Source organism: Episyrphus balteatus, chromosome 1 (assembly GCF_945859705.1).
Source record: "Episyrphus balteatus chromosome 1, idEpiBalt1.1, whole genome shotgun sequence".
Taxonomy (NCBI): domain Eukaryota; kingdom Metazoa; phylum Arthropoda; class Insecta; order Diptera; family Syrphidae; genus Episyrphus; species Episyrphus balteatus.
Window position 1 is genome coordinate 134,792,000 of NC_079134.1, and position 59,691 is coordinate 134,851,690.

The 59,691-nt window shown below is 32.3% G+C and overlaps 2 protein-coding genes and 1 long non-coding RNA gene across 4 annotated transcripts; 1 reads left to right on the forward strand and 2 right to left on the reverse strand.

Moving 5' to 3' along the window:
* Positions 1 to 637: 637 nt before the first annotated feature.
* On the reverse strand, positions 638 to 11,044 carry LOC129921455 (GPI ethanolamine phosphate transferase 1). Its single transcript, XM_056003287.1, has 2 exons — positions 10,108 to 11,044; positions 638 to 3,097 (listed from the first exon to the last, which is right to left on the reverse strand). The coding sequence occupies exons 1-2, from the start codon at positions 10,874 to 10,876 to the stop codon at positions 1,266 to 1,268; spliced, it is 2,601 nt and encodes an 866-aa protein (XP_055859262.1). The 5' UTR covers positions 10,877 to 11,044; the 3' UTR covers positions 638 to 1,265.
* A 1,355-nt stretch (positions 11,045 to 12,399) lies between these two features.
* LOC129921457 (uncharacterized) lies at positions 12,400 to 53,216 on the reverse strand. 2 transcript variants are annotated; one of them, XM_056003292.1, is made up of 6 exons: positions 52,774 to 53,216; positions 17,239 to 17,416; positions 13,377 to 13,725; positions 13,113 to 13,319; positions 12,893 to 13,055; positions 12,400 to 12,837 (listed from the first exon to the last, which is right to left on the reverse strand). In XM_056003292.1, the coding sequence occupies exons 1-6, from the start codon at positions 53,214 to 53,216 to the stop codon at positions 12,450 to 12,452; spliced, it is 1,728 nt and encodes a 575-aa protein (XP_055859267.1). In that variant the 3' UTR covers positions 12,400 to 12,449. The 2 variants fall into 2 exon arrangements, with proteins under 2 accessions (XP_055859267.1, XP_055859266.1); XM_056003291.1 differs by having other exon boundaries at positions 13,113 to 13,322.
* LOC129921464 (uncharacterized) lies at positions 52,550 to 54,250 on the forward strand. The gene is made up of 3 exons (XR_008773528.1): positions 52,550 to 52,650; positions 52,753 to 53,482; positions 53,563 to 54,250. It is a non-coding gene; the product is annotated as an uncharacterized LOC129921464 (long non-coding RNA).
* The last annotated feature ends 5,441 nt before the right edge of the window (positions 54,251 to 59,691 follow it).

Below are 59,691 nucleotides of genomic sequence, written 5' to 3' on the forward strand. Positions count from 1 at the left end.
AGACAAGTACATAATTTTTTTTTAATGTAATGAATGGTATGTTTATCTTAATATTGTAGAGTTGCCGTACTGTACAAATATGTATTTTTTTTTTATGTTTGACTTCAATGTTTGAGAAAATTCGTTTCTACCTCTCAAACAATGGAAAACTCTAACTAACTTCAAATTTTCTTCCTTAAGTAACCTAGGCAAACTTAATATAATTTATGTTGAAAAACAAAAGATAATTTAATTTACAAATATCTTAATTAAAAAAAAACAATATGGCAAAGCAGCAATTTAAAAAAAAAAAAATTTCAAAACCAGCTGTTTTCGCCCGGTTTTTACCATATTTTTAGCTTTAGTTACTCTACTTAGTCATATTAAATTAAAATTAATATGCTATAGTTTTTTGCATGAAAAGCATTCTTAGCATGTTTTACCATAAGAACTAGTAATGCAAGAATAAAACTGATTGAATTTTTTGTGGAAAATGTATAAAGACTTTAATTTCGTGGAACATGACTTTCCCGTAACTGATTTAGTTTTTAAAATATTGCATTCGTATCGCAAATTTGCTACGAACAATAACAGAATCCGTTCGTAATGGAAAGTTTCATACAAATGGTCATTACGAACGGAACGTATTGTGATAGAGGTCTTTGGGGGTTCATACGTATGAAATTCGTAATAAAATTTAACAAGAGCTAAACTTGAATATTTTTTTTAAGTTTTTCCATTGGCAGAACTGAATATACAATTTTAAAGGTTACACAAATCGAACAACTCACGCAGCCAGATCTATAAGTTTTCAATTTTCTGTTGAATTTTTGTAGGTTTTGGAGTTGGAAAATAATTGCAGCGTTTATACTTATTCGACCAAATTATTTTATGCTTAAAGAAAAATCTAGAATCAATAGATAAAAAAAGTAATAATTCAAAAAATGTCACATAGGAAATTCATCCCCTTAGCGCTTTAATTGTGGTAATTTATTTTTGTAGTATGTATTTGAATAAATTGATTCAAGCGCCTGTTTTCCTTTAAAATGCATTTATTGAACTGAATAAGATTTCACAAATACTCGATTCTATTTAAATACCTAACAATACAATATGCAACTTCTGAAACAAATTTCAGATTTTTAATACAAGATTTTAAATATTTATTTATTAAAAATTTAATAATACTTTTAACAATATAATAAATGCTTTCTAGAAAAAATCAACAAAATAACTTATCTAAAGTCCAAAGATTTACATATTTTTCTTTTTTTTTTAATTTTAATTTATTTGATCTTTGCAAATGGTTTTCTTGTCAATGGCATTTTCAAATACATCTTTACAATATAAGTTGTCGCCACAAGAACCAATGTGGTAGCTTCCATTATAACAAAATGTGATATCGATGAACCAATTTCCAACCATGATCCTTTATTTCGAACCAAAAATAGAAAATTCAATCCCATAACATCGCATATGAATAACATAGCAATAAATACTTTCTCTTCATTCAACATTGGACCAATTGTTCCATAAATAATGACCACACTTAACAACATCGGCAAGAATAATTTCAATATTACCAAACCCATAATAATGAATGGTGAGAATGTTGTTATAAAACAACGCATTACATTTGGATCGAATGAACTCACCGAAGCAGTATTCCCAGTACCAAAGAATGTGAACAAAGTGTACAAAAGAATGGCCAAAGCATACTCAAATGATTCTGCCAAATCATCATCATTTCGTATAGAGTCTAGTTGGGTTTGTCTTTCTATTTTGTGTGAGAAGCTAAGCATAAGCTGAGAACCTAGAAGAACAACAAATATGACTTCAAAACTTGTACACAGCAGGACATAGCCTGTGGACAGACTGAAAAAAACTATTTCTACTTGAGATTTGAGAGAGTTACTCGGTACATAGAATGGCGCTGCCAGAGAATGAATAAGGAAAAACCATGAAACTATTCGGCAAATTAATGGCACTGGTTCGAGATTGTTATGTTTAAATACACAAAAAGCTGCATTAAGCAATCCAACAATTGCAATTCCATACATCCATTTAGGAAGATTCGATTTGACTAAGAAACCCCGAGTAAGGGTAAGTACAGCTCCAATCAGGAGAAGAATATCGTTTTTCTGTCCCATAACATCAGAAAGAAGAGGGAATGTACAAAGTATAAGACTCATCCCAGACCACAGGGCAAACTTGATATTCTTTCCTGCAATTGACTTCAATTTGAGCGAAGCAAACATAAGAAACACAAGAGTAATGAACTCTCGCTTGAAGAATGATGTAACCATCAAAATAGCTCCAAGAATTACAACCAAGATTATTGTCAAATTCCTCCTGGTTATCAAGGATTTCAACCATCGCTGTTTACCTTGGGAACTCTGTAATGCAAGAGCCCATATAAGGACTGGAAGAATTATGTAGAAGCCAACTTCTATGGGAATTTTCTGTAGAAAGATATAAATTAACAAAACCAGGCCCAAAATCATTGGTTTAGTGAAAATTTTCACCGATGTCATGGGTCTTCCTCTGACAAAGAATGTTATCAAACAAAACATCCAAATAAAAAGCGACAAGCTTGTGCAAAAAAGCAAAACATTCTGATAATAGGTGTGATAGTAATCAATCCCATCCAGAGCCTTCTGCATCAGGATAAACGAATCGTCAATTATTTGGTCGAAATTGCTAGACTTCATGATTTTTTCTATTTTTGATCTGAACTGACTAATTGAGTATTCATTGAGGGCTTTGAACGATGGTAGATAGTTAGAAAAGGCTCCTTGATTGAATGCTTTAAACAATGCCTCAAATTGAGCTATCAATTGGAGGGCATTGGTATAGGAAGCCGTTGCCATGTATTCCGATGATACATTGAGTACTTCCTTGGGAAGCTTTCCGAAGCTATTCATCGGCGGTGGAAGGCCAATGAGCGAGGACATCAAAGGTGCAGCTTGCCCTTGTTCGATGTTGATTAGAGGAATAGTAATGCCATCAATTTCAATTGTCTTCTGAGATTTGGAGGCTTCTTTCCAGTTGTTCACACCAGCTCCCCAGACTAGGAATGGAGTTTCAGTTTCTAGAGGATCTCCAGCACCATGAGAACCTGAGAAATAAATTTATTTATTTATTTAATTCGATAAATCTTTGCCGCCGGGTACAAAGGGGTTAAGTCATGATAGTAAATTTATGTTTTTGATACCAAATAAAAGAGAATAAATTGCACGACTGGGGTCGCACGTACTTGCTCTTATGCTTAAAGTAACTATAATGTTAAAGCTTTTTATTCAAGAAATTTAAAATTCGATATTTTGAAGAAATTTCATAAGTAGTATAAAAAAATTAAATCTGTTTTTATAATTAATAAAAGTCCGTTTTAAAATATCTTTAAAAAAAAAAACAAATATGCCATTTTATTTCTCGTATAAAAAGGTATTTTTAGAAAAAAAATTTTGAAAATTGTAGGAGCCGTTTTTTAAAAAAATAATTTTTTATATATAAAATTTTTTTAACATTTTTCAAAAAAAAAGTTGGTATGCCATTTTGAAGAAATAATTAATTTACACATAAAAACTAAATTTGAAAATTTTTCATTGATCCGTTTTCAAAAAATTGATTTTTCAAAAAAAAATTTTGAAATATTTTTTAAAAATCCAAAAATGCGTTTTTTGAAAATTTTCTAAAATTTTAATATTATCTTTACTTACACACTTTTGTATAAAAATTTTCATTTAAATCGGGTTAATTTTGTACGAGATATTCAGAAACGAAAAAAACCGTTCTATGACAGGTACCGTTAATAACGGTACAAAAAATATTTTTTTTATTTAAAATGTTGGCCCTTATGTGTAGTATTACACACAAAAATTTTAATCAAAATCGTTAGAGCCGTTTTTGAAAAAAATTAACTTTTCTATTTCCGTTATATGGCAGGTACCGTTAGTTTTGGTCATAAAAAAAAAATTTCAATTTCCCCTCTAGGGAATCGCCAAAAACTGCTAACCACCAAGTTTGAAGAAAATCACTTCACTCGTTTAGGCTGCAGCTCCAGATAGAGACAGACACACAGACAGACAGACAGACAGACAGACAGAATTGCCGGACCCACTTTTTTGGCATTCTCCATCATCGTAATGTCATGTAAAATTGTTATCTCGAGTTCGATTTTTTTTACGAATCCTAAACTTGCCCTATAGTACCTATATCGCAAGTAAAAAAGAGGTTATTCTTATTTCATCGAAACCCGAAAAGTGCAATTTTGTGACTTAACCCCTTTGTACCCGACGGCAAAGAAATACTAAAGTTACTCCTTAACATTAAATTTATATACAAAAAAATATTAAATACAATATTACATACATTAAAATTGTGCATAAAAGAAATTGTGTTTGAATTTTTTGATTTTAAAATTAACATTAAATTTAATGAAGAAATTATAAATTATTATCTGTTGAAGACTGAAATCATATGATTTAAAGAACTATTTACACCATAATTTGTTCTGCTAAATATTGGACATAAAATAGTTTGTCTACATAAATTAGCTTGATTGTAGCTGAAATTTAGACGATCCAGAGCTGATGGAGATGTTATTGATTCATTTATGTATAAATACCAATGGACCGAAGTGATTGCCTTGGGGAACACCAGAGTTAATAAAGAATTGATCAGAAAGTTAATTTCTAAAATTTATACTATAACTTTTGTTTCCTAAATAAGATGAAATGCATAATAAAAAATATTCCTTAAAACCCAGAGCCCTTAGTTTAAATATAAGTGTTTCGTAACAAAGCTTATCGAACGCTTTGCTAAAATCGTTTTGGTTTACAGATATGAGATCTCAATGAACAGGCCTATGCATTCAACTAAAAAAATTGCAATTTTATTTTTTTAAGATTTTCGAAAATTTATCGAAGGACTCTAAAAAAAATGAATTTTCAAAAATTTACTCCAAATCCACAGAATGAGGCATCAAAAGAAAGGGCTCTTTAGACTCTATTCATAACTGAAAACCAAAAGTTTTTAGGGGTTCGGGCTGCTGAATTATTTGAAATCGAAATATTTTTTTTTCCTTCATTCGGAAGCAGATATTTTCGAATCAAAGTCCCGAAAAAATTTTTTGTTTACCAATATGAGGCTCAACTTTATTGCCCATCGACAGGATCTTCCTATCTTATGAAGCATTTGTAACCTACAAGAACGAGAAGACACGGTCCATTTCATAGGCAGATGTCCAGTTTTGATGGAGATAAGGAGAAGCATCCTAGGATGTGATTACCTATCAAGGGAACAAGCTATCAAGCTTTTGGATGAAATTGATATCAAAAAAATATTTCAATACTGTAAAATTGCACTTGCATACAGAAACAGCATAATTTCTGAAAATTTTTAATTCGAAATTTATAATTCAATATACCTAATCAAAATAATCATAACTTAAAATTTAAATTCAAAATTAATTATTTTAATGATGTATTAACAAAAAATTATTATTGTAGATCGTTTATATATTTTTTAATAACTATTGTCAATCAGGCAGACGTCACAGCCATGTTCTGTTGATTTTTTGTAAATCTCTAATATATAAAAACTCCTTCGAAACGGCTAGAAATTTTATACACATATCGGGTAGGTCTGAGAATCGGCCAACATCTTTTTTTCATACCTCTAAATTGTTAGGGTGGTCCAGCCAAATTTTTTTTTTATATCTTCTTGGAACGATTTTTTCGAAATTTTTTGTGTGAAATTGAAAATTGAAAGTCTGAGAATCGGCCATTCGACCAACATGAATCTTCATATCATTAAATCGTTAGGGTGGTCCAATCAAAAAAATTTCTATATTTTATTGAAATGATTTTTATGAAATTTTACAGGTATACCGAATAAGTCTAAAATCGGCCAACATCTATTTTTATACCACGAAATATATTAAGGGTGGTCCAACCAAAAATTTTTTTTTTTTTTATATATTTTTGGAACGATTTTTATGAAATTTTGTGGGTACTTTGGGTAAGTCTAAGAATCGATCAAAATCTATTTCCATACCATAAATGGTTAGTGTGGTATACTCCAAATTTTTTTTAACGATTTTTTCAAGTTCTGGCTTTCTGTTGTTTTCAAGGGGTTCAAAAAAGTTAGCTTTCCAAATCATATGAATAGCCTAAATTCGTAATATTTCATATTCTAAATATAGAAACTTTAAGCCTACAAACATCAATCTTGATAATGCGATCAATAGAACTCAAAAAAACACATTCTTTTATTTATAAAGACCTGGGGTCGAACTACAGCAAACGTTCGTTAACGTTTTGACTATTGCTTTAAATCTATTTAATCAGAAGAAAATGTTAGAGACATAAGGCGTCAATACGTTAACGAACGTATGCCGTAGTTCGACCCTTTTATACTATATTTTATGTTGTGACCCGATTTTTTTTTGGAAAAGATTGACACACTCCAAAATTGGAAGTAAATAGCCTAAGAGGCGTAACGAAGTCCGCCGCACAAGTAATATCCATCCTTTAAAAAAATTATTTTAATTTTTTTTTAGTCCTTCCCGTTTTTTCACAACACAGTTTTGTTTAAGCTTAATTAGTAGTCAGCTGAGCTAGAAGTGAAATTGTCGATTTTTTGATCTTTGAGAACAGTTTTTCATTTTTTTTGTTGATTCATTAAAAATTTAAGTATGCAGCCTTCAACTTCGGGTATGTAAGAGTTATTTAAACAATTTTTTTTTTGTTATATGTAAATATATATGTAAAATTTTAGTGAAGTTCCGTGATCAGTTTTTTCAAAGGGTTATTTTAGAGGTTCTGTGAAATCCATTGATTTTTAAATGTGTTCCGAGTGTAATCGAGTTGTGTTTTATGTGATTTTAAAATGTTTGTGATGTTTATTTTGTGATTCCGTCAAAAAAACGTGCTCGTTTTGCACCCTTTTTGTGATATGTGAATTTTCGTAACTTTTGAACCTTAACTTTTTTTTTTTTTATTTTTTTCGTTGCTTTAGGAATCTCTTCAAATTCAATTTTTTTTAACAAGAACGCAACTTGTAGAAATTATGAAAAGATGTGAGAGTGTTATGATTGAGGATCAGATGGATTTAAAAAAAAATATCTTCTAAATATGACAAAAAGTACCGAAATTAGCCAAGTTAATGAATTCAATAGACTTTTCTCGCATTTTAAATCCGAGTTCAAAACGCGGTGGGTCAAAGATTCTAGAATCAAACAAAGATTTAATGCAACAAACGAAAATTGGCTCAATACCTCAATTGTTTTTAAAAAGGCAGAAGAATCTGCAAAGAAACGTGCTCGTCCAAAAAAATTGCAGTCTTATCCCCCAGAAGCACCTGCGCTATTGAAACCCAAGCATTCCCGAAGCAAACATTTTTGTTGAAACTAACGTAAAGTGATGAATAAACTTATTTTATAATTTTTTTTTAGTTTTTTTTAATTAAGCACTGATTTTTCAATCGTCAGTTAGGCTATCAGAAGAATAAATGTCAGTATAAAAAAAACTTTTATTCCTAGGAATAAGCTCTATCTGAGGTTTATCTGAATATTGAAAAATTGGCCCTAAATTTAAAAAAGTCGATGAAAATAAAAACTTTAAATTAAAAAAAAAGATTTTTTTTTAAATCAGATTTTCTCTACAATAAGGGTAAAGTTGGATAAAAGCATGGATAAAAGTTATGTCAGATAAGAAATTAATATATTATTAAGTATCTTGAGCCTTAAAATAACCTTTCAATCTGAAAAATACTAACATTTTTATTATATCCCAAATAAGTGGGCGTTTTAGTGGGCGTGACAATTATAGCATTAGATATGGCCTAGTAAGGGTCTCAGAAGCATATATACAAAATTTCAGGTTCCTAGCGCTTACGGTTGATTTAATACCACATTTTAAGGCATTCTGCCCCACTGTGCGCCGGGTCAACTAGTATAATATATTTATTTGTATACCAATTAATATTAATATTAATAAAAATCAACTTAATCTAATCTAATCTTATAAGACAAGACAAATAATTTATTAGAAAATGTTCGGGATAGCGAAAGTTTTGCAATAGGACGATAATTGGTAATTTCTTTAGAAGAGGTTTGTGTATGGTTTTTCATACTTGCAGGGAAGCTGCCTTTGTAATCAATTTAAACTGAAGGTTTTTAATGAACAACAACAACTGTGTGTAAACACCAAGTTCATAGGCTAGAGTTAAAGCTATTTCACGGTGTCCAACCCGATCATCAGACTCCTTGCAGTGCTGCTAAGTCGCTTATGTTCAATAAAGTTTGAAAATTGCCCGACGCACTGTTGTCCAAAATGACTTATCTCGTTGCAAAAATCATAACTTTTGAACGGATTGAGGTAGCGGTACAGTTTTTTTTTTTTAATTTGAAGGAAATTTCCAGGGCTGTTACACCAATGAATTTCAAGAAAATTGTTTTACAGGGTGTTTAGGAATCATCGGCCGAAAACCGATTTTCTTAAAAAAAAAAATATTTAAATTAAAATTGGTATGCCATTTTGTAGAAATCACTAATTCACATCTAAAAAAAGTTCAGATTACACTTTTCCATGATATTACGATTATAGAGAATGCCAAAAAAGTTGGTCCCGGAAGTCCGTCTGTCTGTCTGTCTGTATAAGGATCTACAGCCTAAACGGATGGACCGATTGACTTCAAATTTGGTATGTAGCATTTTTTGGAGACCCTCCAGAGGGGTTTTTGAAATTAATTTTTTTGGGCCAAAAATAACGGTACTTGTCATACACCAATTTCAGTAAAGCTGTAATTGCTCAAAAACGGCTCCAACGATTTTGTTTAAAAAATTCAAATGTAAGTTTGAAAACAAGGTCTATCTTCAAATGAAAAAAATTTTTTTGGAAAATCATTATTAACGGTACCTGCCATAGAACGGTTTTTTTTAAATCCGATATTCTCCGAAACGGCTTATTCGATTTCAACGAAACTTTTTTTGAAGAAGCACTTATATAACTCAAATATAGGCCAAAAATAAAATTTCAAAAAAAATAATTTTTGGATTTTTAAAAAAAATTTGAAATTTTTTTTTGAAAAATAAAATTTTCGAAAACGCGACATTGTATTTTTTTGAAATTTTGTTTTTAGATGCGGATTAGTGATTTCTACAAAATGGCATACCAATTTTAATTTAAACATTTTTTTTAAAGAAAATCTGTTCCTTCTGCCTTCATTTTTTTTCAAAGTACAAAATCTCGGCAGTGCGCAAGCATGCGCAGCTAAATATTTTTATTTTGGATCAACAATTGATTGGTACACATACCCTATTCGGCTTAATGCATGGAACCGAATGGATTTTTTACGGTACCTGCCATAAAACCGTTTTTTTTCAAATCCGATATTCTCCGAAACGGCTTATTCGATTTCAACGAAACTTTTTGTGAAGAAGCACTTATATAACTCAAATATAAGCCAAAAATAAAATTTAAAAAAAATAAATTTTGGATTTTTAAAAAAATTTTGAAATTTTTTTTTGAATAATAAAATTTTCGAAAACGGGAAATTGTATTTTTTTGAAATTTTGTTTTTAAATGTGGATTAGTGATTTCTACAAAATGGCATACCAATTTTAATTTAAACTTTTTTTTTAAAGAAAATCTGTTTTTGGCCGATGATTCCGAAACACCCTGTGAAATAATTTTATTGAAATTCATTGGTATAACAGCCCTAGAAATGTCCTTCAAATAAAAAAAAAAATTGTACCGCTAACTCAATCCGTTCAAAAGTTATGATTTTTGCAACGAGATAAGTCATTTTGGACAACCGTGCGACGCTTGAACTCACGACCTAATTTCATTTTTAGAACCTATTTTGTAAACTGGTGTTATAAAACGACTTTTCCAAAATAATGGAAATGTTGAAAACTTTATAGAGGCATTGAAAAGAACAAAAAGAGGATAGGATAATTCAGACACAAACTTCTTCAAAACACAAGATGGAACACTATCAGGGACTGAAACAGTTCTCAAAAATCATAAGTTTTTTGAGTCATTGAATTTTTTTAAATGCCAAAATTTATTTAAATTAGAACTAGTTCCAAATCTGTTATCAAAGCAACTTTGTCCGACTTACCATGATTCGTCATTCCATGATCGGATGTTAAAACATAGGCGGTCTTTTGGTCAGGGAATGTTTTCTCAAAGATTTGGTACATTTCGTAAACTCCCTTCTCGGTGCTATGGAGTGTCTCGAGGAACAACTCTGATCCAGGTTTGTGGATATGACCAGCAATATCCAAACCAAGAAGATGCAAAAAGAAGACAACACCTTCTTCCCTTTGCAATGATTCACCTCTTCGGTTTAAGAACAATTTAACTCTTTCAAAAACCCACTGATCAACAGCGGAGGAATTGTCCTTTCCACTAAAATCATACTCATCATATGCATCAATCATAAGAGTATTTTCGGCTGTAATCTTTGAGAAAATATGTAAAACATCCATCGCTCCCCAAGCGTAGGTATGTTCACTGCGATTAAAGACATTATCAAAGTCTATTGGATTTGCTTTCCAGCCACGTAATACAGCGGAAGGATCTTCATACAATCCAGCTATGAGTGCAATGTGTCCGGGACGAGATTCAGTTGGAACTCGAGTTTGTGAAATGCCAACTAATCCTTGAGAACGAATTAGTTGACGAATGTGTGGTATATCGGCGCATTGATTTTTGAAAAATGATTCAGCTCGAAGTCCATCGGTGACAATTAAAACTAATCGTTTGGCTGGAGGATTTGGCAAGTTCTTTTGTGGATGAAGGCCGGTTATTACAGGTGAACGAAAGTAGATAACGAAAATTGAACCGAGTAGGGCGATGTGGACGAGAATGGCATGTGTTATCCACATTTTGGAATGTTGTATTATTTAGATATTAATCATATTAAATGGGAATAGTTACTTTGTAAATAATAATTTGGAATAGTTTTCAAGTTTTATTGAAAATTTCATGGATTTTCTTTGAATTTTGTTTATTTTTGTATCGATTTTTTTACTTTTCATTTGCGGGCTGTCAAAAATGTCAACGTTCAGGTGAGTAGACTAGACATAAACAATGTAGGTAATGTAGTGCGAATAGATTTATGCCACGGACACACTAACCACGTTTTTTTTTTTTAGTTGGAAATTTTATTTGTATACGATCTAGTACAAACTTCAGGTTTTTTTGAAACCGTTCGTTTGGAGGTGTTTGTTTACTCATGACCAGAAGTGCGTTCTTTTATTCGCCGATGATAACCGATGTTATTGCTAATAGCCCAAATGAGATAATTTCTCAAATGAGGTTAGTTCAGATTTCAAATTAAATTTTTTTCTATAGATATGACATTAGAAATGAAAATAATTTGCGTAATCATCTCATTTGGGCTCTAGTGCTCTAGTTAATGAACTTATAGAAGCTTTATAGAAATTACCAAGTTTTGTATCTGCTTTTTGGTTTCGAAATTGAATAATCTAACTCGGACATTTTTTGGTTTTGAATGAATATGCTAGCTCGGACATTTCTGTGACAAAGATTTTGATTTTGTTAATGAATATTCTAAGATGGCCTATTGAGTTTAGTCATGACCAGATAATCTAATATTTACTACTAGAACAACTCATAATCTTGCATTGATTTCGTTGAAAGTTTTTGTTTTTGAGTAGATTGGAATTGCATTGATTCGTTGAAAGTGCGTTCGATTGAAAATCGCTAGTAAACTACTAGTAGTACTTTTTGCCACCTCCCAAAGGAACAGGGCTAATAAGAGACCTACTCTACTCATGCTCTTCTTCCCGAGTAGATACGATTTGTATTAAATTCGTTGAAAGTGCGTTCCATTTAAAATCGCTAGTAAACTACTAGTAGTACTTTGCCACCTCCCAAAGGAGGCGTACGTTCAGCTACTGGGGCCCCGGTGCAAAACTAAACTTGGGGGCCTCTCTGTTCTCTGCAGTACACAAAAAGGCGATTCATATCCTTAAGATAAGTATGTTTGGTAAAAATGATAAATCTGAGTGAACACTAAATCTTTAAGCTTCTTTATTTTGTTAATGCTAAAAAGTTTCTTCCTCACATAACCTCCGGCGGCGGCGGGGTCCTGTTATTCGTCGGGGGCCCCGGGACACTGCCCCGGCTGCCCAAACGGTGTGTAAGCCCCTGGGAACAATACTAGTCCCGTTCCATTGGAGGTAGTGGTAGCCCAACTTACTTTTCAGGTTTGGTAAAGGTATTACATCCTCCATTTGAAGATTCAACGCTGACTAGGTGGCGTGGAAAGCAGCTTAGCTTACATTTTTTTTCAATAACTTTTCAAATCTTTTTTTTTTTGTAACATACGATTATATATTTTTGAAACTTAACAATTGAACAGAATTTGATAGTAATCTTAATGAAGAATAAGCCAATTATTTTTTCAATTTCAAACAGAGATAAGAATAAAATTTAATTTATAATATTTTTGTTCAGAATCTTATTCTCAGCATGAATGGCAGTTGTTGTTGTTGATTCGTTATTCTCTTCAGTTTCTTGATGCTTGGCATTTTCTATATCTCTTTGTTTTTGTAACTGTCGAAATTCAGTTGGAGTCAACATACCACGAAGTATGGTATCATATTTAACACTGACTCCCTTTTTAGACATTTTTTGAAATAACTTCCAACATTCACGTTCTTTGGTTGATCGAACATGATCAGGAAATTCAAAGTCAACAGGGGATTCTGGAGCTGAAGAAGGTCCATTGTTATTGAAAATATTGTTTTCCTTTCTATCCTCTGCGTTTGATAGGTCATCCTTGTTTGTGGCTTTTGTTAGTTGTGACATTTTGATGGTACTATCAAAAATTTAAGGTTAAAAGTATAAATAACATTTCAAAGGCTAATGAATACCAATTTTCGAAATCACTGCGGAATATTGAACCAGGTGGCGCTGTAGGTGGCCGATTTGCTCTAAGTCTTGCGGCTAACGGTGCAATTGATCCTCTTCGTAGCATATGAGGAAATTCTTTAACGGCCATTTGAAAAGTTGGTTGCTCATTTTCTTGAAATGAAACTGTGAAAGAAAAGGTCTTAAGGTCCTTAAATAAATATAAAATTCCAGGCAAATTACCTGACTTTCCAGTTTTTCTCAAAGATGGCGCTCTTGCCGTTTGGCACTCATCCGTTGAACCACTATCTTCTTTCTCTGATTCACTACCTTCAGAACTAGCAAGTGAGACCAAAGTTATAACATCCGATGCTATCGTTGATCTTGAGCGAGAAAAGAGCTTTTTACCAGTTTGTCCAATAGTTGAGACCTCTGCGATTGTTTCTCCTTCTTCTAGTTAAAAAAGAGGTTTATTAAATTGAATCGAATAACATATTTGCATGAAACCTTTATCACAACTTGAATTTCTTGGTAATATCCTTCGGCGACGTGTTTTTCGTTTTGTATTTGCAAGCAAGTTCTTTGTTGAGTCAGCAATTGATCGTACTGGTGCTGACATAGCACGTACTAGTGGTGGTCTTTTTTGAATTGTCAAGGATGGAGATGCACTTAAAGTAACGGTATTTGGAGAAGGAACTGTTTGAATAGAATTAGATGTACAAAATTGATCGCCTTTTGTCGATTGGAACTGAGCTCGACGTTGAGCAGCAGAAGTTATTCGGCATTCAGACTGTACAGTGCTTTTATTGTTATCAACTGAAGGTTTTTTGTTATCAGAATGATGTGGTGTTGTTTTCTTAAATAAAAAAAAGAACATTTGATTGAAAAACATTTTGAATATTTTGTATGAGCTATTTTATCTGAGCAAATCCAAAAAGATATAAAAAAAAGCAATAAGAGTTTAAAAGAAATACATAAACGACTTGTAAAAAAAACCTTGGCAAGGAAAATGTCAAGAAGTCATTTATAGACCGAGAGCCCACAGAAAAATTTTGGGAATGGAGATATAATCAAAATGTAAGAATGCAGTTTTATAGCCTAATGCGTTCTAATAACGAATTCAAAAGTCTGTCAGCTTTAAATCACGGCTATATGTATGGTTTTCAGAGGGTTAAACAACTCATGTTTTCCAAATAATTTGAGTACATTAAACTAACACAAGTTCACATTATGGATGTAAAGACTCATGCTCATTTCCCCTGAACCTGAATTCCTTAATCTCGGCGCAGCGACAAATATAACTCCAGATATAAGTTTTATTTTAACTAACCATATCGGTTAGTTTTCAATTCAGAAAAATTAACAAAGAATTAAAGAGAAAAGTCTCCAAAATAAAGCCGCTTAAAGCCTAGTACCACAAAAATGCTAATGCCGACTTTTCACCAGTTGATTTTTGCCGTGCGGTGAAGCTTTTCGACTCGTGTGAATGTAAGCCGCTGTTGACTAAAGTGACAATCCCCATAGAAAAATCCTAACCGACTTAAGCCGTGCGACATATCGTGCGGCTTAAATCGAATCGTGAAAAGTCGGAAAAATATTGAGTATCCTGTCAAAGTCAAAATAAAAAAAATCAAAATTAATTTAAAATCAAGAAAAACAACAAAAAATAATTTTTAACACAAAAAAAAGTGAAAAAACCGTCAACACTGCAGTTGGAGTCAAGAAAAATGCACAGGACCATAAAAAGTAAGTAACACATGAGTGAAAACTCTCCAATTTTTCGCTAGAGCTGAACAAAACGAAATTTTTCGTACAAGATTTCGCTTCAGCTGCGTACTAGGCTTAAACAGCTTATAGCCTTAGTACGCAGCTGAAGCGAAACGAAAAATTTTCAAGTCTCCAAAGTCGACAACGAAAATGCTAGTGAAATAAGGGCGATTTTGTTCACTATTGCTCAACTTGGAGCAAACTCTCAAGTTGACAAACTTGAGAGTTGACTTTAACTCGAGAGTTAAAACAAAAGTTGAGAATCTATTTTGTTCACTATTTTTTTCTTAACTCTCGAGTTTAAAAAACAAAAGTTGGCCAACTTTCAGTTTTGAAAATATCCCTGGGATATTTGTGACAGCAAAGACAAATAATGTCAGTTTATAATCATCTTTTTATGTTTTTGTCATCAGTTAGAATTTTAATTAAGTTTGTGTTTTATTTTTGGTGTTCAAAATGTCGAAGCTTTTTTATTAGTCCGATTGTACGTGAGCGCCGTTTTTCAAGAATTTCAAATTCAAATCATTTGATTGATTTGATAAAATTATATTATTTGTATGGCTGTCAGTAATATAAAATGCGGAGTAATTGAAATAAATGTAACTGGATAGATGTGAATAGCGTCGGAAATGGTCTTTAGCACAAGAAAAAAATGTTTTTTTCACAAAGAAATGTCTAAATTTGAAGGTTTTAATAAATGTACATTTTAATAATATATAAGAAAATAAATAATGCAATTCTTTCTCTTTTAATTTGTCTTTGTTTTCGTTTTGTTTTTGCATCATATTTTTTTCTATGAATTTGTTCTTTTCCATAAGCAACATTTTTTATCGATACCACTAAAAAGAAAATGTTATTTTTCAATTTTTTCCTTCGGAACATTAATTTTTATCAAGGCTTGACCACACCGGAGGGTATGCGGTAGCGGTACGGGTAGAGGTAACGGTACTTGTATGAAAAAAATTCCAAACTGACATATCAACGTTCAGATGTGGAATTTTGTTCATACAAATATCGTTACCGCTACCCGTACCTCTACCGCATACCCTCCGGTGTGGCCAAGCCTTCATAATAACTGCCAACAAAATTTTGACAGAAAAATAAAAAAATAATAATTTTAAAGCAAACTCTCAAGTTTGGTCGGCAAAACTTCTCCTTTTTCCGGAAGTTGAGAAAACCGAAAGTTTATAAACTCTCGAGTTGAGAATCGAAAGTTAAAAACGTCAACTTTGCGTGAACAAAACAAAATCCAGAAGTTGAAGATAAAAATCCTCAAGTTATGCTCAACTTCTAGTGAACAAAATCACCCTAATATCATCGAGTGTTCTGTCGAAATCAATATTAAAAATATCCAAATTAATTTAAAATCAAGAAAAAACTACAAAAACAATTTTAACACAAGAAATTAATGAATTACAGCCTAGTACACTGCTGAAACGAAGAGAGTAAAAATAATAAAAATACAAATAAGAAAATTCGAGAAAAAACATCAATAAATAAGTTAAAAAAAAAAAACAAAGAAAATTTAATTTCGTACAAAATTTCGTTAACGAAATTCTGAACGGAAAATTTAGTTTTGCTTTTCGTTTTTCAAGCCTAGTAAGCAGCTGAAGCGAAACGAAATTTTCCATACAACGAAATTAAATTTTCTTTGTTTTTTTTTTAACTTATTTATTGATGTTTTTTCTCTAATTTTCTTATTTGTATTTTTATTATTTTTACTTTGCTATAATATCCGATGATATTTTTTCATCAACATGTCCGCTGTTGACTTTGGAGACTTCAAAATTTTCCGTTTTGCTTCAGCTGCGTACTAGGCTTCAGTACGCTCTAGCGAAAAATTGGAGAGTTTTCACTCATTTGTCACTTACTTTTTATTGTCCTGTGCATTTTTCTTGACTCCCACAGCAGTGTTGACGGTTTTTTCACTTTTAATTATTCATTTATTTCTTGCTTTAAAAATATTTTTTTGTTGATTTTTCTTGATTTTAAATTAATTTTTTTTTTTTTTTTTATTTTGACTGAATACTCGATGATATTTTTTCGTTAGCATTTTCGTTGTCGACCTTGGAGACTTGAAAATTTTCGTTTCGCATCAGCAGCGTTCTAGGCTTAAAAGTGAAAAAAACGTGAACGCTTTTGAAGTCAAGAAAACTGCACAAGACAATAAAAAGTAAGTGACAAATGAGTGAAAACACTAAAATTTTTCGCTAGAGCTGCATACTGAAAAACGAAAAGCAAAACGAATTTTTCGTTATGCTATTTTTGTATGGAAAATTTCGTTTTGCTTCAGCTGCATACTAGGCTTAAGGAATATGAAATAGTGTGAATTTAGCCTACTTATAGGAATTGGAAAACTCGCATTTCTATACCCTCTGAAAACAATATAAAGCCGCGATTTAAAGCTGCAAGACTTTTGAATTCATTATAAGAACGCATAAGGCTATAAATTTGCATACTCACACCCAAAATTAGCAGCTCTTCCATTATTATTTTCACGAATATATTGCTAGCAAGTTGGAAGGAACTTGAGGTACTAATTACATAGGGTGACAGCTAAATTAGTTTAAGGAGCTCGAATAAAAAAACATTTAAATCTTACCAAATAATCAGTACACTCGGATGAACTATCAATATCACTGTTAAAAGAGTCATTATCGACTGATTTTATTGTCTGCGTTAGATTAATACTAAGATTGATTTTATTCTCCGATTTTGATAAACCACTTGATGTTGACTTCTTATTTCGGTCGCTTATCAAATGTTGACTAGAAGTAACACTGCAAAAGAAAAAAAAAAAGAAAATCAACTTACATTATTATAGCCTCTACCTTTTGCAACAAGAAAACTTAAAAGCAATAAAATGCAAATCAACTTCCAGGAAATAGAAAAGCATGCAATTAAAACATTATTTGAGAAAATCATTTTTAAGCGCCAACCAACAATGTGAATATGTACAAAAAAAACATATATACCTAGAGTAAGTATTATAATCATCAACATCAATCTTAGTAGAAGAACTTCAAAAAGTTTTACATTCTTGAATGCAAAACTTTGTTTTTTGTTCTTTTTGTGAAAAGTTTACCGGCTTTTCCGGAGTGGTTCATGTGGAGAGTTAGTTCTGTTTTGCGTTGTATACTAGGTACATAGTGTTAAATGGAAAATCCTATGAGGTGTATTTTCTAACGGAATCATCAGTCAACATAGTATATGCAGCATATGTATGGGTTTAAGTCAGATATGATGACATGTCAACTCGATGTTAAATGATACTGTCACTGATAGTGCGAAATTTCGCACGCAACGTAGAATTTATTGATTTGTGCCAATCTTTCTTGAAGAAATTTATTTGTTTTGACTCGCATAGGTTTTGTCTTTGGACGGATTTCTTTTCTTTGGAAATTTTTTTAAAATGCATTTTTTCTGCAAGGGGTTATGATTGAATTTTTTTCGAAAATCCGAAAAAAATATATTTGTAATTTTTGTACATTTACGCACAGCCCAGTTCAGTGTCTGAGTCTTTAGTCTGAAGTTCAGGGCCGTCTTTAACTATCCTGGGGCCCTTGGACACACAAGAATTTGGGGCCCTTTTGGAAAGTAAAATAATAGTTGGCTAAAAGGCAATTGTTGGTTAAAAAGGGGCGCCAATATATCGTTCCATATAAAGTACCAGTGTCTTTATTAATGGGAGGGGGTGCCTAATACGTGAATTGAGTCATCAATCGTTGCCACTGCCAATAATTGAACTTTTTATACTGCCAATAAATTATCCCCTGTATCCGTTATCAGTTTCAGTTTGAAGAATTGGAAAAAAAGAGCTCAAACGGATCTATAGATTTGCTAAAAACTCGGTACAGACAATTTGTACGTGATTTCCAAGAGCCGTTTTTTTGTTTTATTTTAATGTTTCCTTTTTAACGGATATCTCCAATATAAAGTTTTCGAGTTATTGCAATTTTCTCAAAAACGGATAACGATTTTGCTTTGAAAAAAAAAACATTTAATGCTGCAAATTAATAAGGCCGCATTTTTTAAATAAGAATAATATTTTTTTGGACCGTTATTAATGGTACCTACCTACTTGCCATAGAACCGATTACTTAATGTAAACGACACAACCGATTTTAATGAAAATTTTGATATAAAAAGGTTTATACTAATATTAAAATTAAGAAAACTTAAAAAAAAATATTTTTGGATTTTGAAAAAAAAAAAATTTAAGTAATTTAATGAATTTTATTTGTCAATCTTTGAATACGAGAGCAATTCACAATTCAAAGTGAAAAAATGTTTGGAGGTGCCAACCATTGTACCATATGGCGTTTTCCATTGAATCATAAAATTGATGTACCGTCGACGAGTCGGCAATGGTTTTTTCTTAAACGTTTTCCAACGGATAAAGTGTTGGTTTTTTGTTTGCCGACGAATTGATTCTTATAACACATATTTATTACACTGATTTTAACACACTACAAATTTGACAGTATTGCAAACTTCAGACGAAATTATTATTTATGGAAAAAGATAATGGAAGAGAATTCGTTGTTTATATTAATAAATAATAAATAACCTTCTTGTTTTTTGAAAATATTATTGTCATATTTCTTGGAAAATTGTATTTGGGTTTGGATTTAAAATTTTGTCCGCATACAACGACGCCACATAATTTGTTTTCACTTTTCGGATCAAAGAGCCGAAACAAGTTTTGGTTAATAGGTGAGATCACAGTGAACAGGCCTAAGCATTCAGCTTAAAAAAATTACAAATTTATTTTTTTAAGATTTTCGAAAATTATCCAAAGGGTACCCCTCGTCTAAAAATTCGGATTATTCAAAAATTTTCTAAAAACCCATCGAATGAGACGTCAAAAGAAAGGACTCTTTAGATTCATTACTGAAAACCAAGAATTTATTTTTTTAAGATTTTCGAAAATTATCCAAGGGTACCCCTTGTCTAAAAATTCGGAATTTTCAAAAGAAAGGACTCTTTAGACTCTATTCATTACTGAAAACCAAGAGTTTGTAGGAGTTCGGGTTGTTGAAATATTTGCAATCGAAATATTTTTTTTTTTTCATTCGGAAGCAGATATTTTCGGATCAAAGAGCCGGAACAAGTTTTGGTTAACAGATATGAGATCACAGTGAACAGGCCTATGCATTCAGCTAAAAAAATTACAAATTAGTTTTTTTAAGATTTTCGAAAATTATCCAAGGGGTACCCCTTCTCCAAATCCATCGAACGAGACGTCAAAAGAAAGGACTCTTTAGACTCTATTCATTACTGAAAACCAAGAGTTTGTAGGAGTTCGGGTTGTTGAAATATTTGCAATCGAAATATTTTTTTTTTCATTCGGAAGCAGATATTTTCGGATCAAAGAGCCGGAACAAGTTTTGGTTAACAGATATGAGATCACAGTGAACAGGCCTATGCATTCAGCTAAAAAAATTACAAATTAGTTTTTTTAAGATTTTCGAAAATTATCCAAGGGGTACCCCTCGTCTAAAAATTCGGAATTTTCAAAAATTTTCTCCAAATCCATCGAACGAGACGTCAAAAGAAAGGACTCTTTAGACTCTATTCATTACTGAAAACCAAGAGTTTGTAGGAGTTCGGGTTGTTGAAATATTTGCAATCGAAATATTTTTTTTTTTTTTTCATTCGAAAGCAGATATTTTCGGATCAAAGAGCCGGAACAAGTTTTGGTTAACAGATATGAGATCACAGTGAACAGGCCTATGCATTCAGCTAAAAAAATTACAAATTAATTTTTTTAAGATTTTCGAAAATTATCCAAGGGGTACCCCTTGTCTAAAAATTCGGAATTTTCAAAAATTTTCTCCAAATCCATCGAACGAGACGTCAAAAGAAAGGACTCTTTAGACTCTATTCATTACTGAAAACCAAGAGTTTGTAGGAGTTCGGGTTGTTGAAATATTTGCAATCCAAATATTTTTTTTTTTTTTTTTTCATTCGGAAGCAGATATTTTCGCATCAAAGAGCCGGAACAAGTTTTGGTTAACAGATATGAGATCACAGTGAACAGGCCTATGCATTCAGCTAAAAAAATTACAAATTAGTTTTTTTAAGATTTTCGAAAATTATCCAAGGGGTACCCCTTGTCTAAAAATTCGGAATTTTCAAAAATTTTCTCCAAATCCATCGAACGAGACGTCAAAAGAAAGGACTCTTTAGACTCTATTCATTACTGAAAACCAAGAGTTTGTAGGAGTTCGGGTTGTTGAAATATTTGCAATCGAAATATTTTTTTTTTCATTCGAAAGCAGATATTTTCGGATCAAAGAGCCGGAACAAGTTTTGGTTAACAGATATGAGATCACAGTGAACAGGCCTATGCATTCAGCTAAAAAAATTACAAATTAATTTTTTTAAGATTTTCGAAAATTATCCAAGGGGTACCCCTTGTCTAAAAATTCGGAATTTTCAAAAATTTTCTCCAAATCCATCGAACGAGACGTCAAAAGAAAGGACTCTTTAGACTCTATTCATTACTGAAAACCAAGAGTTTGTAGGAGTTCGGGTTGTTGAAATATTTGCAATCGAAATATTTTTTTTTTTTTTTCATTCGAAAGCAGATATTTTCGGATCAAAGAGCCGAAACAAGTTTTGGTTAACAGATATGAGATCACAGTGAACAGGCCTATGCATTCAGCTAAAAAAATTACAAATTTATTTTTTAAGATTTTCGAAAATTATCCAAGTGGTACCCCTTGTCTAAAAATTCGGATTTTTCAAAAATTTTCTAAAAACCCATCGAATGAGACGTCAAAAGAAAGGACTCTTTAGATTCATTACTGAAAACCAAGAATTTATTTTTTTAAGATTTTCGAAAATTATCCAAGGGTACCCCTTGTCTAAAAATTCGGATTTTTCAAAAATTTTCTAAAAACCCATCGAATGAGACGTCAAAAGAAAGGACTCTTTAGACTCTATTCATTACTGAAAACCAAGAGTTTGTAGGAGTTCGGGTTGTTGAAATATTTGCAATCGAATTTTTTTTTTGTTTCATTCGGAAGCAGATATTTTCGGATCAAAGAGCCGGAACAAGTTTTGGTTAACAGATATGAGATCACAGTGAACAGGCCTATGCATTCAGCTAAAAAAATTACAAATTAATTTTTTTAAGATTTTCGAAAATTATCCAAGGGGTACCCCTTCTCCAAATCCATCGAACGAGACGTCAAAAGAAAGGACTCTTTAGACTCTATTCATTACTGAAAACCAAGAGTTTGTAGGAGTTCGGGTTGTTGAAATATTTGCAATCGAATTTTTTTTTTGTTTCATTCGGAAGCAGATATTTTCGGATCAAAGAGCCGGAACAAGTTTTGGTTAACAGATATGAGATCACAGTGAACAGGCCTATGCATTCAGCTAAAAAATTACAAATTATTTTTTTTAAGATTTTCGAAAATTATCCAAGGGGTACCCCTTGTCTAAAAATTCGGAATTTTCAAAAATTTTCTCCAAATCCATCGAACGAGACGTCAAAAGAAAGGACTCTTTAGACTCTATTCATTACTGAAAACCAAGAGTTTGTAGGAGTTCGGGTTGTTGAAATATTTGCAATCGAAATATTTTTTTTTTTTTTTTCATTCGAAAGCAGATATTTTCGGATCAAAGAGCCGGAACAAGTTTTGGTTAACAGATATGAGATCACAGTGAACAGGCCTATGCATTCAGCTAAAAAAATTACAAATTAATTTTTTTAAGATTTTCGAAAATTATCCAAGGGGTACCCCTTGTCTAAAAATTCGGAATTTTCAAAAATTTTCTCCAAATCCATCGAACGAGACGTCAAAAGAAAGAAATCTTTAGACTCTATTCATTACTGAAAACCAAGAGTTTGTAGGAGTTCGGGTTGTTGAAATATTTGCAATCCAAATATTTTTTTTTTTTTTTTTTCATTCGGAAGCAGATATTTTCGGATCAAAGAGCCGGAACAAGTTTTGGTTAACAGATATGAGATCACAGTGAACAGGCCTATGCATTCAGCTAAAAAAATTACAAATTAGTTTTTTTAAGATTTTCGAAAATTATCCAAGGGGTACCCCTTGTCTAAAAATTCGGAATTTTCAAAAATTTTCTCCAAATCCATCGAACGAGACGTCAAAAGAAAGGACTCTTTAGACTCTATTCATTACTGAAAACCAAGAGTTTGTAGGAGTTCGGGTTGTTGAAATATTTGCAATCCAAATATTTTTTTTTTTTCATTCGGAAGCAGATATTTTCGGATCAAAGAGCCGGAACAAGTTTTGGTTAACAGATATGAGATCACAGTGAATAGGCCTATGCATTCAGTTAAAAAAATTACAAATTAATTTTTTTAAGATTTTCGAAAATTATCCAAGGGGTACCCCTTGTCTTAAAATTCGGAATTTTCAAAAATTTTCTCCAAATCCATCGAATGAGACGTCAAAAGAAAGGACTCTTTAGACTCTATTCATTACTGAAAACCAAAAGTTTGTAGGAGTTCGGGTTGTTGAAATATTTGCAATCGAAATATTTTTTTTTTTTTTTCATTCGGAAGCAGATATTTTCGGATCAAAGAGCCGAAACAAGTTTTGGTTAACAGATATGAGATCACAGTGAACAGGCCTATGCATTCAGCTAAAAAAATTACAAATTAGTTTTTTAAGATTTTCGAAAATTATCCAAGGGGTACCCCTTGTCTAAAAATTCGGATTTTTTCAAAAATTTTCTAAAAACCCATCGAATGAGACGTCAAAAGAAAGGACTCTTTAGACTCTATTCAGTACTGAAAACCAAGAGTTTGTAGGAGTTCGGGTTGTTGAAATATTTGCAATCGAAATATTTTTTTTTTTTTTCATTCGGAAGCAGATATTTTCGGATCAAAGAGCCGGAACAAGTTTTGGTTAACAGATATGAGATCACAGTGAACAGGCCTATGCATTCAGCTAAAAAAATTACAAATTAGTTTTTTAAGATTTTCGAAAATTATCCAAGGGGTACCCCTTGTCTAAAAATTCGGAATTTTCAAAAATTTTCTCCAAATCCATCGAACGAGACGTCAAAAGAAAGGACTCTTTAGACTCTATTCATTACTGAAAACCAAGAGTTTGTAGGAGTTCGGGTTGTTGAAATATTTGCAATCGATTTTTTTTTTTTTTTCATTCGGAAGCAGATATTTTCGGATCAAAGAGCCGGAACAAGTTTTGGTTAACAGATATGAGATCACAGTGAACAGGCCTATGCATTCAGCTAAAAAATTACAAATTATTTTTTTTAAGATTTTCGAAAATTATCCAAGGGGTACCCCTTGTCTAAAAATTCGGAATTTTCAAAAATTTTCTCCAAATCCATCGAACGAGACGTCAAAAGAAAGGACTCTTTAGACTCTATTCATTACTGAAAACCAAGAGTTTGTAGGAGTTCGGGTTGTTGAAATATTTGCAATCGAAATATTTTTTTTTTTCATTCGGAAGCAGATATTTTCGGATCAAAGAGCCGAAACAAGTTTTGGTTAACAGATATGAGATCACAGTGAACAGGCCTATGCATTCAGCTAAAAAAATTACAAATTATTTTTTTTAAGATTTTCGAAAATTATCCAAGGGGTACCCCTTGTCTAAAAATTCGGAATTTTCAAAAATTTTCTCCAAATCCATCGAACGAGACGTCAAAAGAAAGGACTCTTTAGACTCTATTCATTACTGAAAACCAAGAGTTTGTAGGAGTTCGGGTTGTTGAAATATTTGCAATCGAAATATTTTTTTTTTTTTCATTCGGAAGCAGATATTTTCGGATCAAAGAGCCGGAACAAGTTTTGGTTAGCAGATATGAGATCACAGTGAATAGGCCTATGCATTCAGTTAAAAAAAATTACAAATTAATTTTTTTAAGATTTTCGAAAATTATCCAAGGGGTACCCCTTGTCTTAAAATTCGGAATTTTCAAAAATTTTCTCCAAATCCATCGAATGAGACGTCAAAAGAAAGGACTCTTTAGACTCTATTCATTACTGAAAACCAAAAGTTTGTAGGAGTTCGGGTTGTTGAAATATTTGCAATCGAAATATTTTTTTTTTTTTTTCATTCGGAAGCAGATATTTTCGGATCAAAGAGCCGAAACAAGTTTTGGTTAACAGATATGAGATCACAGTGAACAGGCCTATGCATTCAGCTAAAAAAATTACAAATTTATTTTTTAAGATTTTCGAATATTATCCAAGTGGTACCCCTTGTCTAAAAATTCGGATTTTTTCAAAAATTTTCTAAAAACCCATCGAATGAGACGTCAAAAGAAAGGACTCTTTAGATTCATTACTGAAAACCAAGAATTTATTTTTTTAAGATTTTCGAAAATTAGCCAAGGGTACCCCTTGTCTAAAAATTCGGATTTTTCAAAAATTTTCTAAAAACCCATCGAATGAGACGTCAAAAGAAAGGACTCTTTAGACTCTATTCAGTACTGAAAACCAAGAGTTTGTAGGAGTTCGGGTTGTTGAAATATTTGCAATCGAAATATTTTTTTTTTTTTCATTCGGAAGCAGATATTTTCGGATCAAAGAGCCGGAACAAGTTTTGGTTAACAGATATGAGATCACAGTGAACAGGCCTATGCATTCAGCTAAAAAAATTACAAATTAGTTTTTTTAAGATTTTCGAAAATTATCCAAGGGGTACCCCTTGTCTAAAAATTCGGAATTTTCAAAAATTTTCTCCAAATCCATCGAATGAGACGTCAAAAGAAAGGACTCTTTAGACTCTATTCATTACTGAAAACCAAGAGTTTGTAGGAGTTCGGGTTGTTGAAATATTTGCAATCGAAATATTTTTTTTTTTTTTCATTCGGAAGCAGATATTTTCGGATCAAAGAGCCGAAACAAGTTTTGGTTAACAGATATGAGATCACAGTGAACAGGCCTATGCTTTCAGCTAAAAAAATTACAAATTAATTTTTTTAAGATTTTCGAAAATTATCCAAGGGGTACCCCTTGTCTAAAAATTCGGAATTTTCAAAAATTTTCTCCAAATCCATCGAACGAGACGTCAAAAGAAAGGACTCTTTAGACTCTATTCATTACTGAAAACCAAGAGTTTGTAGGAGTTCGGGTTGTTGAAATATTTGCAATCGAAATATTTTTTTTTTTTTCATTCGGAAGCAGATATTTTCGGATCAAAGAGCCGAAACAAGTTTTGGTTAACAGATATGAGATCACAGTGAACAGGCCTATGCTTTCAGCTAAAAAAATTACAAATTAATTTTTTTAAGATTTTCGAAAATTATCCAAGGGGTACCCCTTGTCTAAAAATTCGGAATTTTCTCCAAATCCATCGAATGAGACGTCAAAAGAAAGGACTCTTTAGACTCTATTCATTACTGAAAACCAAAAGTTTGTAGGAGTTCGGGTTGTTGAAATATTTGCAATCGAAATATTTTTTTTTTTTTTCATTCGGAAGCAGATATTTTCGGATCAAAGAGCCGAAACAAGTTTTTATTTTATTTTATTTTATTTATTTTATTTATTTCATTTTTCGTGATTGCCTACAATCTGTAAGATATAAAATCTTATAAAATAGAGGTAAGCTAATTTTACAGAATTGAGCCAAAAATGTTACTTTAATTAATAAAATTGAAAACAAATTAATTATATGAGATATCTAAATATATACATAAGTTCAATTAATATCGTATAATAGCAAATTTAAATTCAAATTGAAAAATGAGCTTTTAGAACTTTTTTAATGCTTGTTGCACTTTGGTTTTCTTTTAAGTTACGCGGCAATGAGTTCCAAAGACGGACGGAATTTACAAAAAATTGTCGCTCCGATGTTAGATATGAGAACCGAGGAACGATTAACTGATGAGATCTGTGCGAGGATCCAATTCTAATTTTTTCAAAGCAGTATTGTGGCTGGCGTGTTAAAAGAATATCAGAGAATAAAATTAAACTTCGATAATCGAGATAGTTTTCAAATGGCATATTCAGTAGGCGCGAAGCAAAACCAGATATTCTGTCGTATCTCCGTAGCCCGTATACATAACGTACGATAGAATTAAATGCGACATTTAGTTTACGTTTGCTCACATAATTACAATTACAATAAATTTCGCTACCATATAATAGGATAGGAATAATCAAAGACCTAGCAAGGAGAAAACGCGTTTTTGTTGGAGTAAAAGCTTGTGTAACCCAAAGTGTACGAAGTGCACCATATACTTTGCCAACAATTCCATTAATGTGGTTATCCCAGGTCAGAAAGCGGTTAAAAGTCACACCGAGATTTTTTGCTGTTAAAACGTATTCGATTGGAGCATTGCTCAGAACAATCGGTGGAAAGTACGTGAGATCAATAGATCTTCTAGAAATGACAAGACACTTAGATTTTTTAGGGTTTAAAACAAGACCATTTGACTGCGACCAATTTACCACTTTTTCTAAGTCCTCATTGACACAAAATGCTCCATGCTCAATAAGTCCCAGTGGGCAGCTAAAATATAACTGAATGTCATCAGCGTACATGTGAGATGAACAATTTGCAAGTGAAGATGGAAGTTCATTTACATATATTGAAAATAAAAGGGGTCCGAGAATGGATCCCTGGGGCACACCAATAACATTTGGTAAAAAACTAGATAGTCTATCTCCAACTTGCACTGCTTGTCTTCTGTTAGTGAGGTAAGAAAAAATTAATTTTGTAGCACCGGATGAAAAATTAAAATTTTGCATAAGTTTTCTACACAAATTGACATGATTGACAGTGTCAAAAGCCTTTGAAAAGTCAAGCAAAACCAAGAAAGTAATCTGATCTTTGTCCAAAGCTTGCCTCAGGTCTTCAGTTACATTTAAAAGTGCAGTTATACAACTGTGTTTTTTACGAAAACCAGATTTCTTTGGACTAAGCAATGAGTTGGCAGCGAGATAAGCATTTACTTGTTTTTGCAGAATCCTTTCAAAGACCTTTGACAAAAATGGCAGTATGGAGATAGGCCTAAATTCGTCTTTTTTGGCATTTTTAGGAAGCGGTATGATTTTGGCATCTTTCCATAAGTCCGGGTACACGCCAGACATCAAAATAGTGTTGAAAGCAAAAGTTATGTAGGGTAATACAATTGGCAAAATCATACACAAAAAAGAAGGATGAACATCATCGAGCCCAACAGCCTTTGACTTAATAGAAAGAACACTTTCGACCACATCAGCACTTATTACTGCGGAAAAACCAAAGCCATGTTCATCGCGGTGATCGGTAAACGAAAAGGAATTTTCGACGCTGATTTGGGGGGTCTGCCCAGATGGAGTGGACACAAATATTTTATTGAGGATGTTACAATCAATATCCTCAGCTGGTCTGATTTTTGTCTTACCTATCCCAATATTATGAATGTTTTTCCAAAGCTGACGTCCGTTTAACGTTGTGGTGAGCTGTTGAGAGAAATGAAGGGATTTTTACGTATTTCCGCTACCACTCTATTTCGGAGCGAACAGAACGCACGACGCAGCTCATTCAAACGATACCGCTTCCAATTCGTATAAGCATCATCTCGCTGTTGGATTAAGTTTCTAATATTTACAGTGAACCACGGTTTATTGTTTGGTTTAAGAATTTTTGTTTTTAATGGAACATGAGTATTAAACAGATTAGAAATATTATAAGTTAAAAATTCAATCTGGTCGTTTGATGACGGTAGATAATACATGGCATCCCAGTTTATTTCTCGTGTACGATCGCCAAGTTCCTGAATATTAATATTATGGAAATCTCGATAAGTAATTTTTTCAACGGAGAAATCAAGACTAAATCTAAGAGTGAGAAAAATTAAATCATGCTTTGAAAAAGCTGGCGCAGAAAGCTGATCATAAAAAGCAACGTCATGAATATCGCTAACAAACATCAGGTCCAACAACGAAGCATCTCTACCAAAATAATGAGTTGGTACGTTAGTGTTGACTGGTTTTAAATTGTAAGTTTGCATATTATGTGTCAGAACATTAGTATTTAATAGATTGCAATTGAAATCTCCACAGAGTACAATATTGGGGGAGCTCAGAGAGATTTCCTCCAATACTGTATACAGTGGTGAGAAATCTATGTATCTATTAGGCCTGTAGATAGTACCCAAAAGCAAATTTCCATCATTACCTACAACTTCAACGAACAAATATTCAATAGTGCTATCCACAGTGGCTGAAAGTTTAAGTTTGCATTTAATTGTTCTCTTAACATAAATCGCAACGCCCCCCCCCAACACGGTTCACTCTATTAAATCGAAAAACTCGATAGCCCTCTAAGCAACAGATATCATCATTTAGTTCATCCCTCAACCAAGTTTCAGTGACACAAATAACATCTACATCGGAATCAGTAAAAATATCGCGAAATTCATCAATCTTTGGAAGCAAACTTTGCGCATTGATGTGACAAATCCGGAGCCCACATTTCTGCTTGCTCAGAACTCGAACCATCGAACGCATTGATCTATTATTAGACATTACAACAAGCAAAAATAAAGTTTTTTTTTTTTTTTTTTTTTAAAGAAAGAAAATTTAAAAAGTAAATAATTTAAAAAAGAACGAATAAAAAAAATTAATTTAATAATTTAATTTAATTTAATTTAAAGTTAAATTATAATTTTGAAAATATATAAGAAAAAAAGAAAAACAAAAAAAAAAATTCAATAATATTAATTTTCATTCGAAAGTGATGATCTGGCAACGTCTTCGAGTCCCTCGATGCAGTCAACAGGAACAGCTGTGTCATCCGCTTTACCTTTGACATAAACAACTCCCCGCGCGGAGAAGACAAATGTTATTTGTTTGCTCTTTCTCAATTCAAGTGCACGCTGCATTATTAATTTATTTTTTTGAGTTAAGCTTTCGCGTATATGGATTGCAGAAGATGATGCGGGGGATCCATCAAGAACGAAGTGAATGTCTTCAAGGCAAAGCTGTCTATTGTTTACTTTACGGAATTGTGCGATGGAAGTTAAAACATAGTTTTTGTCATACGGGGAAGTAAATTTAATTTTGATCGCAGAGTTTAGCGAATTAAGCTTCGGGTGAGTGCGGTATATATTAATCAGTGACGGTGGTTTGATATTAATGGTATCGCAAATTAAATTGAAAATAGATCTTAAATTTTCATTTTGCACGAACGGAATACCGAAGATAAAAGCATCTCTGGCGATAATTTGATTTTCGTATGTGTTCATCGTGTGTTTAAGTTTGTATAGTTCTTCGGCAATGTCACTAAAGTTATTGTTTACATTACTAAGTTCTGTGGCTTTTTCGTTTAGTAAAGTTTTAGTGTTATTGCACTCCGCGGTAACATTTGCAAGTGACATTTTAATATTGTTCATATCAGTGTTGAGTGAATTAATATTTAAATTTAAATCAGAATTATTTAATTCTAATTTGTCAACTCGGCTAGTTATGTCACTAATGTTTTTTTTAATGTCTTTGATTTCGCGGCCTAGCTCCTCTGTTATTCTTTTCTCGGACTCTTCAAGTTTTTGAGACAATAATTTAACGATAAACTCACTTTGTTGGCGAAGCTTATCATCCATCCAAGAGTGATCGTCAAGCCCCATGGGTTTTGTAGTGGTTGTTCGGAGGGGAGATGGATTAACACGGGGCGAACTTACGGAGGAGGAGCTTTTAGTGCGGGAAACTGAACGTGTATTATTTGCCATGCGAACGAAAGTTTTTATGTGTTTTATATAAGCGGGTGAGTTTGTTTATGTAAGATAAGTAGTGTTAGTGTAGAGAGTCGGTAAAATTTCACTCAAAGTATAAATTTTCTTTGTTTAAAATGAGGCAAAGAAAAAAAAGAAATTTAAGAAAATTATTTAACTTTAATTTGATCAATAATGAACACTTTTTCCGACAAAACAACAGTGTAATTCGTTTCAGAATGAATGGAACTATAAGCACAACAACTTTTTTTTTTGGGTTGATTGCGTTTTCGATTAAAAATAAATAAAAACAGTGTCACCAGAATCAAAGCACGTCCACTCAGCAGCTCATACTTTTTATTTTGGTTAACAGATATGAGATCACAGTGAACAGGCCTATGCATTCAGCTAAAAAAATTACAAATTTATTTTTTAAGATTTTCGAAAATTATCCAAGTGGTACCCCTTGTCTAAAAATTCGGATTTTTCAAAAATTTTCTAAAAACCCATCGAATGAGACGTCAAAAGAAAGGACTCTTTAGATTCATTACTGAAAACCAAGAATTTATTTTTTTAAGATTTTCGAAAATTATCCAAGGGTACCCCTTGTCTAAAAATTCGGAATTTTAAAAAATTTTCTCCAAATCCATCGAATGAGACGTCAAAAGAAAGGACTCTTTAGACTCTATTCATTACTGAAAACCAAGAGTTTGTAGGAGTTCGGGTTGTTGAAATATTTGCAATCGAAATATTTTTTTTTTTTTCATTCGGAAGCAGATATTTTCGGATCAAAGAGCCGGAACAAGTTTTGGTTAACAGATATGAGATCACAGTGAACAGGCCTATGCATTCAGCTAAAAAAATTACAAATTAGTTTTTTAAGATTTTCGAAAATTATCCAAGGGGTACCCCTTGTCTAAAAATTCGGAATTTTCAAAAATTTTCTCCAAATCCATCGAACGAGACGTCAAAAGAAAGGACTCTTTAGATTCATTTCTGAAAACCAAGAATTTGTAGGAGTTCGGGTTGTTGAAATATTTGCAATCGAAATATTTTTTTTTTTTTCATTCGGAAGCAGATATTTTCGGATCAAAGAGCCGGAACAAGTTTTGGTTAACAGATATGAGATCACAGTGAACAGGCCTATGCATTCAGCTAAAAAAATTACAAATTAGTTTTTTAAGATTTTCGAAAATTATCCAAGGGGTACCCCTTGTCTAAAAATTCGGAATTTTCAAAAATTTTCTCCAAATCCATCGAACGAGACGTCAAAAGAAAGGACTCTTTAGACTCTATTCATTACTGAAAACCAAGAGTTTGTAGGAGTTCGGGTTGTTGAAATATTTGCAATCGAAATATTTTTTTTTTTTTTTCATTCGAAAGCAGATATTTTCGGATCAAAGAGCCGGAACAAGTTTTGGTTAACAGATATGAGATCACAGTGAACAGGCCTATGCATTCAGCTAAAAAAATTACAAATTAATTTTTTTAAGATTTTCGAAAATTATCCAAGGGGTACCCCTTGTCTAAAAATTCGGAATTTTCAAAAATTTTCTCCAAATCCATCGAACGAGACGTCAAAAGAAAGGACTCTTTAGACTCTATTCATTACTGAAAACCAAGAGTTTGTAGGAGTTCGGGTTGTTGAAATATTTGCAATCGAAATATTTTTTTTTTTTTTTTCATTCGAAAGCAGATATTTTCGGATCAAAGAGCCGGAACAAGTTTTGGTTAACAGATATGAGATCACAGTGAACAGGCCTATGCATTCAGCTAAAAAAATTACAAATTAATTTTTTTAAGATTTTCGAAAATTATCTAAAAATTCGGAATTTTCAAAAATTTTCTTCAAATCCATCGAACGAGACGTCAAAAGAAAGGACTCTTTAGACTCTATTCATTACTGAAAACCAAGAGTTTGTAGGAGTTCGGGTTGTTGAAATATTTGCAATCCAAATATTTTTTTTTTTTTTTCATTCGGAAGCAGATATTTTCGGATCAAAGAGCCGGAACAAGTTTTGGTTAACAGATATGAGATCACAGTGAACAGGCCTATGCATTCAGCTAAAAAAATTACAAATTAGTTTTTTTAAGATTTTCGAAAATTATCCAAGGGGTACCCCTTGTCTAAAAATTCGGAATTTTCAAAAATTTTCTCCAAATCCATCGAACGAGACGTCAAAAGAAAGGACTCTTTAGACTCTATTCATTACTGAAAACCAAGAGTTTGTAGGAGTTCGGGTTGTTGAAATATTTGCAATCGAAATATTTTTTTTTTTTTTTCATTCGAAAGCAGATATTTTCGGATCAAAGAGCCGGAACAAGTTTTGGTTAACAGATATGAGATCACAGTGAACAGGCCTATGCATTCAGCTAAAAAAATTACAAATTAATTTTTTTAAGATTTTCGAAAATTATCTAAAAATTCGGAATTTTCAAAAATTTTCTTCAAATCCATCGAACGAGACGTCAAAAGAAAGGACTCTTTAGACTCTATTCATTACTGAAAACCAAGAGTTTGTAGGAGTTCGGGTTGTTGAAATATTTGCAATCCAAATATTTTTTTTTTTTTTTCATTCGGAAGCAGATATTTTCGGATCAAAGAGCCGGAACAAGTTTTGGTTAACAGATATGAGATCACAGTGAACAGGCCTATGCATTCAGCTAAAAAAATTACAAATTAGTTTTTTTAAGATTTTCGAAAATTATCCAAGGGGTACCCCTTGTCTAAAAATTCGGAATTTTCAAAAATTTTCTCCAAATCCATCGAATGAGACGTCAAAAGAAAGGACTCTTTAGACTCTATTCATTACTGAAAACCAAGAGTTTGTAGGAGTTCGGGTTGTTGAAATATTTGCAATCGAAATATTTTTTTTTTTTTTCATTCGGAAGCAGATATTTTCGGATCAAAGAGCCGAAACAAGTTTTGGTTAACAGATATGAGATCACAGTGAACAGGCCTATGCTTTCAGCTAAAAAAATTACAAATTAATTTTTTTAAGATTTTCGAAAATTATCCAAGGGGTACCCCTTGTCTAAAAATTCGGAATTTTCAAAAATTTTCTCCAAATCCATCGAACGAGACGTCAAAAGAAAGGACTCTTTAGACTCTATTCATTACTGAAAACCAAAAGTTTGTAGGAGTTCGGGTTGTTGAAATATTTGCAATCGATTTTTTTTTTTTTTTCATTCGGAAGCAGATATTTTCGGATCAAAGAGCCGGAACAAGTTTTGGTTAACAGATATGAGATCACAGTGAACAGGCCTATGCATTCAGCTAAAAAATTACAAATTATTTTTTTTAAGATTTTCGAAAATTATCCAAGTGGTACCCCTTGTCTAAAAATTCGGATTTTTCAAAAATTTTCTAAAAACCCATCGAATGAGACGTCAAAAGAAAGGACTCTTTAGACTCTATTCATTACTGAAAACCAAGAGTTTGTAGGAGTTCGGGTTGTTGAAATATTTGCAATCGAAATATTTTTTTTTTTTTTTTCATTCGAAAGCAGATATTTTCGGATCAAAGAGCCGGAACAAGTTTTGGTTAACAGATATGAGATCACAGTGAACAGGCCTATGCATTCAGCTAAAAAAATTACAAATTAATTTTTTTAAGATTTTCGAAAATTATCTAAAAATTCGGAATTTTCAAAAATTTTCTTCAAATCCATCGAACGAGACGTCAAAAGAAAGGACTCTTTAGACTCTATTCATTACTGAAAACCAAGAGTTTGTAGGAGTTCGGGTTGTTGAAATATTTGCAATCCAAATATTTTTTTTTTTTTTCATTCGGAAGCAGATATTTTCGGATCAAAGAGCCGGAACAAGTTTTGGTTAACAGATATGAGATCACAGTGAACAGGCCTATGCATTCAGCTAAAAAAATTACAAATTAGTTTTTTTAAGATTTTCGAAAATTATCCAAGGGGTACCCCTTGTCTAAAAATTCGGATTTTTCAAAAATTTTCTCCAAATCCATCGAACGAGACGTCAAAAGAAAGGACTCTTTAGACTCTATTCATTACTGAAAACCAAGAGTTTGTAGGAGTTCGGGTTGTTGAAATATTTGCAATCGAAATATTTTTTTTTTTTTTTTCATTCGAAAGCAGATATTTTCGGATCAAAGAGCCGGAACAAGTTTTGGTTAACAGATATGAGATCACAGTGAACAGGCCTATGCATTCAGCTAAAAAAATTACAAATTAATTTTTTTAAGATTTTCGAAAATTATCTAAAAATTCGGAATTTTCAAAAATTTTCTTCAAATCCATCGAACGAGACGTCAAAAGAAAGGACTCTTTAGACTCTATTCATTACTGAAAACCAAGAGTTTGTAGGAGTTCGGGTTGTTGAAATATTTGCAATCCAAATATTTTTTTTTTTTTTTCATTCGGAAGCAGATATTTTCGGATCAAAGAGCCGGAACAAGTTTTGGTTAACAGATATGAGATCACAGTGAACAGGCCTATGCATTCAGCTAAAAAAATTACAAATTAGTTTTTTTAAGATTTTCGAAAATTATCCAAGGGGTACCCCTTGTCTAAAAATTCGGAATTTTCAAAAATTTTCTCCAAATCCATCGAATGAGACGTCAAAAGAAAGGACTCTTTAGACTCTATTCATTACTGAAAACCAAGAGTTTGTAGGAGTTCGGGTTGTTGAAATATTTGCAATCGAAATATTTTTTTTTTTTTTCATTCGGAAGCAGATATTTTCGGATCAAAGAGCCGAAACAAGTTTTGGTTAACAGATATGAGATCACAGTGAACAGGCCTATGCTTTCAGCTAAAAAAATTACAAATTAATTTTTTTAAGATTTTCGAAAATTATCCAAGGGGTACCCCTTGTCTAAAAATTCGGAATTTTCAAAAATTTTCTCCAAATCCATCGAACGAGACGTCAAAAGAAAGGACTCTTTAGACTCTATTCATTACTGAAAACCAAAAGTTTGTAGGAGTTCGGGTTGTTGAAATATTTGCAATCGATTTTTTTTTTTTTTTCATTCGGAAGCAGATATTTTCGGATCAAAGAGCCGGAACAAGTTTTGGTTAACAGATATGAGATCACAGTGAACAGGCCTATGCATTCAGCTAAAAAATTACAAATTATTTTTTTTAAGATTTTCGAAAATTATCCAAGTGGTACCCCTTGTCTAAAAATTCGGATTTTTCAAAAATTTTCTAAAAACCCATCGAATGAGACGTCAAAAGAAAGGACTCTTTAGACTCTATTCATTACTGAAAACCAAGAGTTTGTAGGAGTTCGGGTTGTTGAAATATTTGCAATCGAAATATTTTTTTTTTTTTTCATTCGGAAGCAGATATTTTCGGATCAAAGAGCCGGAACAAGTTTTGGTTAACAGATATGAGATCACAGTGAACAGGCCTATGCATTCAGTTAAAAAAATTACAAATTAGTTTTTTTAAGATTTTCGAAAATTATCCAAGGGGTACCCCTTGTCTTAAAATTCGGAATTTTCTCCAAATCCATAGAATGAGACGTCAAAAGAAAGGACTCTTTAGACTCTATTCATTACTGAAAACCAAAAGTTTGTAGGAGTTCGGGTTGTTGAAATATTTGCAATCGATTTTTTTTTTTTTTTCATTCGGAAGCAGATATTTTCGGATCAAAGAGCCGGAACAAGTTTTGGTTAACAGATATGAGATCACAGTGAACAGGCCTATGCATTCAGCTAAAAAATTACAAATTATTTTTTTTAAGATTTTCGAAAATTATCCAAGTGGTACCCCTTGTCTAAAAATTCGGATTTTTCAAAAATTTTCTAAAAACCCATCGAATGAGACGTCAAAAGAAAGGACTCTTTAGATTCATTACTGAAAACCAAGAATTTATTTTTTTAAGATTTTCGAAAATTATCCAAGGGGACCCCTTGTTTAAAAATTCGGATTTTTCAAAAATTTTCTAAAAACCCATCGAATGAGACGTCAAAAGAAAGGACTCTTTAGACTCTATTCATTACTGAAAACCAAGAGTTTGTAGGAGTTCGGGTTGTTGAAATATTTGCAATCGAAATATTTTTTTTTTTTTCATTCGGAAGCAGATATTTTCGGATCAAAGAGCCGGAACAAGTTTTGGTTAACAGATATGAGATCACAGTGAACAGGCCTATGCATTCGCTAAAAAAATTACAAATTAGTTTTTTAAGATTTTCGAAAATTATCCAAGGGGTACCCCTTGTCTAAAAATTCGGAATTTTCAAAAATTTTCTCCAAATCCATCGAACGAGACGTCAAAAGAAAGGACTCTTTAGACTCTATTCATTACTGAAAACCAAGAGTTTGTAGTAGTTCGGGTTGTTGAAATATTTGCAATCCAAATATTTTTTTTTTTTTCATTCGGAAGCAGATATTTTCAGATCAAAGAGCCGGAACAAGTTTTGGTTAACAGATATGAGATCTGTTAATTTTTTTAAGATTTTCGAAAATTATCCAAGGGGTACCCCTTGTCTTAAAATTCGGAATTTTCTCCAAATCCATCGAATGAGACGTCAAAAGAAAGGACTCTTTAGACTCTATTCATTACTGAAAACCAAAAGTTTGTAGGAGTTCGGGTTGTTGAAATATTTGCAATCGAAATATTTTTTTTTTTTTCATTCGGAAGCAGATATTTTCGGATCAAAGAGCCGAAACAAGTTTTGGTTAACAGATATGAGATCACAGTGAACAGGCCTATGCATTCAGCTAAAAAAATTACAAATTAGTTTTTTTAAGATTTTCGAAAATTATCCAAGTGGTACCCCTTGTCTAAAAATTCGGATTTTTCAAAAATTTTCTAAAAACCCATCGAATGAGACGTCAAAAGAAAGGACTCTTTAGATTCATTACTGAAAACCAAGAATTTATTTTTTTAAGATTTTCGAAAATTATCCAAGGGTACCCCTTGTCTAAAAATTCGGAATTTTCAAAAATTTTCTCCAAATCCATCGAATGAGACGTCAAAAGAAAGGACTCTTTAGACTCTATTCATTACTGAAAACCAAGAGTTTGTAGGAGTTCGGGTTGTTGAAATATTTGCAATCGAAATATTTTTTTTCATTCGGAAGCAGATATTTTCGGATCAAAGAGCCGGAACAAGTTTTGGTTAACAGATATGAGATCACAGTGAACAGGCCTATGCATTCAGCTAAAAAATTACAAATTAATTTTTTTAAGATTTTCGAAAATTATCCAAGTGGTACCCCTTGTCTAAGAATTCGGATTTTTCAAAAATTTTCTAAAAACCCATCGAATGAGACGTCAAAAAAAAGGACTCTTTAGACTCTATTCATTACTGAAAATATGAAATTTTTTTTTTTTTCATTCGGAAGCAGATATTTTCGGATCAAAGAGCCGGAACAAGTTTTGGTTAACAGATATGAGATCACAGTGAACAGGCCTATGCATTCAGCTAAAAAATTACAAATTAATTTTTTTAAGATTTTCGAAAATTATCCAAGTGGTACCCCTTGTCTAAAAATTCGGAATTTTCAAAAATTTTCTAAAAACCCATCGAATGAGACGTCAAAAGAAAGGACTCTTTAGACTCTATTCATTACTGAAAACCAAGAATTTGTAGGAGTTCGGGTTGTTGAAATATTTGCAATCGAAATATTTTTTTTTTATTCATTCGGAAGCAGATATTTTCGGATCAAAGAGCCGAAACAAGTTCTGGTTAACAGATATGAGATCACAGTGAATAGGCCTATGCATTCAGCTAAACAAATTACAAATTTTTTTTTTTAAGATTTTCGAAAATTATCCAAGGGGTACCCCTTGTCTAAAAATTCGAATTTTTCAAAAATTTTCTAAAAACCCATCGAATGAGACGTCAAAAGAAAGGACTCTTTAGACTCTATTCATTACTGAAAACCAAGAGTTTGTAGGAGTTCGGGTTGTTGAAATATTTGCAATCGAAATATTTTTTTTTTTTTTCATTCGGAAGCAGATATTTTCGGATCAAAGAGCCGGAACAAGTTTTGGTTAACAGATATGAGATCACAGTGAACAGGCCTATGCATTCAGCTAAAAAAATTACAAATTAGTTTTTTTAAGATTTTCGAAAATTATCCAAGGGGTACCCCTTGTCTAAAAATTCGGAATTTTCAAAAATTTTCTCCAAATCCATCGAACGAGACGTCAAAAGAAAGGACTCTTTAGATTCATTTCTGAAAACCAAGAATTTGTAGGAGTTCGGGTTGTTGAAATATTTGCAATCGAAATATTTTTTTTTTTTTTCATTCGGAAGCAGATATTTTCGGATCAAAGAGCCGAAACAAGTTTTGGTTAACAGATATGAGATCACAGTGAACAGGCCTATGCTTTCAGCTAAAAAAATTACAAATTAATTTTTTTAAGATTTTCGAAAATTATCCAAGGGGTACCCCTTGTCTAAAAATTCGGAATTTTCAAAAATTTTCTCCAAATCCATCGAACGAGACGTCAAAAGAAAGGACTCTTTAGACTCTATTCATTACTGAAAACCAAGAGTTTGTAGGAGTTCGGGTTGTTGAAATATTTGCAATCGAAATATTTTTTTTTTTTTTTTCATTCGAAAGCAGATATTTTCGGATCAAAGAGCCGGAACAAGTTTTGGTTAACAGATATGAGATCACAGTGAACAGGCCTATGCATTCAGCTAAAAAAATTACAAATTAATTTTTTTAAGATTTTCGAAAATTATCTAAAAATTCGGAATTTTCAAAAATTTTCTTCAAATCCATCGAACGAGACGTCAAAAGAAAGGACTCTTTAGACTCTATTCATTACTGAAAACCAAGAGTTTGTAGGAGTTCGGGTTGTTGAAATATTTGCAATCCAAATATTTTTTTTTTTTTTCATTCGGAAGCAGATATTTTCGGATCAAAGAGCCGGAACAAGTTTTGGTTAACAGATATGAGATCACAGTGAACAGGCCTATGCATTCAGCTAAAAAAATTACAAATTAGTTTTTTTAAGATTTTCGAAAATTATCCAAGGGGTACCCCTTGTCTAAAAATTCGGAATTTTCAAAAATTTTCTCCAAATCCATCGAACGAGACGTCAAAAGAAAGGACTCTTTAGACTCTATTCATTACTGAAAACCAAGAGTTTGTAGGAGTTCGGGTTGTTGAAATATTTGCAATCGAAATATTTTTTTTTTTTTTTTCATTCGAAAGCAGATATTTTCGGATCAAAGAGCCGGAACAAGTTTTGGTTAACAGATATGAGATCACAGTGAACAGGCCTATGCATTCAGCTAAAAAAATTACAAATTAATTTTTTTAAGATTTTCGAAAATTATCTAAAAATTCGGAATTTTCAAAAATTTTCTTCAAATCCATCGAACGAGACGTCAAAAGAAAGGACTCTTTAGACTCTATTCATTACTGAAAACCAAGAGTTTGTAGGAGTTCGGGTTGTTGAAATATTTGCAATCCAAATATTTTTTTTTTTTTTTCATTCGGAAGCAGATATTTTCGGATCAAAGAGCCGGAACAAGTTTTGGTTAACAGATATGAGATCACAGTGAACAGGCCTATGCATTCAGCTAAAAAAATTACAAATTAGTTTTTTTAAGATTTTCGAAAATTATCCAAGGGGTACCCCTTGTCTAAAAATTCGGAATTTTCAAAAATTTTCTCCAAATCCATCGAATGAGACGTCAAAAGAAAGGACTCTTTAGACTCTATTCATTACTGAAAACCAAGAGTTTGTAGGAGTTCGGGTTGTTGAAATATTTGCAATCGAAATATTTTTTTTTTTTTTCATTCGGAAGCAGATATTTTCGGATCAAAGAGCCGAAACAAGTTTTGGTTAACAGATATGAGATCACAGTGAACAGGCCTATGCTTTCAGCTAAAAAAATTACAAATTAATTTTTTTAAGATTTTCGAAAATTATCCAAGGGGTACCCCTTGTCTAAAAATTCGGAATTTTCAAAAATTTTCTCCAAATCCATCGAACGAGACGTCAAAAGAAAGGACTCTTTAGACTCTATTCATTACTGAAAACCAAAAGTTTGTAGGAGTTCGGGTTGTTGAAATATTTGCAATCGATTTTTTTTTTTTTTTCATTCGGAAGCAGATATTTTCGGATCAAAGAGCCGGAACAAGTTTTGGTTAACAGATATGAGATCACAGTGAACAGGCCTATGCATTCAGCTAAAAAATTACAAATTATTTTTTTTAAGATTTTCGAAAATTATCCAAGTGGTACCCCTTGTCTAAAAATTCGGATTTTTCAAAAATTTTCTAAAAACCCATCGAATGAGACGTCAAAAGAAAGGACTCTTTAGACTCTATTCATTACTGAAAACCAAGAGTTTGTAGGAGTTCGGGTTGTTGAAATATTTGCAATCGAAATATTTTTTTTTTTTTTCATTCGGAAGCAGATATTTTCGGATCAAAGAGCCGGAACAAGTTTTGGTTAACAGATATGAGATCACAGTGAACAGGCCTATGCATTCAGTTAAAAAAATTACAAATTAGTTTTTTTAAGATTTTCGAAAATTATCCAAGGGGTACCCCTTGTCTTAAAATTCGGAATTTTCTCCAAATCCATAGAATGAGACGTCAAAAGAAAGGACTCTTTAGACTCTATTCATTACTGAAAACCAAAAGTTTGTAGGAGTTCGGGTTGTTGAAATATTTGCAATCGATTTTTTTTTTTTTTTCATTCGGAAGCAGATATTTTCGGATCAAAGAGCCGGAACAAGTTTTGGTTAACAGATATGAGATCACAGTGAACAGGCCTATGCATTCAGCTAAAAAATTACAAATTATTTTTTTTAAGATTTTCGAAAATTATCCAAGTGGTACCCCTTGTCTAAAAATTCGGATTTTTCAAAAATTTTCTAAAAACCCATCGAATGAGACGTCAAAAGAAAGGACTCTTTAGATTCATTACTGAAAACCAAGAATTTATTTTTTTAAGATTTTCGAAAATTATCCAAGGGTACCCCTTGTCTAAAAATTCGGATTTTTCAAAAATTTTCTAAAAACCCATCGAATGAGACGTCAAAAGAAAGGACTCTTTAGACTCTATTCATTACTGAAAACCAAGAGTTTGTAGGAGTTCGGGTTGTTGAAATATTTGCAATCGAAATATTTTTTTTTTTTTCATTCGGAAGCAGATATTTTCGGATCAAAGAGCCGGAACAAGTTTTGGTTAACAGATATGAGATCACAGTGAACAGGCCTATGCATTCGCTAAAAAAATTACAAATTAGTTTTTTAAGATTTTCGAAAATTATCCAAGGGGTACCCCTTGTCTAAAAATTCGGAATTTTCAAAAATTTTCTCCAAATCCATCGAACGAGACGTCAAAAGAAAGGACTCTTTAGACTCTATTCATTACTGAAAACCAAGAGTTTGTAGTAGTTCGGGTTGTTGAAATATTTGCAATCCAAATATTTTTTTTTTTTTCATTCGGAAGCAGATATTTTCAGATCAAAGAGCCGGAACAAGTTTTGGTTAACAGATATGAGATCTGTTAATTTTTTTAAGATTTTCGAAAATTATCCAAGGGGTACCCCTTGTCTTAAAATTCGGAATTTTCTCCAAATCCATCGAATGAGACGTCAAAAGAAAGGACTCTTTAGACTCTATTCATTACTGAAAACCAAAAGTTTGTAGGAGTTCGGGTTGTTGAAATATTTGCAATCGAAATATTTTTTTTTTTTTCATTCGGAAGCAGATATTTTCGGATCAAAGAGCCGAAACAAGTTTTGGTTAACAGATATGAGATCACAGTGAACAGGCCTATGCATTCAGCTAAAAAAATTACAAATTAGTTTTTTTAAGATTTTCGAAAATTATCCAAGTGGTACCCCTTGTCTAAAAATTCGGATTTTTCAAAAATTTTCTAAAAACCCATCGAATGAGACGTCAAAAGAAAGGACTCTTTAGATTCATTACTGAAAACCAAGAATTTATTTTTTTAAGATTTTCGAAAATTATCCAAGGGTACCCCTTGTCTAAAAATTCGGAATTTTCAAAAATTTTCTCCAAATCCATCGAATGAGACGTCAAAAGAAAGGACTCTTTAGACTCTATTCATTACTGAAAACCAAGAGTTTGTAGGAGTTCGGGTTGTTGAAATATTTGCAATCGATTTTTTTTTTTTTTTCATTCGGAAGCAGATATTTTCGGATCAAAGAGCCGGAACAAGTTTTGGTTAACAGATATGAGATCACAGTGAACAGGCCTATGCATTCAGCTAAAAAATTACAAATTATTTTTTTTAAGATTTTCGAAAATTATCCAAGTGGTACCCCTTGTCTAAAAATTCGGATTTTTCAAAAATTTTCTAAAAACCCATCGAATGAGACGTCAAAAGAAAGGACTCTTTAGACTCTATTCATTACTGAAAACCAAGAGTTTGTAGGAGTTCGGGTTGTTGAAATATTTGCAATCGAAATATTTTTTTTTTTTTTCATTCGGAAGCAGATATTTTCGGATCAAAGAGCCGGAACAAGTTTTGGTTAACAGATATGAGATCACAGTGAACAGGCCTATGCATTCAGTTAAAAAAATTACAAATTAGTTTTTTTAAGATTTTCGAAAATTATCCAAGGGGTACCCCTTGTCTTAAAATTCGGAATTTTCTCCAAATCCATAGAATGAGACGTCAAAAGAAAGGACTCTTTAGACTCTATTCATTACTGAAAACCAAAAGTTTGTAGGAGTTCGGGTTGTTGAAATATTTGCAATCGATTTTTTTTTTTTTTTCATTCGGAAGCAGATATTTTCGGATCAAAGAGCCGGAACAAGTTTTGGTTAACAGATATGAGATCACAGTGAACAGGCCTATGCATTCAGCTAAAAAATTACAAATTATTTTTTTTAAGATTTTCGAAAATTATCCAAGTGGTACCCCTTGTCTAAAAATTCGGATTTTTCAAAAATTTTCTAAAAACCCATCGAATGAGACGTCAAAAGAAAGGACTCTTTAGATTCATTACTGAAAACCAAGAATTTATTTTTTTAAGATTTTCGAAAATTATCCAAGGGTACCCCTTGTCTAAAAATTCGGATTTTTCAAAAATTTTCTAAAAACCCATCGAATGAGACGTCAAAAGAAAGGACTCTTTAGACTCTATTCATTACTGAAAACCAAGAGTTTGTAGGAGTTCGGGTTGTTGAAATATTTGCAATCGAAATATTTTTTTTTTTTTCATTCGGAAGCAGATATTTTCGGATCAAAGAGCCGGAACAAGTTTTGGTTAACAGATATGAGATCACAGTGAACAGGCCTATGCATTCGCTAAAAAAATTACAAATTAGTTTTTTAAGATTTTCGAAAATTATCCAAGGGGTACCCCTTGTCTAAAAATTCGGAATTTTCAAAAATTTTCTCCAAATCCATCGAACGAGACGTCAAAAGAAAGGACTCTTTAGACTCTATTCATTACTGAAAACCAAGAGTTTGTAGTAGTTCGGGTTGTTGAAATATTTGCAATCCAAATATTTTTTTTTTTTTCATTCGGAAGCAGATATTTTCAGATCAAAGAGCCGGAACAAGTTTTGGTTAACAGATATGAGATCTGTTAATTTTTTTAAGATTTTCGAAAATTATCCAAGGGGTACCCCTTGTCTTAAAATTCGGAATTTTCTCCAAATCCATCGAATGAGACGTCAAAAGAAAGGACTCTTTAGACTCTATTCATTACTGAAAACCAAAAGTTTGTAGGAGTTCGGGTTGTTGAAATATTTGCAATCGAAATATTTTTTTTTTTTTCATTCGGAAGCAGATATTTTCGGATCAAAGAGCCGAAACAAGTTTTGGTTAACAGATATGAGATCACAGTGAACAGGCCTATGCATTCAGCTAAAAAAATTACAAATTAGTTTTTTTAAGATTTTCGAAAATTATCCAAGTGGTACCCCTTGTCTAAAAATTCGGATTTTTCAAAAATTTTCTAAAAACCCATCGAATGAGACGTCAAAAGAAAGGACTCTTTAGATTCATTACTGAAAACCAAGAATTTATTTTTTTAAGATTTTCGAAAATTATCCAAGGGTACCCCTTGTCTAAAAATTCGGAATTTTCAAAAATTTTCTCCAAATCCATCGAATGAGACGTCAAAAGAAAGGACTCTTTAGACTCTATTCATTACTGAAAACCAAGAGTTTGTAGGAGTTCGGGTTGTTGAAATATTTGCAATCGAAATATTTTTTTTCATTCGGAAGCAGATATTTTCGGATCAAAGAGCCGGAACAAGTTTTGGTTAACAGATATGAGATCACAGTGAACAGGCCTATGCATTCAGCTAAAAAATTACAAATTAATTTTTTTAAGATTTTCGAAAATTATCCAAGTGGTACCCCTTGTCTAAGAATTCGGATTTTTCAAAAATTTTCTAAAAACCCATCGAATGAGACGTCAAAAAAAAGGACTCTTTAGACTCTATTCATTACTGAAAATATGAAATTTTTTTTTTTTTCATTCGGAAGCAGATATTTTCGGATCAAAGAGCCGGAACAAGTTTTGGTTAACAGATATGAGATCACAGTGAACAGGCCTATGCATTCAGCTAAAAAATTACAAATTAATTTTTTTAAGATTTTCGAAAATTATCCAAGGGGTACCCCTTGTCTAAAAATTCGGAATTTTCAAAAATTTTCTAAAAACCCATCGAATGAGACGTCAAAAGAAAGGACTCTTTAGACTCTATTCATTACTGAAAACCAAGAATTTGTAGGAGTTCGGGTTGTTGAAATATTTGCAATCGAAATATTTTTTTTTTTTTTCATTCGGAAGCAGATATTTTCGGATCAAAGAGCCGAAACAAGTTCTGGTTAACAGATATGAGATCACAGTGAATAGGCCTATGCATTCAGCTAAACAAATTACAAATTTTTTTTTTTAAGATTTTCGAAAATTATCCAAGGGGTACCCCTTGTCTAAAAATTCGAATTTTTCAAAAATTTTCTAAAAACCCATCGAATGAGACGTCAAAAGAAAGGACTCTTTAGACTCTATTCATTACTGAAAACCAAGAGTTTGTAGGAGTTCGGGTTGTTGAAATATTTGCAATCGAAATATTTTTTTTTTTTTTCATTCGGAAGCAGATATTTTCGGATCAAAGAGCCGAAACAAGTTTTGGTTAACAGATATGAGATCAATAAAAAGTAAAATTTTTTGGTAGATGGCCCGACAAAAATGTTTTGAGAATAAATGTGTGAGAGAAATTTTCGTTCCTTCGGGGCCTTCTGAGAATGGGGGCCCTGGGCACGGGCCCCGTGTGCCTTTTTGGTAAAGACATCATTGCCGAAGTTATCTGCTTCCGTATAAAAGAAAAAAAAATACATTTGATTGCAAATAACTCAGTAATCAGACCTCAAATAAACTTTTATTCGAAGATATTTGCTTCCAAATGTTTGATTGGAAATAGCCTGACCTCAAAAAACTTTTGGTTTTTACTTTTTAATGTATCTAAAAAAAACTTTGTTTGATGTCTCACTTGATGGAATCAGAGGAAGAATTGCATTAACGTTCTTGTGAACGTATTGATAAATATAATGATAGATAGTGATTTTTAAAATAAAAAATCACAGAGAGTGTGCTAGTAGGTAGATACTGTTTTTTTTTTATAAATAACTTGAAAACGTAGTAGATTCATTTGAAGATATTTATCAGCTAAAATATTCCTCATTTCTTCATGGCCCTTTTTTGACTTCGATTATGCAAACAAAATCTGGCAAGAATATAAATTGTCCTACTTTAACCTACTTTTAAGCAATATATTTTTCGTTATTATTTGATTGATTAAATCTGAATTAGAATGCATGTCAGGTGATTTCTTTTCCTATGCAGTCCAAACAAGAACACGCGAACTTTTTGTAAGTTTACCAAGTATTTGTAAAGTAACTGGTAGATATACGTTTAACTTATAAGAACTACCTTATATTGAGGTAGTAAAAAAATATGCCGAACGAAGAGAGAAAGAAGGTGGTAAAAGTACTCAACAACTCAGCCATAAAGATTTAAGTCACATCGCCTGACAAATCAATCTCAATTCAAAGACTTACATAAATTAAACAAAAAAAAGGTTTATTTAGAAAGCATAAACTGGTAAAAAGTATCTAGTACCTACTGTTACAGCCTCCATATTACCCATTCCTACCAATCAATCAATTCTATAATAAGAAACTATCAGAATAGCAGTTATAATCAAACCCAATTATGAAATATTGATTTGTTAGAATCAAATCAACATCATACATAACTTTTCTATTAGAAATTTGCTGTCCCAAGTCTGGTAGAAAAATTCACTTCACTCCATAATGATGGCAATACTTGAGTTGGAGTCCAAAGAGTCAGTCATTCAGAAATCGTGTGCTTAGTGTCAGTTTCAGTTTCATTTTCATTCAGTTTTCAAAATTCTATTTGAAATATGAATTTCGCTTGTTAACCAATGAATTGAGTCGGCTAAAGAGAAAGCACCCAACAAACCCTATACCTACATAAAGGATTTATCAATCACGCAAAAAATTAGTTTTCTTCACTTTTACTTTCAGTTGCTGAAGAAGATTAGCTAGACTTATAGATATGAAGGTATGTATTTGTCGGCATTTTTGTGCCAATGGTAATATTAGCAAATCGCGTGCTTTAATAATGGCAAAATATTTAAATTCAAAATGACAGTGTTTCTCCTAACAATCGCAAAAGGATATGTACTTTGAGACTATCTATACTCTTATATATACATATTGTATTTCAAGAGGAATTTTTTGTTAAAGTATCCATACAAAATAAATTACATAAACGGTCTTTTGGTTTGTCGGTTAAATAATCCCATACATGGTGAAATGATTTGATCCAGTAAATTGGTTCACCCATTGGCACCCCACTTAAGATTTCGGATAAAGCGAAATATCTCGGCGTGATCTTGGATAAGAAACTTAACTGGGGTCCAAACATTCAAGAAAGATATAAGAAAGCCACGTTTGCACTTTACTCATGTAATAGAATTCTTGGCAGAAACTGGGGACCAAATCCCAAAATAATCATGTGGATGTATGCCGCCATTGTCAGACCCATTCTGACTTATGGCAGCTTAGTCTGGTGGCAAGCTCTGGAGAAATCCACGAACTTGAAGACCCTAACCAAAGTACAAAGAGCAGCCTGCATTAGCACTACGGGGGTGATGAGGTCCACTCCAACCGCAGGTCTGGAAGCAATCCTTAATCTCACTCCCTTAGATCTATTTGTACAAGAATTAGCAGCAAACAGCGCCCTACGACTCAGTCAAACCAACATTTGGAATACTAGTCAAAACGGCCATACTACGATCCTTTCTAACTACGTTGGCAACAACGTAAGTACAGATTACATGACCCCTTACTTAGACTTCAATAAGTCTTTTAATGTCAGTTTCCCTAACAGACATGATTGGGAAAACAGTGTACCTTTCTCAAATGAGTCGACTATCGCCGTCTTTACTGATGGTTCGAAAATGAACACTGGGGTTGGTGCAGGTTTTTACTCAGAAAACCTCAACCTTGCCAGTTCTTTCAGGCTCCCCGATCACAGCAGTGTCTTCCAAGCCGAGATATTGGCAGTGAAAAATGCTGCTAAACAAATATCCATGATGGCGATATCACCTGCTGACATCACCTTTTTCATTGATACCCAAGCGGCAATAAAAGCGATTTCTGCCAACTTAATCAAGTCAAAGCTTGTTTCTTGCTGTCGCGAAGAGCTTAGGGTTCTTGGTATGCAGCATAATGTAAGACTCTGCTGAGTTCCCGGCCACAGTGATGTGTTCGGCAACGAAAAAGCGGATGAGCTTGCAAGGGAGGGCTCAGTTCTTGATCCCTCTCTCATAGACCATAACATCAGAATCCCACAATGTGAAATAAAGCGAAATATCGTCAACAAGATTTCTCAAAAAACCAATGAAAGATGGAACCTCCTAGAAACCTGCGGTCACACCAGGAAACTATGGCCGAACTTCGACGAGAAAAAATCAAATAAGATCTTACTACTTAGTAAACCTTCCTTACGATCCCTAATAGGCGTCTTAACGGGACATAACCTACTAGGATACCACAAAAAGAAAATGGGGCTTAGTACGGATGATCTATGCAGAGGCTGCGGTAATGAGGACGAACAGGAAAACACTGTTCACTTGCTCTGTCACTGCCCAGCACTCTGTCGCACTAGGAAAAAATTCTTAGGAAACTACTTCTTTAATGAATTAGAAGAACTATCGGAACTCTCAGGCAATAGCCTACTGAACTTTGTCAAGTCCTCCAAATGGCTCGAACAACCATAGCATTCATAGGTTAACACTTTTTCATGAAGTTACAATACTTCAGGGTATCACAAGGGATCTACATTGATCTAAGTGTGACGGTAACAAAATCAACTGTCAGCCCATATAACCTAACCTAACCTAAATTGGTTCATAGAAATTATTACCACATATCCAATTCCGAGCCAATTTAAAAGATTCAGAAAAGTTAAAAACATTGTTAAGCATTCTATATTTTAAAGGAAAAATTGCCATTGCCTTACACACTTTTTGTGCAATCTTTTATAAGAAATCATCTCTTCTTAACGTGCACCACACTATATCACAAACTATTAAGAACATGTCAAAAATTAAGTGAAATGTATTCCTATTCTACAGCCAAATTTATCAAATGAAATTATTTTCAGCCAGAACAAAAATTATGTTTTCATAGCTTATAACACTGATATACGCATAGAATGTGAGATGGTTTAGGAACCATCAATCCTTAAAAAAAAAATTCAAGAATAAAAACATGTCAAATCGATAACAAAATTTGAGGAATCTTTTTTTATATTCTATTCATAAACTATTGAACGGAGAACAAACACCACCTAAAAACAAACAGATTCCACATTAAATTAGGCGGATTTCTGCATGGATTTTTTTCCAAGATGACTTCCGTCTTAAATAAAGCGGACAAATCCTATTAATTTCTTGAATGCGCAAATTTAAATGAAATCCACTTATTTAAAGCGGAAAATCTGAATATAATTTTTAAAATTAAAATGAAGTTTACCTTAAAATTAACAGAATTTAAATTAATTTATTTTCAGCGGAAATTCTATTGTTTTAAGGTGGTGGCATCATCATATTTAGTGTTCACTTGCATTTGAAAATGTCAAATATATTTGTCTTTTGGCAGTCACAAATTGTCGTTCCATGCCGGTGCGACTAATGCCACAAATTAAAAATATACTGTAATAAAGTGCGCATTTTGGATAACTTTTTCTCCCTTGTATGCAAGAAAATGAAAGAAGGATTGCACCAACGATCCCTGCGTTCAATAAGAAAAAAACGTTCTAAACTAAAAACTTGAAATTTTCGAGGTTTGACTCAAAATGTCTATATTTAAATACAGAGAAAAAAAATTCAGGTCAATGTGCACCATTATCATCAATTGGAATCATAAATTTTATATGAATAAACTTTCAAGTGTTTAACAAAAATTAGTTATCAGATTTTAAATCCAAATGGAAAGATATTCAAATGTTATTTTTAGAACTACTGTCAAAGGCATTTATAGCTTCAAGTTCAAACTTATGATTTAAATTTCCTTAAAAATATCTTAGATTTAAATTTATGTAACTTTAATTTAAAACTTAAAAACTATATACAAAATAAATAAATTTATAAATATAAATCTTAATCTACTACAATAACTTCCACATCTGCTGCTTCAGCGGTCATTTTCATCAATTCTTTAAAATAAGCTGCCGCTCTTATTGCATACTCTGCCATTCGTAGATTTGCATTTTTATAATTCTTGTATTCTTCTTCCACTGCAACTTGCTCAATTTTCTTAACTCGACGGCTTTTCCGGCATGCATAAGTATTTTTATTGCGACGTTCTTGTTCCTTGATACTGCGTTCTTTTTTGGGAAATTTTCGAACCATATTGCTTCTAAACTTACAAATATCCTCGTAAGCCTCTCTTGGAATTGCCGGTAGATGTGTATTGAGTTCGATGAGTTCTTGCTTGATCTTGATGTCTGAAGATTTTGATTGACTTTCAATTTTTATTGCTTGTTCAGATTGAGTTCTTCTTCTTTTTTGTTTTGGAAGTGAAGATTCATAATAATTAACCGAATCGTTGGGTTCAATAATTTCTGTTTTGATTAAAATTCTGTCTTCACAACTTTTTGTTGTGGGAATAATTCCATTCACTATCGGAACAGTTGGATTTGGTGGAATGTACTGATGAAGATTTATCAATTGAAGCCTTTGTCGAAGCTCACTGTCAGCTTGTTCGAACGAATGGGGGGATTGGGTTTGAGCCACTTGTTTGATAATGTTAACCACTCTCCTTTGTTTGATTGGTTTTGATATGATTGATGTTGATGAAATTGAAGCTTTGGATGAATCACTAAGATCTAATATGGATGAATTTGTTCCATTTTCCGATGAAAAGAAATCATCTTCCCGACTTCGTTTGCGTTGGTCAAATTTTTTATGTCGGTATTCAAAAATTATTTCACTAGACATTTTTACTTTTTTTAAGACTATTGTGAAGTGTTTAGAGATTTTGACTGCACTCGTTGAATGGTATTGCGATTCTAATAATTTTTGGAAATTTCCCTGTAAATTTATACCAACATCCAAATTGATTTTTTTTAAGGATCTGAATAGGATATTCAATGATTTTGAGCTACCTTATCCCATTTTTGACAATAACAGACCATAAAATAACACATAAATTGAAACATGTGTTTTTTTGTGTGTTTTATATTTATTGCAGAGATCAAAATGATACCTGGGTAAAAATTTTAAGTAAAATCGGAAGATTGATAATCGGGTTGTTTTGTAAACAACATTTTATTTGTTTGGCATGCGACATTGGGATATACCTCTACATTTGATGACGCATCTTAAGGATAAAGATATTTTTTGTTTGCGATGATATTGTGAACTTATCTTATTATTTCGAACAAGAATAGTATCTAAAAAAAAGATTCACTTGGGATTCAAGAAAAGATTTGATTTTACAGAAGATAAAAGAAACTATTATAAAATTGAAATTTATATTATTTGGTCAATCAAATTAAAAGTAAACGAACAAACAAACTGGATATATGTATTCATATTCCTAAATTTCTTTAGCTCAAAGTTTATTGGTAAAATAGTCAATTTTGTAATCAAAATACATTTTAGTCCATTTTTAACCGAATGACTACACAGAATGTTCGGAAGCAGATATCTCCGGACCCAAAGCTTCAAACAATTTTTGGTTGACAGTTATGACTTTATAGTGAATAACCCTTTTCATTTCTTGTAGAAAATTGCAAATCCATTTTTTTAAGATTTTCGGAAAAACTTCCAGGACTATTCCCTTGTCGAAAAATAATGCATTTTTAAAAATTTCTTCCAAATTCATCAAATGAGTCATCAAAAGAAAGGTCTCTCTAAACTCTATTAACATGTGAAAACCACAATTTCTTAAGACGTCTAGTTGACGAAATTTTGTAATCAAAATACATACATATATTTGTATCCATTTTTTACCGAATGTCTACACAGAATAATCGTAAGCAGATATCTCCGAACCCAAAGCTCCAAACAATTTTTGGTTGACAGTTATGAATTTGTAGTGAACACTTCATTTGAACTTTTCATTTCTGTTAAAAAATTGCAAATCCATTTTTTCAAGATTTTCGGAAAAACTTCCTGGACTTCCTTGTCGAAAAATAATGCATTTTTTTAAATTTCTTCCGAATCCATCAAACGAGATATCAAAAAAAAAGGTCTCGCTAAACTCTATTAACATGTGAAAACCACAATTTCCTAAGACATCTAGTTGCCGAAATTTTGTAATCAAAATAATATAAAAAAAAAAACAAGTATACGCCACAGTGAACGTATTAGTTGTAATTTCTGCTAAGGCCATAATATATATAAAAAAATTATACGGATTAAAAAGACTACCAAGCGTTTGGTATGAAGTTAAATTTAAAAAATATTATAAACGTGTAAAAAGTTATAAGCCCCAAAGCGGACAAAAAATCATCCGCAGTTTTGAAGGTATTAAAAACAGATTTATTATTATTAATGTGACCAATTCATGATTTTGTAAAAATTACAACTGAAAAACGGTTCAGTTTCAGGGCGGTAGAGGAGTCCAAGTTTCAGACGACAGTTTTTAGGGCATTTCTTACTGTTTTGGAGGAAATTGCGCTATAACGGAAAATAGAAAAAAAAAATATTTTGTCCAGGCGTAGCGTTTCTTTTTTAAAAATCACTTTATTTGTACCGTGTTGGTGGCTATAATACAAATTTCAGTAATCACATTTTCTTTAAATTTGAGGGTCAATCTTTTTACTCAGCTATGTTTTGCACAAAATACTCGAAACTTGATCTAGCATAAGAGGTTTGTTTTTTGCAAAAACACATGAAGTTGAAAAGCAATAAACACAACAGTTCCAATTTACTAAATTAAACTTAATTCTATTCCATCTACTCAAATACATAGATCCGATTCATTTGCACTTACTCTTTTTTAAAGTTGTTACTTAAAAATGTCCCCGACTCAATTAATCTATCACAATCGAACGTATTATTGGTCCAGGCTAATTTAGGTGCTCCGTGGACACCTGCATCTTTTCCCGCAACGAGACTACTCCAACTTCCTTTATCTCCGGTCCCGGAATAGGTATATTTTTTAGATCTTTGTTCACTTCGGCCACGAATACCCGCACACACTTGATCAACTACCGAACGTTGTTTTTGCAAATACAAAAACTTATTTCTCTCCGATGGCAATCTGGCCAATATAACCGAACCACTTCGATTAGCACTCCTTCCACGTGCACTACTACGATTACTTTCACTATTATTGTGTGTACTCTCAACGAAGGATCTTTGCTTCCGTAACTGATGTGGATTCGACCAAGTCTGTTGGCTTCGATTGCCAGCATACATTGCCGAAGAGGACATTCTTCAACCGAATCTAATAAAGGACTCAAAATACTCCAAGTAATCGAAGAACCAATATCGTTTGGCAAAAAAAAAAATTACTAATTGCAACCTCGTGTCCCTTCGCAAAAATTCAAAATATTCAAAAACGTTCGATTAGACTTTATGTCATCTGAAACGAGCCTCATCCACGCATAGATTTTAGACGATGGCGGTAACAGCGACGGCAGAGGTTTGTAGAATCGTAACGAGTACAGAACAAATAATGGAATAACAATTTTTCGTGGGTGGGTATTAACTTTTGGGCTGACTTTGCACGAGAATAAACTGATATAAATCTACTTCTTGTTTTCGCCAATAATTTCAGGTGGTGTCCCAGATTTATAACCCCTTCCCACACAACAACAACAAAAATCACAAAAACACAAAGTAAAAATAATTGCAATTGATAATAATAATAATAATACTATCGAAGTATGAGCTATACACAAATCCCGGCGATAGGACGTGACTTATGAAAGAATGGATTTAAAGAAAAAAGCACGTCCTTCGATTGAAAAGAATTTTCACACAATAAACTCAACACCGTATGCGAATGTTAAAACACTCTCGGCATGGAGAGTACACAAAACAACCGACGATTGTGTTTGGTTTGAAAGAAACAAAGTAACTCGCGAAATCGAAAGCATTCTAGTTTTGTGTGTTTGGTTATAGCATGAGACGCGGCGCTCTCCAAACGCAAGGAGTAGGCAACGAAAAGTATCTTAACAACAATGTTTGGAACGTTCAATGCCCTCCCTCGCGATTTGCACGGTTTTAACTATTTACCTGGCGACGACGACACGAGACAACAGTGTGCTCTATGAATAACTAAGCTAGAAACATACATAGGTATATCCTTTTTATGCCTCCCCAATTCACAATAATGTAGGGTAGCATAGATAAAAACATCAGGAAATACTATTATAAAAGTTTTTAGTTAACTTCTGGTTTAATTGGAATTTAAAAATCATTTGGAAATAAAAATCATGTTTGTTCATAAAAATCATGAATAATCTGAGATAATATATAAAAGTCTTAACTGGCGCCCAACGTGTTTTCTTATCACAAGCATATCTTATCTTATAAAAAAAAAGATTCCATGTCAAACCATAAGGGAAGAGCTGTCATCTCGTGTGATATGAGCTTTAAAATGCTGTTTCACACGTGATACATAAACATCACCATGAATAGTTATTTTAACTGGCGCCCAACGTGATTTTTTCAAACACACTTGTTGCTGCAATATATTAACGACTATCACAGTATTTATTTTTCAATTTCCCAATAGTGTAAATTGAATTTGTATGTGAGACACATGTAGTTCTTCTTCTTAACTCCGAAAACTTTATTATGGTTCCATTGAATTGGATGATTTTCTATTTTCCCATTTTTTTTTTTACTTTCTCCTTATGTAAACTCAACATTAGTTTGGTTTACTTTTGGGGGTGCGTGGTGTTTATTTGGGGGTTTTCCGTTTGCAAAAAAAAGAAACAGTTTGTCGATTGATTTCGCTTTCAAAAAAATTCAACATTACATTGCAGTTTATTCTATGTAAGTTGGAACTTTCATGGCTTAAAAGTTTTTTTTTTGAAGAAAAAAAAAAGAAAATTTTAATTTTTTGCATTTAAAGCTTTTAACATTGGCACCATTTGTGTGTTCTATTTCTGAATTTCTTTTCTTTTATGCTTCAGCTTTCTTCAAAATTCCTTGACTCAATGTACAATTAAAGGAAGGATTTATTCTTTTTTATTAAGAGAACATAGAATAATAATATTCGATATGAAAATATGATAAAGGGGTGTTGAATAAAAGTACCGTGTTGGGTGTATGTTTCTTTGGTATGGTAAAGGTGTTTAAGTTCACGTGCAAAAATAATAAGAACATAAATAACTTGGCATAGTTTTTCAACTAAATTAGATTGCCTTTGTTTGGGTATTGTTATGCTTTTGTTATTTATGTTTTTTTCTTTCTTCTACAAAAAATATACATGAAATATTATTTTAAGATACTTATGTAAGCCAATATTAACATTTCAATGAATATTCAAAATAATTTTTTGGAGTATGTATAGTTTTGCATATTAGGGGTATCCGAAGATATCCCATCAATTTATTACTAGTTTCGTTGTTTAGTCTTAAACCGTTTTTGTATGAAAATAATTCCCAACCGGAACAACGACGTTCAATTGTGGATTTTTTTTGCTCATACTTTAACACTGGGACAGCCCTTATACCTTATTCAAATCTCATTCAAATCCAGATTATTCAATCCCCTCAAACATTTCCACGTAGTCACATGTGTGAGTTCAGCAATTAAGGTATCAAATTTTTTCAAAACTTTACTGAAATATTCACAATTTTGTCACTTCTTGTTTCTGGCTTTAAAGCCAGTAGAGGAAAAGAGAAGCCCTGCCTGTATGTCGCATTGTTACCCCAGCGCTTTATGTCTCATTCGATTTGTCACCCTGTGTTGCCCTTTCACCCTTTGGGGGTTTTTGACAGGGGCAACTCCCTTCTTTATAATAGCTGCGTTCCTTTGGAAATATTTATCTACTTTTTATTACTTAAAACTACTTTGCTATACTGAAAAAGTAGTTCAAAGCAGCTTTAAGTACTAAAAAGTAGATAAATATTTCCAAAGGAACGCAGCTAATTTCTTATAAATTCCCTGCCTTCAAAATCTCATAGCATCAGAACACAACTCTAACACATATCATATCGTTTGTATGAGCGCTCAAAACTTGGGTACCTCTCTTTTTCTTTACTTAATTTCTTAAGCCTAGTACGCTTCTGATGCGACATGCGAAACGAAAAATTTTCAAGTCTCCAAAATCGACAACGAAAATGCTAACGAAAAAATATCATCGAGTACCTATTCTGTCAAAGTCAAAATAAAAAAATTCAAAATTAATTTAAAATCAAGAAAAATCAACAGAAAAAAATTTTTAAGGCAAAAAATAAATGAATAAAAAGTGAAAAAAAAAACTGTCAACACTGCTGTGGGAGTCAAGAAAAATGCACAGGACAATAAAAAGTAAGTGACAAGTGAGTGAAAACTCTTCTTTAGAGCTGCGTACTGAAAAACGAAAAGCAAAACGAAATTTTTCGTTCAAGATTTCGTCAACGAAGTTTGGAATGAAAAGTTTCGTGCTTACTAGGCTTCAGCAGCATGAAGAAAAATTAAAATTCTCATACAAAAATGGCACAGCGAAATCTACACTTGACAAAGGAAACTCTGACCTGTACTAGATTATTTGGAGAGATTCAACTAATTCTTCACTCACATTTTACTGTCCTGTGCCTACGTTCTGTAACTTAGTCGAGAACTTCTCGCATCGAAAAATTTTAAAACAAAAATTCCATACGTTTCTCTATTTGGAAAAATAACCTGTGTCTGTATCTCGATGTGAGATGTGAGAAGCAACCCTGTAAATTTTGTATTCCATTGGAATTATTGGAAACTGTCAAAAAAAGGGAAAATATTTGTACCTTTGGCCATCAAAGGCCATATACCTAGACATAGTTTTACAAAAAATATCTCAAGGCTCGGTAGTCCGAAGGTAGAGCAGTCGGTCAGCGAGTACCAAGGTACTCGCTGACCGACCAAGTTCAAGTCACAGTTAGGGCATGTAATTTTTTCTTTTTTTTTCTTTAATATTCTTTTTTTTTATTTTAAAAATTTAAGTGATACAAAAATAAATTACCGTGAACACTTTTACTTTTAACACATCTCACATTTAAAGGCTTGGCCACACCGGAGGGTACGCGGTAGAGGTACAGGTAACGGTACGGGTATTTGTATGGAAAAAATTCCAAACTGACACATCAACGTTCGGGTGTGGAATTTTTTTAATACAAATATCGTTGCCGCTACCCGTACCGCTACCTCGTACCCTCCGGTGTGGCCAAACCTTAATGCAAGATTATCAAATATTTTTCAAATATCTTTCTTTCTCGCATCCTTTTTGCTTGTGAGTAATTTTGGCAGTTCAATCGAGAAATTATCTCGATAATTTTCTTATAGACACAGTTTTATTCACATTTTTCCAGTCTGTCAAGCATTTTGATTCAGAAATGTTTCAAGGCGAGAAAAATTTGTTTATAGAAGCTTCGTTCCTTTGGAAATTAGGCCAGTCATTATATACATTTGGAAATGCAAAATGACCGAGAAAGCTAAATTTTGGATATGTTGTAGAGGATGCTTAAAAAAGCTTAACTTGAAGTTTTCGACCAAGATTTCCTATGAGCTTTTTCCGCCATTTTGAAAAAAAGGATAAAATTGGTTTTTTGACAATAACTCGGCTATCTGACGAGATGCGAAAATTTTACAAGGAGCTTTTTTGTAGCTTTTAACGAGTTCTACAATTCATGCATACACATTTTTTGTGTATCATGAACCGTTTTCGAGATATCGATTAAAAAATTCAAAAATTTCGGACATGCAATTTGTTTTTTGACATAATCTATTTTTGGGTGATGAATATCGAAAAAATTATTAACATAAAAATTGTAGCCCACATTCAGACCTACTATGTCGTATTTTTATATTTTTTTTTGGACAAAAATTACGACTTCCAGCCGGCCGCAAAGTCGTTTAGTCCGCTCCCACCGCCAAGCAAGCCGCCCGTACGGTTGTAAAAAAAACAATCATTCATGTTTTTTTTTTAATGTTTATATCATTATATCAGTAACACATACATACAAATGTATGTATTTATTTAATAAATAATGAGTAGAAGATGGTAATGGTTTTTTTGTTACCTCAATTTTATTAACCCAAATTTTGTAAATACAGTATACCGGCTTTTTGTGCATTTTGTAATTTGCTTCAATCTCAATATTATTTAGTTCATCAAAATTGCAATTAGATCAGTGCCAATAATTTTTGAAAATAAAAAAATTATTAGCAGCATATGGGTGGTTGGAAAATTTAGGATAAATGGTATATGAAAGCGGAAAAATAATTGCCCACAAACTAATTGGTGGAAAAGGGTGGGTGGGCGAAAAAGTGTTGGTGTCGAAAATCTTGGTTTTTTACGATTTCTGTCAAAAGTAGACCTCCTATCAACAAAAGTTAAATGCAAACGTTGTGGGTAATAAAAGTGTCATAACTTTTACTAAAACCATTTTATTTATATAATCTCAAAAATATTGAAAAAATGCAAAAAATACGATTTTTTTATTTTTTATTTTTATCTTTTACAAAAATGGTTTGATTGTAACAAATCTTGGTTAAAAATTACTTTGTTATGTTTTCTATGTATTTTAAATGTTTTTTGAGCAAAAAGTTAATTTTTTGATTTTTGACGAATTTAATTTGATAAAATAGCCTATTTGTCAATCGAAAAAGTTTTTGATTTTTGAAAAGCTTGGAATGTAGTTACTTATATTAAAACCTTTTATTTAAGATTGTATGGAAAAACTATACTTTTGATTTAGAAAATATTGAGAAAAATTGAAAAAAAAAACGATTTTTAAGATCGATTTAAGATAGAAACCAAATTATACATTTCTAATGGCCTTTGACCTTCTTAAATTCAATCTAGCATTAGAATAGCTCTAACGTGCAAAGTTGTTGAGATATTGAATTTTGAACGTTCAAAACACTATTTTTGTTATGTATACTTTGATTTCTATAAAAAAAAACTTTTTGACTAGTGAAATCCATCAAGGCATTCACCCGCCCCCTTTCCACCAATTAGTTTGTGGGCAATTTATTTTTCCGCTTTCATATACCATTTATCCAAAATGCTGCTAATAATTTTTTTATTTTCAAAAATTATTGGCACTGATCTAATTGCAATTTTGATGAACTAAATAATATTGAAATTGAAGCAAATTACAAAATGCACAAAAAGCCGGTATACTGTATTTACAAAATTTGGGTTAATAAAATTGAGGTAACAAAAAAACCATTACCATCTTCTACTCATTATTTATTAAATAAATACATACATTTGTATGTATGTGTTACTGATATAATGATATAAACATTAAAAAAAAAACATGAATGATTGTTTTTTTTACAACCGAACGGGCGGCTTGCTTGGCGGTGGGAGCGGACTAAACGACTTTGCGGCCGGCTGGAAGTCGTAATTTTTGTCCAAAAAAAAAATATAAAAATACGACATAGTAGGTCTGAATGTGGGCTACAATTTTTATGTTAATAATTTTTTCGATATTCATCACCCAAAAATAGATTATGTCAAAAAACAAATTGCATGTCAGAAATTTTTGAATTTTTTAATCGATATCTCGAAAACGGTTCATGATACACAAAAAATGTGTATGCATGAATTGTAGAACTCGTTAAAAGCTACAAAAAAGCTCCTTGTAAAATTTTCGCATCTCGTCAGATAGCCGAGTTATTGTCAAAAAACCAATTTTATCCTTTTTTTCAAAATGGCGGAAAAAGCTCATAGGAAATCTTGGTCGAAAACTTCAAGTTAAGCTTT

Excerpts from the sequence above, each read along its gene's own strand:
- LOC129921455 (XM_056003287.1), bottom strand. The coding sequence starts at position 10,876 with ATGTGGATAACACATGCCATTCTCGTCCACATCGCCCTACTCGGTTCA. Across the intron at positions 3,098-10,107 it reads TCATGGAATGACGAATCATG|GTTCTCATGGTGCTGGAGAT; the intron begins GTAAGTCGGACA and ends TTTATTTCTCAG.
- LOC129921457 (XM_056003291.1), bottom strand. The coding sequence starts at position 53,216 with ATGTCCTCTTCGGCAATGTATGCTGGCAATCGAAGCCAACAGACTTGG. Across the intron at positions 17,417-52,773 it reads AGTAACAACTTTAAAAAAGA|TGTTACTTCTAGTCAACATT; the intron begins GTAAGTGCAAAT and ends TTTCTTTTGCAG. Across the intron at positions 13,323-13,376 it reads AAATTCAAGTTGTGATAAAG|AAGAAGGAGAAACAATCGCA; the intron begins GTTTCATGCAAA and ends TTTTTTAACTAG.